The sequence below is a fragment of the Cibotium barometz genome, chromosome 55, assembly GCF_041138505.1.
Source record: "Cibotium barometz isolate CiBa-2024 chromosome 55, ASM4113850v1, whole genome shotgun sequence".
NCBI lineage: Eukaryota > Viridiplantae > Streptophyta > Polypodiopsida > Cyatheales > Cibotiaceae > Cibotium > Cibotium barometz.
The window spans coordinates 19,412,895-19,484,031 of record NC_141100.1 but is presented as its reverse complement, the minus strand read 5'-3'; the positions used below and the strand labels follow the sequence as shown (position 1 = coordinate 19,484,031).

The 71,137-nt window shown below is 41.5% G+C and overlaps 5 protein-coding genes, 1 long non-coding RNA gene and 2 pseudogenes across 7 annotated transcripts; 7 read left to right on the top strand and 1 right to left on the bottom strand.

Moving 5' to 3' along the window:
* Positions 1–20,295: 20,295 nt before the first annotated feature.
* On the top strand, positions 20,296–20,830 carry LOC147607482 (flavonoid 3',5'-hydroxylase 1-like). The gene is made up of 2 exons (XM_086790757.1): positions 20,296–20,483; positions 20,584–20,830. Exons 1-2 carry the CDS (start codon positions 20,296–20,298, stop codon positions 20,828–20,830), a joined length of 435 nt encoding a protein of 144 aa, XP_086646883.1.
* Positions 20,831–23,886: 3,056 nt separating this feature from the next.
* Positions 23,887–27,087, bottom strand: LOC147607481 (uncharacterized). Its single transcript, XM_086790756.1, has 6 exons — positions 27,072–27,087; positions 26,803–26,937; positions 25,497–26,700; positions 24,906–25,395; positions 24,713–24,790; positions 23,887–24,150 (listed from the first exon to the last, which is right to left on the bottom strand). The coding sequence occupies exons 1-6, from the start codon at positions 27,085–27,087 to the stop codon at positions 23,887–23,889; spliced, it is 2,187 nt and encodes a 728-aa protein (XP_086646882.1).
* Positions 27,088–35,750: 8,663 nt separating this feature from the next.
* Positions 35,751–36,918, top strand: LOC147607480 (uncharacterized). The gene has a single exon (XM_086790408.1). The coding sequence runs from the start codon at positions 36,277–36,279 to the stop codon at positions 36,895–36,897; it is 621 nt and encodes a 206-aa protein (XP_086646534.1). The 5' UTR covers positions 35,751–36,276; the 3' UTR covers positions 36,898–36,918.
* Positions 36,919–37,480: 562 nt separating this feature from the next.
* LOC147607479 (uncharacterized) lies at positions 37,481–38,185 on the top strand (annotated as a pseudogene).
* An 11,104-nt stretch (positions 38,186–49,289) lies between these two features.
* LOC147607478 (uncharacterized) lies at positions 49,290–52,517 on the top strand. The gene is made up of 3 exons (XR_015264691.1): positions 49,290–49,530; positions 50,693–50,908; positions 51,625–52,517. It is a non-coding gene; the product is annotated as an uncharacterized LOC147607478 (long non-coding RNA).
* Positions 52,518–63,611: 11,094 nt separating this feature from the next.
* Positions 63,612–70,605, top strand: LOC147607477 (uncharacterized). Of its 2 annotated transcripts, none has more exons than XM_086790406.1 (2): positions 63,612–65,676; positions 65,807–70,605. In XM_086790406.1, the coding sequence occupies exons 1-2, from the start codon at positions 65,062–65,064 to the stop codon at positions 65,825–65,827; spliced, it is 636 nt and encodes a 211-aa protein (XP_086646532.1). In that variant the 5' UTR covers positions 63,612–65,061; the 3' UTR covers positions 65,828–70,605. The 2 variants fall into 2 exon arrangements, with proteins under 2 accessions (XP_086646532.1, XP_086646531.1); XM_086790405.1 differs by having other exon boundaries at positions 65,804–70,605.
* LOC147607475 (uncharacterized) lies at positions 65,785–70,605 on the top strand. The gene has a single exon (XM_086790404.1). It carries the CDS (start codon positions 65,785–65,787, stop codon positions 66,874–66,876), a length of 1,092 nt encoding a protein of 363 aa, XP_086646530.1. The 3' UTR covers positions 66,877–70,605.
* Positions 68,404–70,605, top strand: LOC147607476 (uncharacterized; annotated as a pseudogene).
* Positions 70,606–71,137: the final 532 nt, after the last annotated feature.

The window sequence follows — 71,137 nt, the reverse complement described above, 5'->3', positions numbered from 1 at the left end:
TCTTTTTCTCTTCTTTGCGGAGGCTATGAGCATGTATTTGATGGCAGAGGAGGTTAGTTTGAGAGGACTGCAGCTCCTAGTCCGAGGGGAGGACCTGCTCGATGTTGAGTTTGTTGACGACACGGGGTTATTTTTGCATGGCCAAGAGGCCAATCTTCTTCGGGCAGAGCAGTCGCTCCAGGTTTTTAGTGCAGCTTCGGGAGCATTAATCAATTGGCACAAGACAGTGGCCTTTTGGATCAGTTGCGCTCCCACTCCGACATGGAGCCCGGACCCCGGTTTTAGATGGATTCCTCCTGGCATAGCAGTGCGGTATTTGGGATGCCAGATTGGACTAGATTTATCACATGAGCAGCAGATTGCCCCGCTTCTTCTGAGCATTCGGAAGAAGCTTTTGTATTGGAGTACAGCTCGACTATCCTTGGCTGGGAGGGTGGTGTGGCAAATCAGGTGCTGTTAGCGACCATGTGGTACATTACGTCTTGCTGGATCTTCTCGAGCTCTTGCATCAGCCAGGTACAGAGTTGATCATCAGGAACTTTCTTTGGTCTGGGCGAGACGGTCAGCCAGCACGGGTAAGCCCTTCTCAAGATTGTCTGGCACATGCACGCGTTTCACTTCCCTCCTGTCAAGCGTGTCTAGATCTGTGGCCATCTCGCTCGCCGGGTGTAGCGCGATTTCTCTCACCATCGCTGTGGCTTGTGCCGGTAGGGTTAGGATAGAAGTTTTATTGTAAAATTGCTACGCCTTGGCTATAAGATAGATACCATTGGGCTCTATTCTCTCTCCTCTCTCACCGAGCATACATCCTGCATGTGAGAAAATGGATAGAAGGCCTGGCATGTGCACTTCAAAAAAGAAGAAGTAAAAAGCTACTCTCGTTGTGACCGGGTATCTTCCTCCCCCCCTCCCCCCCCTCCTCCCTCTCTCTATCTCCCTCTCTCTCTCTCTTTGCTTCATCTCCAATCACGCCACCTTCCTCCATAACTCTCTCTCCGGCCCTCCCCCCCCCTCTCTCTCTCTCTCTCCCTTCTCACACTAAGGATCTCTCTCTCTCTCTCTCTCTCTCTCTCTCTCTCTCTCTCTCTCTCTCTCTCTCTCTCTCTCTCTCTCTCTCGCACACACACACACACAATCATACATCACACCTTCGTCCTCCTTTGGCTATCCACTTGGACGGAGAGGTCTTTTGGAGCATGGTGCAACGATTTGCATCTCCTACATCTCGTGGATTGTCTCCATCAAGCAATACTCCCACATTGTGAACGGTGGGTATTTCCTTGGCAACATGTTTTTTGGCAAGCTATCCAACGGAATGTTTGGGTTAGATAGCTTGATAATCGAGATGACCTTTATTGCAAACGATTTCGGATTCCATTTGTCGCATTCCAACACTTGCTCCAAGAGGTACTTCCCTTTCTGCCATCCACCACTGATTCGAAGCATTTGTAAGAGAGTCCATTGATCCGGCAAAGGCTTTGACCTTCACTCTACCTATGCTTGCACAATAGAATCTACCACACACATACCTAACACATTCGGTGTGGGCAAGTTCATCGTGCACAAATATTGTAATGTAATTGTCACTATCTTAGCCACACAATTAAAAGCATGATACATCTCTATACTTGAAGGTGATATGCTTGGTAACATAATTAATGAATTCAATGCCATGACTGTGTTTCCTAATGTTTGTGGAACAGTAGATGGCACCCACATTACTAGAGGATCTCTGCATACCCACAGCTAATAACCAACTCTTGCCACAGCGTCAGTATAAGCATTGATATGTGTGTCTATATATGCATCCGTATATGTGTCTCTATATGTGTCGGTATGTGCATCCTTATATGCGTCAATAACATTACTTTTTTGCAAGTTCTTTTGTTGCCTTTTTTTAATGCCTTTTTTTTCTATTTTGTCACTTCCTAGGCCAGGGATAGAAGAAATGAAATGTCTTGGAATAGTTTATGGTGTCTTGGAGGTAGCATATGCATATGCATATGCATACAGGAATGACAATGACGAGTGTGCAAGAAAAAGAGAGGGGGAGTGTCATCAAAATTAAAGTTTGATGAATGTTGTGCTTTATCAAGGCTTTTCTCTCTCTAAAAGTGGCCATTTGAGATAGAACAGGCACACAAAAGCACATATGGATGGACAAAGAGGCATGTATGAAAGTGAATTCAAGGCAAGAGAAGTGCCAAAAGGTGAATTTCATTTCAAAGTGCATGGAAGATTCTCCTAGGATCTCACCAGAATTTCACGGACTAAAAATGGGCCTCCAAAGGACCTAAAACGGCTAAAATACGACTTACGGGAGGTATCCAAGGTGGGTGCATGGACAATGAATTATGAAAATGGGAAGGAGGGATTTATTTGGTCCAATTAGGACACATTCTCTAAGCCACATGGATGCTATAAATGGCATCAAACTGCCACCTCATCAACTCGAGTTCTTAAAAGGGGATTATCTTACTCATTAGGAGGGCAATTAGAGTGTGAAAAGCACAAGTGAAAGCTCTCATCAAGCTCTTCAAGCTCAAGCACTCTTATGCTAGTTACATGCTTATACTAGTGTAATACCCTTGGTAGATAAGTACATAGACTATGGAGCACTTCCAGCTCAAGCTCCTAACCAAATCCTCTTCAAGACTCTCCTTTTCTCCGCAAGTACTCTTGGCTTGAGTAGCCATTGAGGCTTTGAGAAGAGGACAATGTAGCTCAAGGTCCTAAGCAAGCCCAAAAGCTCAAGGGTTATGGAGATCCTAGCCTCCATGGTCCAAGAGATGTATTAATTTGAGCTTCTCTCTTTTTGTAAGAGTTCAAGAGCAAAGAATTAATACAAAGCCTTTCGAGGGGGGGTCGGCCTCAAGAATTTCGGCCCTCAATCTTGCTTATTTGTGTTAAGTTCTTGATTTGCATGCTTATTTTGCATATGCTAGTTGTTTGTGTGTATGTGAGTAGCTAAATGAATGCATGAGCTAGTGGTTGGTGTGTGTGTGAGTAGCCAAATGAATGCATATGTGAGTTGTTTGTGTGAATGCATTAGCTACTATGTTATTCCTATCACATGCTATCACTACTACTAAGGGTGGAAATTAAAAGGAACTCAATACTAAAAGAGCTTGAGTAAATACTTTTTATTTGCTATATAGAAGCTTATAGGAAACTTGGTTACATTGGTATCAGAGCATTGTAGGTGTTGCTTAATTGAAACTAGCATTTCTAATTAAGCTACGATCCAAGCACTAGTTGGGTTCACACTATAGAGAACCCTTGTATGTATTTGGTTGAGTACCTTTTCATATATGTGTACTCTTATCTTGTATATGTTGTTGAGTGTTGAGTAAAGAAGAAGAAGATTTTCAGCCTCTCACCTTGTGTGTTCTCTATTAGGGTTTTGTGAGTGTGTGTGTGCTTGCAAGAGAATCTCTCTTCCCCCCTACATCTTTTCAAGGAGATCCTACAACCTGAAGCCATCCTTAAGCATGAGGATAACATTCTTCGAAGTGGTAAAGTAATACGCAGGTATTTAATTAAGTTTAAGAATTATCCTCTTGAAGATGCTAAATGGATACATGAATCCCAAAATTGAAGTATTCTCTTGCTCTGTTGCAAGATTATAAGTTCCTTCATGATTTAAATGATAAACAAGATATCGATGTATACAAATGTTTAAAGATTTAATGCAATGTTCTTTTTTTTTTCTTTCCTAATGTGCATTAAAATGTTTTATGTGTGTACACCAATGTTTCCAAGGGATAGTTTAGCGATGACTTTGTCTCCTAAACACCTACTAGACTTTCCATCTAGTTCAGGAATGTAATCTTGCTCAAATGTGGATCTGGAGCATAGATGGGATTCCTTTCCTCTTAGCAAAGCTGAGGTGTTTCAGAGTAAGCAACATTATTTTATATTATGGTATCATTTCTGTATGAACTTTAAAGTTCGTATTGGGACTTTATAGTTGCTATATGCATTGGATGCAAGAGCAAAGAAGGGAAAGAAGTCGGCCACCACCACCGAGTAGCAATCCAAGGATAAGGATAAGAAGTTGGCTGTAAATGCGTCTCCATCATCATCTGCAACCATGATAGAAACACCCAAAAAGAGGACACGGCCAAAGTGGAAAGGGGAAGACGATGATGAGGAGAGCACCCCTGATGATGCTGAGGATGACAAGAGCATTGATTGGTGGAAGTCCCATGCAAGGGGTGATGAACAGATGATCTCAGAAGGTGAGAGTGAAGATCAAGGGGCGGAGAGTCCAAAGGAAGACAACATAGACCTTTTGGGATTCGGTAAGTGTACTCAACATCTTTTTGTTTTAGCACAAATTTATTATTTGAACATTGGGAATAACATTGCTTCTTCTTGTCAAAATGTAGACACGACTACAATTTCAAGGGAGGGGTAATGTCATCAAAATTTAATTTTGATGAGTTTTGTGCTTTATCAAGGCTTTTCTCTCTCTAAACGTGGCCACTGGGGAAAGAAGAAGCACAAGAAAGCACATATTGTTGGACAATAAGGCATATATGGAAGTAAATTCAAGGCTATGGAAGTGCCAAAAGGTGAATTCCACTTCACAAGTGCATGGCAAATTTTCCTAGGATCTCACCAGTATTTTATGGAGTACAAATGGGCCTACGAAGGACTTAAAAATTGCTAAAATACAGCTTACGAGAGGTGGCAAAAGTGGAAGTGAGGGCAAAGAATAATGAAAATGGGAATGAGGGATTTGTTTGGCCAATTTGGGACACTTATAACCCAATTAGAGGGCAAGAACTAGGCACCCTCCTCCTCCCATGACCTGCCCATGCTCCACCTCTCTCTAGCCACATGAATGCTAAAATTGAAAGGTTTACTTGATGACATAGTCGTGAACTTTCCACCTCATCAAGTCGTGAACTTCAAGGAGGTTTATCTCTCTCATTAAGAAGCTAATTAGAGTGATCAAAGGCACAAGTGAAAGCTCTCACAAAGCTCTTCCAGCTCAAGCACTCATATGTAAGCTATATGCATAAGATTGTGTACCACCCCTTGGTAGCTAAGTATGATAGGCTATGGAGCACTTTCATCTCAAGCTCCTTCCCTAATCCTCTTCAAAGCTCTCCTTTTCTCCACAAGTACTCTTGGCTTGAATAGCCATTGAGGCTTTGAGAAGAGGACAACGTAGTGCAAGGGAGAAGCAAGCCAACAAGCTCATGGGTTATGGAGATCCTAGCCTCCATGGTCCTAATGATGTATTAATTCAAGCTACTCTCTTTTTGTAAAGAGTTCAAGAGCAAAGATTAATACAAAGCCTCTCAAGGGGGGGTCGGCCTCAAGAAATCCAACCCTCAATGATTGTGTCAAGATCTTGCTTTAATGAATGTGTTGATTGTGTTGATTGTGTCAAGATCTTGCTTTAATGTGCTTGTTATGCATATGCAAATTGTATAGTTGCTAAATGAATGCATTAGCCACTATGTTGTTCTTGTCACATGCTATCACGATTGAGGGCATTAACTATAAGGAAATCATAAGTGTCATTAAGGCGTTGCTAAAAGAGCTAAGAGTAAATACTTTTTATTTGCCTTAAAAGAGCTTAATGAAACTTGATTTCAATATGAGTGCTTGAGCTTGAAGAGCTTTGTGAGAGCTTTCACTTGAACGCTTGAACACTCCAAATTTCTTTGTGATGAGAGAGATATATCTCCTTCAAGCTCACGACTTAGAGAGGTGGAAAGTGGTGCCAAAATTAGCATCCTTGTGAATAGAGACAAGTGGAGCATGGGTAGGGCATGGGAGGGGGAGGGCCCTTAGTTCTTGTACCAAATTGTTGAAACAAAGCCCTCATTCCCATTTTCATGATCCTTCGCCCTCATTTCCACTTTTCCCACCTCCCATAAGCCGTATATTGGCAATTTTAAGTCCCTCAAGGGCCCCTTTGTACTCTGTAAAATACTGATGAGATCCTAGGAAAATTTTCCATGCACTTGTTAAGTGGCATTCACATTTTGGCACTTCCCTAGCCTTGAATTCACTTTCATACATGCCTTATTGTCCAACAACATGTGCTTTCTTGTGCTTCCTCTCTCCAAAATGGCCAATTTAAGAGAGAAAATCCTTGATAATGCACAAAACTCATCAAAATTAAATTTTGATGACATTACCCCTCCCTTGAAATCATAGTCAACTCGATTAAGCTTGTATCAAAGTGAAAGGAAGCCCATCTATGGTCCAGATCCACATTTGAGCAAAAACACATTCCTAAACTAGCTGGTATTTAAGAGACAAAGTCATCTCACTAAACTATTCCTTGGAAATATTGGTGTATACACACAAAAGATTTTCATGCACATTAATAAAGAAAAGAAACATTGCATTAAATCTTTAAACATTTTTATACATTGATGTCTTGGTTATCATTCAAATCATGAAGGAACTTATAATCTTGCAACAACAAGAAAAGAGGTTCCTTCAACTAGGGTTCTCGCATCCATTTAGCATCTTCAAGTGGATAATTCTTAAACTTAATCAAATACCTGCATATTATCTTACCACTTTGAAGAATGTTATCCTCATGCTTAAGGATGGCCTTAGGTCGTAGGATCTCCTCTTCATCCTCAATCTCAAAAGGATCCCTCTTCTATAGGGTCCATTGGAGGTGTGCCTTTAAATGGCTTAAGCAAACTCACATGAACAACATTATGTATATGCCAATGCTCTAACAACTTGAGTCTAAAAGATGTTTCATTTGATACTTTTAAGAAACCAAAATGGACCATAATACCTCTTATCAATCTTAGGATAAATCTTTTGATGTCTCATGCACAGTCCTCGCGCCAACCCTTGCCCTCGTCTTTTGACGTAAACAAGCCTTGCAAAACTTCAGCAAGACCCATTCATCCTCTTTTAGCTCTAAAGGCCTTCGATGCTTATCAGCAGCAACCTGTTTTTGCTTTTGTTGTGACACTTGAATTGCTTCTTTTATTTTTTGAAAAGCTATCTTAATGTCATTCACATACTCATCAGTTGTTGCAAATATGTTTGAATGTATCCTTAAGATAGGTGGAGGCTTTGGGCGGCCGTCAACTATCTCAAATGGAGACTTCCTCGTAGAGGTATGCACCGTGTTATTATATACAAACTCTATTAAAGGTAAGTATTTCTCCCATTGTTTACTTTGATCTTTCTCTCCAACATAGCCTTTGAGAAGATCAACGCAATCTTTGTTTGCCCATCCGTTTGAGGAGGGTGATGGGTTGATGAGAAATTGAGTCTAGTGTCCAAATTTTCAAATAGCCCCCTCTAAAAGAGACTTGTCATTCTTGGGTCTCTATCAAAGACTATTGAACTTTGCATCCCGTGGTACTTGAAATTTTGAATATGAATATGGTAGCCATGTGGTGTGACTTAATAGTCTTCTTATTAACAGGTATAAAATGAGCCTATTTACTCAATCGGTCTACCATTGTCCATATACTCGTATTTCCATGTATGGAGTTGGACAATCCAAAGATGAAGTCCATTGAAATACTCTCCCATGGAGCTCTAGAATTGGCAATGATTGCAACAATCTAGGGGCTTTTCCTCTATCATACATGACCTTCTGAGATACCGTGCATTGTTCTACATAATCATGAATGTCCTTTCTATAGAGGGCCAATAGAAGTAAGTTTCTATTGCTTGAGTAGTGGCTTGGATACCACGATGCCCTGCATATGGTGGAGCATGAGCCTTGTCATCAAAATTAAAGTTTGATGAATATTGTGCTTTATCAAGGCTTTTCTCTCTCTAAAAGTGGCCATTTGAGATAGAAAAGGCACACGAAAGCACATATGGAAGGACAAAGAGGCATGTATTAAAGTGGATTCAAGGCAAGAGAAGTGTCAAAAGGTGAATTCCACTTCAAAAGTGCATGGAAGATTTTCCTAGGATCTCGCTAGAATTTTACGGAGCAAAAAGGGGGATTCGAAGGACCTAAAACGGCTAAAATACGGCGCATGGGCAAGGAAATGATAAAAGGGGAAAGAGGGCTTCATTTAGTCCAATTAGGATTCATTTCCACCAATCAGAAGGCTGGAAATGGGTGCCCAACCTTCCTCACATGCTACCCAGTCTCCACCTCTCTCTAGGCCATGTGGATGCTATATTTGGCATCCCAGCTTAACCTCCTCAACTCAAGTTCTTTAAAGGGGGTTATCTTTCTCATTTTAAAGGCTAATTGAGTGTGGAAAAGCACAAGTGAAAGCTCTCAACAAGCTCTTCAAGCTCAAGCACTCCTATGCTAGCTAAAGCTTATGCTTATGTAATACCCTTGGTAGTTAAGTACATAGGCTATGGAGCACTTCTAGCTCATGCTCCCAACCAAATCCTCATCAAGACTCTCCTTTTCTCCGCAAGTACTCTTGGCTTGAGTAGCCATTGAGGCTTTGAGAAGAGGACAATGTAGCTTAAGGTCCCAAGCAAGTCCAAGAGCTCAAGGGTTATGGAGATCCTAGCCTCCATGGTCCAAGAGTTGTATTAATCTAAGCTTTCTCTTTGTAAGAGTTCAAGAGCAAAGAATTAATACAAAAGCCTTTCGAGAGGGGGTCGGCCTCAAGAAATCCGGCCCTCAATTTGTTGTTTGTTTCAAGTTCTTTATTTGCATGCTTGTTTTGCATAATTTACTTGTTGCATGTGTGTGTGAGTAGCCAAATGAATGCATATGTGAATTAGTTTTGTGAATGCATAAGCTACTATGTTGTTTCTTTCACAGGCCATCACTACTAAGGGTGGGAATTAAAAGGCAACTAGTACTAAAAGAGCTTAAGTGAATAATTGATATTTGCTATTTAAGAAGCTTAAAGTAAGGCTAGTTACATTGGTATCAGAGCATTGTAGGTATAGCTTAATTGAAACTAACATTTCTTATTAAGCTATGATCCAAGCACTCTTATAAAAAGGTAGGAATCATGTCTTTCATCCCACACAATGAGCCTAATTGGCATCAAGTAAATTTCAAAGAAGATGAAGCTTCGGCTCAAGGAACTCATGCATTAAAGAATTCAGTTCAAAGTTTGCATGATGCACAGCATAATCCTTTCTTTAGGCCCACAGTTCAAGCCTTAATGTTTGCGCATGGCATGGTTCTTACTACAAACAAGATACATAAAGCTCCTCTTGATCAACATAGCCTTGGACATGTAGCTTGATCAAAGGAGATATATGTATCAAGCAAGATACATAATATTGCATAGTCTCTCCCTTTTGTTGGGGTGTAGGCCAAGTGGCCATGTGTGTACACTCCTTATTAATATATATGGAGAGAAAGTGTGGATAAGTTGAGAGCTCCTCACTTTCTACTCCACTAACCCATATCTCCTATGTGCTCCTTCTCCATCTCCCACACACACACACACTCTTGTGCTTTCATACACACACACACACACACACACACACACACACACACGCATCCGCACCGTGCCCCCTTCAACTGGTATCAGAGCATAGATCTGCCCTGCAGAAGCAGAAGCTTCGCGGGAGCTCTCGGCGGCTATGGTGAAAAGGTCACAGATCGGAGCACAGATTGGAGAGCTTGCGGCCCAGCTTGTAGAGGCTTGCAAGAGGAGTTTATTGTGAGCCCCTTGTGTCCATAGATCAGCCCAGACACACCACACAGCAGGAGGTTTTGCAGAAACAGGTTTTCGCAAGTGCATTTTTTGGCCTGAAAATCACTTTTTTGGCCATAATTTCCTCATACGAACTCAGATCTGCACAACCAAGGACTCTTTTCTAGGGTTTTGGCACGTTCCCAATGCAATGGCAATGTCCGTGTTCGTTTGACCTAATATTGATCACAAAATTTTCTACAATAGTAGCTGTGTGTATTTCAAATTTTCACAGGTACGTGTTCGGTGCTTAAATCAGGGCTTCAGATCAAGGTGATGGAGAGTTTTGGAGAGCTGAATTTCCAACCAATTTAGAGTGGACGTATGCATGTGTGGACAGCCCGGTTGATTGCCGATATACATAGGTGGTAGCAGCTATAGGACAGTAAGAGAAGAAGCTGAGAGCTTCTTGTGCTCTCTACACACACTAGCCATGAGCGCCGTGAGATAGCCGTGAGGAATGCCGTGAGCGCCGTGGACAGCGTAGGAAGCCATGGGGCATGCGTAGCATGGCTGTAGAGCAAGTCACTCTACATATGTTTTGTGGTTGATCTTGAGCTTTTTGTGAGCCATTAGCAACATCTTTGAGAGGAGGTGCTATTCCACAAGTAGTAGGTTACACGTGAGAGTTTATTTGCCCATATTTTATGCGCATCCCATGCGACATTATGCACATGGATTCTGCCATGCCTTATGCGCTTTGATTCTGACACATTGATATTGTTGATGTATTCTAGTTTTCGACACATTCACTTGACATTTATGCTGGCTACTTTTGTGCCTTGTTTGGCATTGTTTTGTTGACCTTTATCTCGAGCTTTGCCATTCGTATATGTGAGCTGATCACTAGCTCTATTGGCATTGTGGATAGCCCTATGTACGTCTTATGTGGAGATGTATTTGGTCGACAGTCGCACAACTCTTTTGTGAGGGTCAAGTGAGGTTTTATTGAGCTGGCAGATTCTCAGATGTCGAGATCCATTCAATGATACAGGTGTTTGGAGCATGCCATCGACATCCCCCTCTAGCTTAGGGTCACATGTGGTTATGTGGTCAGATTCTAAATTCTTGTTGACATGCATTTGGTCTTGCTAGTCAGCTAGCCTTTTGGCATTGGCATTTCTATGTGTTTGGTATACTTCGTGATCAGTTTATTGGTTCACACATACCGTTTGTATGCCGTTATGCTGTCACTTGCTTTGTCATTTCTTACATCTTGTTGGCCTTTTGGCATTGGTTTTCCCTCTCAGTATCATTGGTTCAGATTGCCATCGTACAAAGGAGACTCTGCCAGATTTTTCCCACGAGTCGAGAAATTATATTGTTGGCACTTTCGAGCTCTATTTCGGTTGAGATTTCACTCCCGATACAAAGGAGACTCTGCCCAAATTTTTGCAGCTTATCGCTATAGTTTGGCACCTCTAAAACCCTCTTGTCAGTGATGCTTGAGAGCTTGATGGGCTATGAGCATGGAAAGCCTTGTTGACATCTGTATCCCCAATCTTCTCAACGGCCATAGCAACCCCAACATTTGAAGCTTCCATGGATTTTGCAGTATCCAATATATCATCACCATTCCCACCTTCATCATCATTTTCATGCCTTCCAATATCTTCAAAATTGTCTTCGGCATCCTCATTGAATAGAGCATCATTTCCTTGGTCCTTTTCATTCCTTTGCCTTGCATCTTCAAAGTCTATAGCATCCCCAACTTCTTTATCATCATCTGTGTCATTTTTGCTGTCAATATCATCACCTTCATCTTCCTCCTCTATACTTGGCGGGTTGTCAATGTGAAGATTTTGAAGGTTCTCTTTTTTTGCATCATCTAGTGTTTGCTTTTTTGTGCCGCCACTTGCACCACACCACTCTTGCAAAACAAGGACAGGTGACTGTCGTCCAAAAGAGCACAGCACTTTGATTCTAATGCCATCGCTTCCAAATCATCTTTGCATAAAGCAATACATCGTCTCTTCTCTAGCAAGCTCTCCTCTAGCACAACTCCACCACAATATATCTCTACAACATAGCTGTGTTCAGGACAAAACCCTGTGTGATGAGACCGTCAATGAAGCCTTTGTCGGATGAATTCTCTATTTTGACCCCCAGAGATGAATACATTTTTTGTGAGAACCTTATCAATGGCCTCAAACTTCTCAACCTTGCTGATGAAAAGAATAACAGTTGCAATCTCAACTGTTCTAGATGTCTAGGCATCATCTTTTTGTGTGTGGATCACGCCAAATTCACAGTGCACCTTTGTTGACTTGCTAGAAATCCCTTCGATAAGCATTCCAATGGTGATGAAATCAACAAAACACACAAGAATATATTCATATTGTGAGTCTAGTGTGTTCAAAGCAAGTGCTAACTTGGAGAAAAATTCTGACGAGAGCTGCTCCTTTGTACCATGTAGGTCCATGATTGCCAATTGAAATGGTACATGCTCTTCACTACAGAAGGCTATAATCTTTGTCATATCAAAACCCACCCCCTAATTGTCCAAGGAATAGACTCTTGTTGAGATACAATACCCATAGATGCTCTATATAGGTGATTGAGTAAAGTTATTACACTTTTTGGAAGTGAAGGATTTTTTTTTGAATGATTGAGAGAGTCCCTAACAAAGGACTGGCTGCCAGGTGCCAGGGGAATGTGAGCGGAAAGCAAAATGCATGTCTAGTTTGGTTTTTATGGCCCGCTGGAGGCTTTAGGAGCTTTGCAGATTGAAAGGCCAATTGATGCCCGAGGTGATGTTTTGCAGGCTTAAAACCTGGTATTTGATGTATTTTGATAGCCGGTCTTTACGGCTCGACAATCGGATTCTCGAGCAGAAAGATATGCCCGATGGAAGATTATGGTGTATATTGCCAGGTTGATTTTTGGGTTTTTGGCCACTTTTGGCGGCTTTGGTAAGCGGGCCATGTGATTGAAAACTGGTGCGAGATGTCTCGATTATCTAGCCCGGTATATGAGTTTTCACCTGGTTTTTACAGTCTGGTCATAGCCCTTCTGTGCAGGAAGTTATGGGCCTGGGAAGTTGCCCCTGAAGGTAAGTGCTTGGTGATTTTCTTTTTATATAGCCTTGGAGGCTTGAGGCCCATGGGAGCGCCACGTGTCACTGGGAAAAACCCACATGCAGTGGGGAGGGCTACAATACAAGTATATAAAATAAAAAGTGATTCTGACTACAGGGTATTGCAAACAGCATTGGGCTTTTGGGCTCTTTCGTGGCCATGACACGTAAGGGTGCTCTCGGCCCAAAACCTTTTATTGAGGGGAGATGAGTATGCACCAAGTGGGATGACCTGCTGGCATATGCGTGTGGAGTTGACTTTGAGTGCCTCGAGGAGTGGGAATCGGGATGCAACTTGCAAGTACATTGGCCAATCAGAAGTGGGCAGAAAATCAAAATTGGAAATTAAATAAAACCCTCCCCTCTTTTTTAATTTTTGTATAAAGAGAGCTCCCCCCTTTTTAGTAGCTGATTTTCTCTGCAGCAGGGGAATTTCTTACAGAGAGCTAGTTTTTTGTGAGCTTGTTAGACCAAGGCGACTTCGGGGGGCCGTAGGAGGGTCGCCGGGAGTCGGATTGCGACACAGAGAAGTCCATTCTTGGCCTACGCAACGCGAGGATCGTCGTGGTGGCTCAAAAACTCTCTGGCGGTGCTCTCGCGAGCGTACATCGAGGGGAAGCTGAGTTTCCAGGTTTGGGTTCTTTTCGAATGAAATGAGGGCTCGAGGGAGTCCGTTGGGGCTAGTGTAGCTCGTCCGTGTGTGCAGTTTCGGAGCCGGGTGTGGCTTCGCGTGGTTTTCCAGGTGTTGTCATTTTTTTCGTAATCGGCGTGTTTTGGTTGTGTTTCCAAGTGGGCTGGGGTGCTGTGTACCGCCTGGGCTATAGAGAGGCGCGCTTGGCTATGCCGGTGGGGTGTTTCCCCCTTCCCCCTCCCCAACGTATCAAAATTGCTATAGGGATCTTGATCAAAATTGCTACCGACCCAGGCTGGCAGGGCTCAACAATGCAATTAGGACTCTCCAACCTGTAAGTAATAAGGTTTAAGGATTTTAATGTTTTAAATCCTTAAATTTAATATGAATTTTTTAATATTTTGGGTGTCTTGCAGAGTCAAGACGTGCCTCGTTGGGCTCCGAACCAGTGTTCGAAGAAAACCCGGGTTTAGTGTAATTTGCACCTGCAACTTCTGAAAATTACCTTCAAATTTTTAACTTGAAGGTACAAAAACCTGCAAAATTTGGGAAATTTTAGAAGGAAAACCTCCAAAATTTGAGAAATTCTTCAATTAATAATTTCCCAAATTTCTAATGAAGTTTTTTAACTTTTTGGCAAAATTATTTTTTTCGAACACTGCTCCGAACGAGGAGGAGGACGAGGACGAGGACATGGACACTCGGAGCGACTAGCGTGGAGCGTCCCCTTCATACCCTTTTTTCTTGTCCCACCTGTCCATATGGGACATTTTGTACTTTGTCGCACAGCCCGCCATTGGCCTTTTGTAAAATCCATGTAATCATTCACATTAATCAAAAATATTTCCAGCTTATTTTTGTGTCCAATGATTTGTGCATTAAAATGGTTCTTTTCAATTATTTTTTATTTTTTTTTTAAAATGGAGATGTCCATTTGAATGGGCCCATCCAAATGGTCATCTCTATTTTTTTCTAATTAAATGACGTGTGCAATAATAAACGCAGCAATACGTGCAGCAATTAATGCGGTAATAGGTACGATAACAATTATTTAAATTTTTGAGATTCTTACCGTGATTGTTTCTGACAGATCCATTGCCGCGCGTATTGTCGCAAATCCGCAAATATAAAGATCTAAAATGCGATAACGCCCCCCCCCCCCCCCCCTTCCCCTTTTATAGTGGTAGAGAGCTTAGATAAAGAGATAATATTGAGAGAGAGAGAGAGAGAGAGAGAGAGAGGAGAGAGAAAGAGAGAGAGAGTTTAGAGAAAGAGAGATTAGAAAGATAGAGAGTTTAGAGAAAGAGAGATTGTGAGAGAGAGGGAGAGAGATAGAGATAATGAGAGATTATTAAAGAGGTAGAGAGGTATACAGAACAGAGAAAGAGAGAGAGATAGAGAGATTAGAGAGGTAGAGAGGTGTAGAGAATACAAAGACAGAGAGAGAGAGGTAGAGAGATTAGAGGTAGAGAGGGATAGAGAGAAAGAGAGATTAGAGGTAGAGAGGGATTAGAGGTAGAGAGGGATAGAGAGAAAGAGAGATTAGAGAGGGAGGGAGAGATTAGAGAGGTAGAGAGATTGGAAATGAGAGTTTATAAGTGGGAGAGAGATAGAGAGAAAGAGAGAGTAGGGGCTAAAGAGATTAGAAATGAGAGTTTCTAAGTGAGAGGGAGGGAGGGAGAGAAATAGATAGATAGAGAGATTAGGTCGTAGAGAGAGAGGACACGCGACCAGTAGGGCGACAAAATTGCAAGTGGTGGCGATGATGATCATGCTGTTGATGCAAGCAAAGCTACAGGTGGTGGCACTGGTGATCATGCTAGAGTCAACTCCAACCTAATAAGAAGTGGGATGCCTACAACAAACCTTTTGAAACACACAGGCTATTGCTCGGGGGGGTCACTATGTAAAGATCCTGTATAGCACGTGTGTTCAAGAGGTATTTAAAAAACTCCCTATTCTACATTTTTCTATGTATATAGGTACCCTTTATGTACCACATTTCTTGATAAAAACACCCCTTATGTACCAAAATTTTCACTTTTCCAATTTAAAATACCCTTATGTATTTATATTTTCTATATCAAATTAACCCCTTCTGTTGAACTCACGTTGGTGCCACCAAATGATGTTTGCCCATGTAAGTGCTTGATACGGGCTGCCACCATGTGTAGAAGGCTTTACACTCTGCTTGAGTTGATGCCAGATGCCAAGGGAAATGTGCAGGTCTACTATCGGACCGCTCTTTCCGTAGTTTGGACCCATAGGAGAATTTTCAAAATCTATACTTTTGCTTCAAAATTCTCTTCAGGTTTGTGCTACTGAGGAAATTCATTTAACTTGCTTACAAGTAAGCTTTAAGCTTCCATGGGAGCAGAGGGAGGTCGAGCGTCCCAGAGGACGATTGCATGAGCTTTGAGAAGATGGGTATTCTTGTGTATGTGGCTCAAAGAAAGAATTGAAGAGAAGCTATAAAAAGTAGAGCTCTCTCTCTCTCTCTCTCTCTCTCTCTCTCTCTCTCAATTGAATTTCAGGGCCCTGCAAATAAACGAAAGAGAATAGAAGGAAACGTGTTGCATATGTGGAGATTAGAACCATATCTCCTCCTTACTCTATATTTGCAGAGATTGCTCCCAAGAATTGGCACCAAGATGTAAGAGAATGAAAGGAGGGGCAATTTGACAGTGATTTTTCTTACACGAGGTGCACCTTTACAATACCATTGCTAGAAAGGTTCCATCACTGAAAGTCTACATTTGATGAATGCCCTTTTGTCTTTGCCTTAGATACTCTCTTCGGGTTTTCTCTTCGGAAGGAGGTAACTAAATAAGTGTTCCCTTCAATTGCTGAGCAATAAAGCGATGGGACTTCTTAATCAAACTTTGTGTTATGGGGGTGGTTCCCAGCTTATGAAGTGTGCTGAAGCAAGGGAGATTCTAGTTGTATGCCTTGTGTGTGTGTGTGTGTGTGTGTGTGTGTGTGTGTGTGTGTGTGTGTGTGAGAGAGAGAGAGAGAGAGAGAGAGAGAGAGGATCCCTTAGGTGGGCATATCAGATGGGAGTACTCTCCGTCGAGATGGTTCATCCTCCACTCATCACATTTTGCACCATGATCGACACACAATCAGAGACCTAGAGTCCACATTCATCTCTGACAGAGTTTGTATACTGCATGAGCAGGCCGGATCCAACACTCATGGAGATCTCTATACTTAGGGTATATATAAGATATGATCTTTTCCGCGAGAGAGAGAGAGAGAGAGAGAGAGAGAGAGAGAGAGAGAGAGAGAGAGAGAGAGAGAGAGAGAGCGAGCTACTGCACATCCTGGGAGGTACTAGAACATGTGTGCATACATTCATAACCTCCTGCAAGATATACTATCTTCCCTACTACTGAACGTATATAGATACTTCTGGTGATCTCGCATCAACACGGCTCACACTGATTTGACATACTGTCTTACATGGTGCTCATATATGTCTGCCAGGTCTATGGTGAAGTGGATGGTGGGGGTAGGCTCAAAGGATACCATGTGAGCTGAAGAAGCTCATGATAGTGATAGGTATGTATGGTCTAGTCCTATCGAGTGGCTGTGGTTACTACTATGGTTAGATTCTGGAAGATCTGTGGTCTCCTTAGATCCAAGTACATAGTCCAGAGTGCTATGCCCTCCCCCACTGAAACACGTGTGTGCTTCATACCCGGGCCACTTATGCCATCCCGTTATAAATAACGAGATGGTGTCATGAGCCAAGTCAATCAGATATACTGACCATAAACTTCTTGAATATAATGCTGATCAAAAGAAGAAATCCTACTAATTAATATGTCGAGTTAATTTCTATCATGAATAGATGATGTATTTCTTGGCTGAGTAATATATGGGTATAAAGCCTAAAGAAGCATAATTAAATGCTTGCATGAAATATTGATAAGATCAAAAAACTAAGTTTTTTATCACAAAATGTGCAGCTGACCCTCTTATGGTTCTTTGAAAGATTCATGTTTTGCGTGAGAAGATATCTGCATAAGAAGATATGGCTGGAAGCAAAGGTAATCATGCTTTAACTTTGACCAGCCTGCTGCCTCTTGTGTCTTGTCTACCGTTTTTTTTGTGTTTGCATATTTATGTAGAATCTTGTCAACAGGAACTTTTAAACAATTGAATTTGAAGAGCTGGATTTTAGCACGCTCACCTCTAGTCCCTTCCGAGGTGCAAAAATCTGAGCAAGATGCACGCAATCAAATGTTTGCAGAGTTATTTGGAGAAATGTCATCTACTTCCGAAGGGAACGATGAGCTTTTGGCTGAGATAGAGGAAAGTAATGAAGCCACAGAAGCTAGTACCTCAAAGAAGCCAAAGGTTGGATCAAAAAGAAAGTTCAGAGACTCCTGGAGGTTTTTTCACGGTTGGGTGCTGCCAGATTCCAAAAATGGTGAATTAGTTGTGAAATGCTAGGTCTGTATAGCAGCAAAGAAAAGAAACAAATTTGCAACCACAGGATCAGATGTTATGCACCTTGCGGCATTCAAAAAACATGAAAGTACGAATCAGCACCAAAGTGCCGAGAGGATAAAAGAGAAGCTTCTAAAAAGTGGAGGACAAATAGTTGGAGCAATGGATACAGGCTTGAAAAGAAGTGGGGAAGTTTACAGGTCTCAAGTCATAAGTGTTATGCAGGCAGTTTACTATGAAGCCTTAGAAGGAAAGAGCTTGCATGGTATCCCAAGGCTTATAGAATTCTTAAGATTCATGCAGACACCTTTTATCCCTATTAGTGATAGTTATGGGACTTATGGAAATGCTATGGCTGCAAGGAAGATGCTATAGGCTATCTGTGATTATGTAAGAGGTGAATTACTAACAAAGATGAGAAGAAGTCAGTTTTTCTCTTTGTCCATCGATGAAAGCACAGATCGACGCCTGGAGAAGCACTTGATTGTTTATGTGACTTACTTAACATCACAACTTGAGGTTGAGGTGAATTTTTTGCAGCTATTGGAAATAGAAAAGGCTGATGCTAAAACAATTTACAATAGCATCGTTAAGCTCTTCAAGGATTTGAAGCTCGACACAAGAAGATTTGTCGCCATTGCCACTGATGGTTGTAGCACCATGACAGGGAAGAAAACAGGTGTAGTGGCTAGATTGAAAAGGATGTTTCCCTCTCTAATTGCTGTTCATTGCATTGCACATAGAGAGGCATTAGCTGCCAAAGATGCTGTTGATCAATTTCTAGAATTGGAGTATATGGACAAATTAGCAGGAAAAGTATACACTTGGCTGGGAAAATCTAGTAATCGACATGCTGAATTTTCAAAGCTTTTGAAAGAGTTTCAAGTCCATCACTTGAAAATTCTACAACTTCACAGTGTTCGATGGCTTTCAAGAGGTTTGGTTATGGCCAGAATTGTAGAGGTAATGCTAGCTATATTGGAACTTTGGAAAGCAAATAATCATCCAGATTATGGGAATATGCTGCTTTATCAAGTTCAGTTTTTATTTCACTACCTTGCTGATGTTTTGGAGCAATTGAACATACTGAGCAAAGTTTTTCAGGAAAACATCGTTGATGTTTCAACGCTTGGAGCAAAGTTTAAAAAAACCAAAAACATATTACAAACCAGGTACTTGGAGCCGCAAAGTGAGTTTGCCAAAGACTCAACGAGGCTTAATAAATTCATGAAGGGCACAAGCTCCATTGGATTCATGGGGTTTGAAACATCAGGTGGCGGCATTAAAAGTTTTCCCATGACCTGGAGATCAATACATGATCAGGTAACGGGAGAAAATGTTGAATCTGGATCACTTGAAGACTGTAAGAACATAGCAAAGCAACACGTGCAACGTCTTCTTCAAGCTTTAGACACTAGACTTGAGGACCTTGAAGTATTCAAGGCTATGAAATTTTTTGAGCCAGTTGGGTATCCAGATATTGCGGTGAATCAACTTCTACATGGTTGAAGACTCTTTTCGAGCATTTTAGTGCTGGAGGAGCAGATTCCTCAACATATTATGCTGAAAGAGAAGGCTTTGTGGAGACCTTGTACAATGCTTGTCCTCACAAAAGTATGCTTGGTGCCTGGAGATACTGCATTTCAGATGTGAGTTACTCAAAAGATGGGCTTCTAAAAGGAAAGTGGTTTGAAGACTTTCCTACAATAATGAGATTGTGGCAAAGGATTTTGGTTGTTCCGGTGAGTACGGCAACCTGTGAAAGAGGGTTTTGGAAACAAAATGAAGTGAAATCAAAGCTAAGAAGCGACTTGCATCTTGACACATTGGATGCTCATATGATGATTTCTATGACAAGGATTCCATACGAGAAGGTGGACTGGAAAAGAGTGGAACAAATATGGAAAGCGTTAAAGCAGCACGAGCGAAGGCCATGGTAGATAGCATGAAGAATCAGTTCAAGACATAAAACAATTCAAATTTTTGTATCTTTGCTTGAGTTATTTTGCTTCAACGTAACTCTAGCATCATTTTTTTCCCAGCAAGTTTGAAGCAAAATAACTCTAGCATCATTTTTTGTCTAGCAAGTTCTACATTGAACTACATATGAGGAGCTTAGAGGGAACAAACATCAAGTCTTCACACGAACATAATAATTTTTGTGCATTTATCTGATTATTATTTTTTGTATGTAATGAGTCAGCTCCTTACCCAATGTATTATGTCTCACCCAATGTATTATGTGCTTACCATTCCACAGAACTTGTATCTCTTTTGAGCTTCTTTTTGTTGTCTCAAGATAATTTGATGCTCTTGGTTGTTGTTTTGTGCCACAATAATCTCGTGATTCACATCTATATATGACCCGAGCAATCCATGGGCGTTGCATTGTAGGGTATAGCCATTGTCAGCCTCTTATCTCCCTATTCTACCTCTATGTTGAAAGAGGGAGACAATGGCTATACCCTATGATGCTGCTCGGGGTGCCCAACATGGCAGACTTCATCCCCACCTTGGCGTGGATGGATCTGCAGGGCTGGGAAAGGAGGATGAAAGCGGTGGGGAAGAAGATGCAGCAAGCGATGGGGGAGATTATCCAGCAGAGGAGGAGGGCTGAGAACTACGTGAGGAGTGGGCCAGATCGCCTTGAGGATCTGTTGGACGTGTTGCTGGAGGTGGTGTCAACTGAGGCATAGAAGGCCAATTCTAAAGTGCAAATAACCGACAACAGCAGTCATAATGGTAAGATTACTAGAAGCTGGAGTTGTATATGACTGTAGGTTAGTGAATTTCTATCACTTACACAATCGCGGCTTGTGTCTTTTACAAGATATGTACTTGGGGAGAGCTGGTACAATTGCCATTGCAGTGGAGTGGGCTCTTGTTGAGCTGCTGCTGCGACACCCCGAGGTTCTAAAGGGAGTGCAGGAGGACCTAGATAGGGTGGTAGAGCAGCGAGCTGCCATACCTGCGGGCAGTGGTTCTGAAGGGAGTGTAGGAGGAGCTAGACAGGGTGGTTCCTGGTAGGAAGAGAGCGGCTGGTGGACAAGCTACCATACCTGCAGGTAGGTTCCGAATGCACCCAATGGCACCTTTGCTAGTGTCGTTGGAGCCTCGTAGGCTTGCACATGGTTGGCTATGATCAGGCCGGTACATGCGCCTATGTAAACAAGTATGCCATTGGGCAGGGACCCCAACACGTGGGAGGAGCCCCTCTCCTTCTAACCTGAGAGGTAATTTCTAGGTAGCAAAGTGGAGGAGATGGGCCACCATTTCCAACTCGTGCACTTTGGCAGTGGTGGCAGGAGGTGTTGCTCAACTTGCGTCTCTTTCTGGCCATGCTTCTTGAAGCCTTCGAGTGGAGCCCAGCTCAGTAGATGGACATGTTTGAGCTATGGGCTCAATGTCATGCTGGCAACCCCTCTTGCCGCTATTGCCATGCCCAGATTCTTGCCCACTCTATCTTTGTATGGAGAGGTGAAACTCTGCTACATGCACTAATGTCCTAATGCTAAGAGCCTCCTTCAGAGCCAATCCCTGCATGACACAGAGAACTTTAGCTTTCTTGATGGACTGAAGCATACTGCATGCACCAGAGAATGCCTATTAGATGATGTAAACAGTTAAGCAAAAAATATTTGTGCAGAGGCTTACTTGAGGCGCTTCCAAATTCTAGGCTCGTTTGACACCGGCATGGAAAGTTGATGAAATTCCCTCAGCTTCACAGCAATCTTAGTTGATACATCAGAATCTCGTAAGTCTTGTGCAGTTAAGGTATGTGGGGTAGATAGTCACATAGAATAAATTAGAAAACAGCTTGTAGTAGCAGGATCATAAAGCTGAGGGGTGGGCTAACAAAACATATGGCTTGTTTCTTTGCCATGGTTGATGTCTGGCTCAGCAGGCTTGTTGAACTATCAAGGATCAGTAAACGATGGCTTATAAGCCTAACAAGGAACACATTTACACATGTGGTAATTGCACTTGTACAGAAGCACAAACACCCAGACATGCACATAGTAGAACCACTAGCCTAGTCGGGGATTAGAAGCACGAACATGCACCTCAACATGCTTGATCACGACACAGAAAAGGATAAGAAGAGCTGACTCACCCTGGCATGCAGAAATTCCTCAAAAATGTCCCGTGGCAAAAGCGGCCAAGAAGACGAGGCCCTTGCCGAGCTTTAGACATAACTTAAAAGGTGCAGATCTCATCCTCAACGATTGAAGAAGTTATCGACGTCCTTGCCATAAACACGCACCAAAACAATTCTTCTCTGATTCTTCCTCTGTTTGGGCTGCACATTCATGGCCTTCACCTCATCAGCGTTTCCATCAGCTTCATCATGCTCACGATTAATCCTCGAAACACTCCAGGATCACTCATAAACTGTGATATCTATATATCGTGAGCATGATGAAGCTGATGGAAACGCTGATGAGGTGAAGGCCATGAATGTGCAGCCCAAACAGAGGAAGAATCAGAGAAGAATTGTTTTGGTGCGTGTTTATGGCAAGGACGTCGATAACTTCTTCAATCATTGAGGATGAGATCTGCACCTTTTAAGTTATGTCTAAAGCTCGGCAAGGGCCTCGTCTTCTTGGCTGCTTTGCCCCATGGGACGTATTGAGGAATTTCTGCATGCCAGGGTGAGTCAGCTCTTCTTATCCTTTTCTGTGTCGTGATCAAGCATGTTGAGGTGCATGTTCGTGCTTCTAATCCCCGACTAGGCTAGTGGTTCTACTATGTGCATGTCTGGGTGTTTGTGCTTCTGTACAAGTGCAATTACCACATGTGTAAATGTGTTCCTTGTTAGGCTTATAAGCCATCGTTTACTGATCCTTGATAGTTCAACAAGCCTGCTGAGCCAGACATCAACCATGGCAAAGAAACAAGCCATATGTTTTGTTAGCCCACCCCTCAGCTTTATGATCCTGCTACTACAAGCTGTTTTCTAATTTATTCTATGTGACTATCTACCCCACATACCTTAACTGCACAAGACTTACGAGATTCTGATGTATCAACTAAGATTGCTGTGAAGCTGAGGGAATTTCATCAACTTTCCATGCCGGTGTCAAATGAGCCTAGAATTTGAAAGCGCCTCAAGTAAGCCTCTGCACAAATATTTTTTGCTTAATTGTTTACATCATCTAATAGGCATTCTCTGGTGCATGCAGTATGCTTCAGTCCATTAAGAAAGCTAAAGTTCTCTGTGTCATGCAGGGATTGGCTCTGAAGGAGGCTCTCAGCATTAGGACATTAGTGCATGTGTAGCAGAGTTTCACCTCTCCATACAAAGATAGAGTGGGCAAGAATCTGGGCATGGCAATAGCGGCAAGAGGGGTTGCCAGCATGACATTGAGCCCATAGCTCAAACATGTCCATCTACTGAGCTGGGCTCCACTCGAAGGCTTCAAGAAGCATGGCCAGAAAGAGACGACGCAAGTTGAGCAACACCTCCTGCCCCACTGCCAAAGTGCACGAGCTGGAAATGGTGGCCCGTCTCCTCCACTTTGCTACCTAGAAATTACCTCTCAGGTTAGAAGGAGAGGGGCTCCTCCCACGTGTTGGGGTCCCTGCCAATGGCATACTTGTTTACATAGGTGCATGTACCGGCCTGATCATAGCCAACCATGTGCAAGCCTACGAGGCTACCACGACACTAGCAAAGGTGCCATTGGGTGCATTCGGAACCTACCTGCAGGTATAGTAGCTTATCCACCAGCCGCTCTCTTCCTACCAGGAACCACCCTGTCTAGCTCCTCCTACACTCCCTTCAGAACCACTGCCCGCAAGTATGGCAGCTCGCTGCTCTCTTCCTACCACCCTATCTAGCTCCTCCTGCACTCCCTTTAGAACCTCGGGGTGTCGCAGCAGCTCAACAAGAGCCCACTCCACTGCAATGGCAATTGTACCAGCTCTCCCCAAGTACATATCTTGTAAAAGGCACAAGCCGCGATTGCATTAGGTGTAAGTGATAGAAATTCACTAATCTACAGTCATATACAACTCCAGCTTCTAGTAATCTTACCATTATGACTGCTGTTGTCGGTTATTTGCACTTTAGAATTGGCCTTCTACGCCTCAGTTGACACCACCTCCAGCAACACGTCCAACAGATCCTCAAGGTGATCTGGCCCACTCCTCACGTAGTTCTCAGCCCTCCTCCTCTGCTGGATAATCTCCCCCATCGCTTGCTGCATCTTCTTCCCCACGGCTTTCATCCTCCTTTCCCAGCCCTGCAAATCCATCCACGCCAAGGTGGGGATGAAGTCTGCCACATTGGGCACCCCGAGCAGCATCATAGGGTATAGCCATCCACGCCAAGGTGGGGATGAAGTCTGCCACGTTGGGCACCCCGAGCAGCATCATAGGGTATAGCCATTGTCTCCCTCTTTCAACATAGAGGTAGAAATAGGGAGATAAGAGGCTGACAATGGCTATACCCTACAATGCAACGCTCATGGATTGCTCGGGTCATATATAGATGTGAATCACGAGATTATTGTGGCACAAAACAACAACCAAGAGCATCAAATTATCTTGAGACAACAAAAAGAAGCTCAAAAGAGATACAAGTTCTGTGGAATGGTAAGCACATAATACATTGGGTAAGACATAATACATTGGGTAAGGAGCTGACTCATTACATACAAAAAATAATAATCAGATAAATGCACAAAAATTATTATGTTCGTGAAGACTTGATGTTTGTTCCCTCTAAGCTCCTCGTATGTAGTTCAATGTAGAACTTGCTAGACAAAAAATGATGCTGGAGTTATTTTGCTTCAAACTTGCTGGAAAAAAAATGATGCTAGAGTTACGTTGAAGCAAAATAACTCAAGCAAAGATACAAAAATTTGAATTGTTTTATGTCTTGAACTGATTCTTCATGCTATCTACCATGGCCTTCGCCCGTGCTGCTTTAACGCTTTCCATATTTGTTCCACTCTTTTCCAGTCCACCTTCTCGTATGGAATCCTTGTCATAGAAATCATCATATGAGCATCCAATGTGTCAAGATGCAAGTCGCTTCTTAGCTTTGATTTCACTTCATTTTGTTTCCAAAACCCTCTTTCACAGGTTGCGTACTCACCGGAACAACCAAAATCCTTTGCCACAATCTCATTATTGTAGGAAAGTCTTCAAACCACTTTCCTTTTAGAAGCCCATCTTTTGAGTAACTCACATCTGAAATGCAGTATCTCCAGGCACCAAGCATACTTTTGTGAGGACAAGCATTGTACAAGGTCTCCACAAAGCCTTCTCTTTCAGCATAACACGTTGAGGAATCTGCTCCTCCAGCACTAAAATGCTCGAAAAGAGTCTTCAACCATGTAGAAGTTGATTCACCTCGTCTTCCTGCAATATCTGGATACCCAACTGGCTCAAAAAATTTCATAGCCTTGAATACTTCAAGGTCCTCAAGTCTAGTGTCTAAAGCTTGAAGAAGACGTTGCACGTGTTGCTTTGCTATGTTCTTACAGTCTTCAAGTGATCCAGATTCAGCATTTTCAACATTTTCTCCCGTTACCTGATCATGTATTGATCTCCAGGTGATGGGAAAACTTTTAATGCTGCCACACCTGATGTTTCAAACCCCATGAATCCAATGGAGCTTATGCCCTTCATGAATTTATTAAGCCTCGTTGAGTCTTTGGCAAACTCACTTTGCGGGTCCAAGTACCTAGTTTGTAATATGTTTTTGGTTTTTTTAAACTTTGCTCCAAGCGTTGAAACATCAACGATGTTTTCCTGAAAAACTTTGCTCAATATGTTCAATTGCTCCAAAACATCAGCAAGGTAGTGAAATAAAAACTGAACTTGATAAAGCAGCATATTCCCATAATCTAGATGATTATTTGCTTTCCAAAGTTCCAATATAGCTGGCATTACCTCTACAATTCTGGCCATAACCAAACCTCTTGAAAGCCATCGAACACTATGAAGTTGTAGAATTTTCAAGTCATGGACTTGAAACTCTTTCAAAAGCTTTGAAAATTCAGCATGTCGATTACTAGATTTTCCCAGCCAAGTGTATACTTTTCTTGCTAATTTGTCCATATACTCCAATTCTAGAAATTGATCAACAGCATCTTTGGCAGCTAATGCCTCTCTATGTGCAATGCAATGAACAGCAATTAGAGAGGGAAACAGCCTTTTCAATCTAGCCACTACACCTGTTTTCTTCCCTGTCATGGTGCTACAACCATCAATGGCAATGGCGACAAATCTTCTTGTGTCGAGCTTCAAATCCGTGAAGAGCTTAACGAGGCTATTGTAAATTGTTTTAGCATCAGCCTTTTCTATTTCCAATAGCTGCAAAAAATTCACCTCAACCTCAAGTTGTGATGTTAAGTAAGTCACATAAACAATCAAGTGCTGCTCTAGGCGTCGATCTGTGCTTTCATCGATGGACAAAGAGAAAAACTGACTTCTTCTCAGCTTTGTTAGTAATTCACCTCTTACATAATCACAGATAGCCTGTAGCATCTCCCTTGCAGCCATAGCATTTCCATAAGTCCCATAACTATCACTAATAGGGATAAAAGGTGTCTGCATGAACCTTAAGAATTCTATAAGCCTTGGGATACCATGCAAGCTCTGTCCTTCTAAAGCTTTATAGTAAACTGCCTGCATAACACTTATGACTTGAGACCTGTAAACTTCCCCACTTCTTTGCAAGCCTGTATCCATTGCTCCAACTATTTGTCCTCCACTTTTTAGAAGCTTCTCTTTTATCCTCTCGGCACTTTGGTGCTGATTCGTACTTTCATGTTTTCTGAATGCCGCAAGGTGCATAACATCTGATCCTGTGGTTGCAAATTTGTTTCTTTTCTTTGCTGCTATACAGACCTGGCATTTCACAACTAATTCACCATTTTTGGAATCTGGCAGCACCCAACCGTGAAAAAACCTCCAGGAGTCTCTGAACTTTCTTTTTGATCCAACCTTTGGCTTCTTTGAGGTACTAGCTTATGTGGCTTCATTACTTTCTTCTATCTCAGCCAAAAGCTGATCGTTCCCTTCGGAAGTAGATGACATTTCTCCAAATAACTCTGCAAACATTTGATTGCGTGCATCTTGCTCAGATTTTTGCACCTCGGAAGGGACTAGAGGTGAGCGTGCTAAAATCCAGCTCTTCAAATTCAATTGTTTAAAAGTTCTTGTTGAGAAGATTCTACATAAATATGCAAACACAAAAAAAACGGTAGACAAGACACAAGAGGCAGCAGGCTGGTCAAAGTTAAAGCATGATTACCTTTGCTTCCAGCCATATCTTCTTATGCAGATATCTTCTCACGCAAAACATGAATCTTTCAAAGAACCATAAGAGGGTCAGCTGCACATTTTGTGATAAAAAACTTAGTTTTTTGATCTTATCAATATTTCATGCAAGCATTTAATTATGCTTCTTTAGGCTTTATACCCATATATTACTCAGCCAAGAAATACATCATCTATTCATGATAGAAATTAACTCGACATATTAATTAGTAGGATTTCTTCTTTTGATCAGCATTATATTCAAGAAGTTTATGGTCAGTATCTGATTGACTTGGCTCATGACACCATCTCGTTATTTATAACGGGATGGCATAAGTGGCCCGGGTATGAAGCACACACGTGTTTCAGTGTGGTGGGGGAGGGCATAGCACTCTGGACTATGTACTTGGATCTAAGGAGACCACAGATCTTCCAGAATCTAACCATAGTAGTAACCACAGCACTCGATAGGACTAGACCATACATACCTATCACTATCATGAGCTTCTTCAGCTCACATGGTATCCTTTGAGCCTACCCCCACCATCCACTTCACCATAGACCTGGCAGACATATATGAGCACCATGTAAGACAGTATGTCAAATCAGTGTGAGCCGTGTTGATGCCAGATCACCAGAAGTATCTATATACGTTCAGTAGGGAAGATAGTATATCTTGCAGGAGGTTATGAATGTATGCACACATGTTCTAGTACCTCCCAGGATGTGCAGTAGCTCTCTCTCTCTCTCTCTCTCTCTCTCTCTCTCTCTCTCTCTCTCTCGCAGAAAAGATCATATCTTATATATACCCTAAGTATAGAGATCTCCATGAGTGTTGGATCCGGCCTGCTCATGCAGTATACAAACTCTGTCAGACATGAATGTGGACTCTAGGTCTCTGATTGTGTGTCGATCATGGTGCAAAATGTGATGAGTGGAGGATGAACCATCTCGACGGAGAGTACTCCCATCTGATATGCCCACCTAAGGGATCCTCTCTCTCTCTCTCTCTCTCTCTCTCTCTCTCTCTCACACACACACACACACACACACACACACACACACACACACACACACACACACACACACACACACACACACAAGGCATACAACTAGAATCTCCCTTGCTTCAGCACACTTCATAAGCTGGGAACCACCCCCATAACACAAAGTTTGATTAAGAAGTCCCATCGCTTTATTGCTCAGCAATGGAAGGGAACACTTATTTAGTTACCTTCTTTCGAAGAGAAAACCCGAAGAGAGTATCTGAGGCAAAGACAAAAGGGCATTCATCAAATGTAGACTTTCAGTGATGGAATCTAGCAATGGTATTGTAAAGGTGCACCTCGTGTAAGAAAAATCACTGTCAAATTGCCCCTCCTTTCATTCTCTTACATCTTGGTGCCAATTCTTGGGAGCAATCTCTGCAAATATAGAGTAAGGAGGAGATATGGATTCTGATCTCCACATCTACAATACATTTCCTTCTATTCTCTTTTGTTTATTTGCAGGGCCCTGAAATTCAATTGAGAGAGAGAGAGAGAGAGCTCTCTACTTTTTATAGCTTCTCTTCAATTCTTTCTTTGAGCCACATACACAAGAATACCCATCTTCTCAGAGCTCATGCAATCGTCCTCTGGGACGCTCGACCTCCCTCTGCTCCCATGGAAGCTTAAAGCTTACTTGCAAGCAAGTTAAATGAATTTCCTCAGTAGCACAAACCTGAAGAGAATTTTGAAGCACAAGTATAGATTTTGAAAATTCTCCTATGGGTCCAAACTACGGAAAGAGCGGTCCGATAGTAGACCTGCACATATCCAACACACACGCACACCGACGACATGAGAGAGAGAGAGAGAGAGAGAGAGAGAGAGAGAGAGAGAGAGAGAGAGAGAGAGAGAGAGAGAGAGAGACTTCCTGATGTGCTGGTTGATCTCTATGGCATGGATATAATGATGGGTAAGGATTGGTACAGTTTGCAAGAGCTCAAATAGCAATGCATCCTCCATGTGGCCCTGTGAGTGGAGACTTCTCACTAAGGAATAGCAGTTGTTGGTATGCCACCACAGAGAGAGAGAGAGAGGGAGAGAGAGAGAGAGAGAGAGAGAGAGAGAGAGAGAGAGAGAGAGAGAGAGAGAGAGAGAGAGTCAGAGACTGCATAGCTGATCTGATGTGAGTGTGGAATCTGGGAATCGAATGTAGATAGGATATATTATAATGATGGCGATGTACTCATGATCTGCCTTTGTGAGCTTCCCTAGCCTCCTCTTAACTGCTCGAAGTTCCATATCATTCACCACACTGTTGTTGAATGCCCAAAATGGTGAAAGCAAAACATAAGGTTGATAGGGACTTACCATTACTATGTTTTAGAAATTAAAAAAGCAAACACACTGTAATGTTAATGGTATGTTTCAAAAATAAAGAAAGCAAAATATTGACAAGGATGGACATAGCTATGTTTCAAAAAGAAAAAAAGCAAACACGTTACACACTGTTGTTGACAGGCAAACATCACATAAGCTTTTGAATAAGAATTAGAATTTAGGAGAAATAAGAGCAATGTACCTAGCAAGGTCGAGACTCGAGGGCGCCTGGCAAAGGTGCACATGTTGAGAGTCGAGACGGAGGTGGACTCTGGGTAGATCGTAGAATACAGGAGGGTGAGGGCTGAGGTCATGCGCAGCTTGCAGAGAAATAGAGGGAAAGAGATCGCAAGCTTGATGGCGCTCTTTTACGAAAGTGAGGGTTTTCAAATTGCATAATGCATTCGTTTCACAAAGATGAAGTTAAATTAGTGAATTCAAACTTCAAAGCCAAAGTATATTGGCCTGCCCGGCTAGAAGTTCCATATATATATATATATATATATATATATATATATATATATATATATATATATATATATAATATTATATATAAACCCTAATGGTAATTATTCCAAAAATATAAGTTACCAAATGGTAACTTATTTGAAACCTTGAGTTACCATTATGTAACTCGATCCTCAAGCCAAGTTACCAAATGGTAACCCCAATTGGAGCTCGGGTTACAATTGGTAACTTTTTTGGCCTTTGGTTACAAGGTGGTTACAAGGTGGTTACCAAATTTATGCAGTGGTCTGATTGGCGCCCTTGCTTGGGTGTGTGGGGTGTTATGCATAGAAGGTGTTCACTTTGGAACACAGAGCCTCCTCGAGAAGCAATATGGGCCAATCATAAGTGAGCAGAAAAGAGAGATAAAGGAAAAAAATGCTGGTCTGATTGGCACCCTTGCTTGGGTGTGGGCGGGTGTTACCGCGCTTGTGTGTGTTCACTCGGGAGGTGGTCCCGCGGCCCTTACACGGCCAAAAACTTTTATTGAAGAGGAGAGTGTGCACGTGGGGTACACTGCTGGCAGGAGTATGCATAGAAGCAGTGTTCGAAAAAAACCAAAATCCTATATCTTTTTATACCTTTAATTTGAAAAATCAAAAGTAAGTTCTTATATTGCCAAGTGTAAAATTTTTTCTCTAAAATTCTTGAAAGTTTTATAAGTTTTATTCAGAATTTTACACTTTAAAAAACTCTTGCGACAAAATAACTCGAGTATCAAGAGAATGTACTTAAAAACGACTTTAAAACTCTCGCAACAAAACGATTGGTGACATCAATAGAATTTACTAAATTGTTGATTGCCAAATTCATGAGTAAAATGATATTTATCATTAAAGAAAATAGAATTTTGCTTTCACAAGAATATCATCCATGCTTGTGCATAAATGCACTACAAATATTGCATTGCATCCTAAAAGAAGCTAAGACTAGTTGAAATTATTTTACTCACCAGCTCCCAAATCCTTCATGCTCCTCCATCTCCTAATGAAAAGAAGATTGTATTATACGTTAGTACTTTGTTATGAAGGCATTAATAATGTATTTAACCTCTAAAGTTTTTAGAAATACCTTTTAGTCTCTTTATTTGTAAAAGCATGTCTTGTCGTAATGGCATCAAGCCTCCAAAGCTGTATTGCTGAGCTAAAGTCGAACTCTGACATTGGAGGACCTTCGGCGGATACTCGCATTAAGGAAGTTGTACTCTTTGTCGTCAATCTATTCCTCAACTTTGATTTGATAATATTCTGTATACTAAAGCCACGCTCACAAATTGCAGTACTAGAGCATTGGACTAATGCAACTTGCGCTAGCTTTAGCAACCCTTCATACTTTTCTTGTAGAGTGATATTGTTACTTATGTAAGACCAAGTGTCCCGCAAATTCCACCCTTTCCAATCATTAGTGGCTTGAATCTTGAATGTAAGGTATTCTCTTCGAAGAGATATTGGATCTACAAATTTCTCCATTAACTCACCATTTGCAAGTTTGCTTTCTCCATAAAATGATATCAACCTGTCTAATTCATTAGCTCCAAAATTCTTAAGTAGCTTTCCAGGAGGATAGCAAGATGGAGAGAGTATTTTAAAACAAGCCAAGGTAGAGTTATCCACAAATCTCTCTTTCAAATCTTTAATAACACTTAATGTGAATGCTTTTTGAAAGCTAATAACCAATTCAATATCAGAGCCATCAGAAGAGCAAGATATCTTTTTGCTACAAAAATGGTCACCTTTTACTGAAGATCGTAAACCATGGAGAAAACCCTTATCTGGTCCATAATCAGGAATAATAGGAAAACCCCTTGTATCTTCCTTTCTTACATTCATGTCAATATCCGGTTCTGACACAAACTCTATTTCCAATGCACAAATCTCAGCATTCACAATGCCAGGAATACTAGTAATATCAACATATGACTTTTGAAATATTTTACTTAACTTTGTCAAATGTTGATATAGATCTGCTAAGAAATGTAATGCATAAATGAGTTCTAGAGAAGACAATTTGCTAAAGACTATGAGATTCTCACTCTCAAAGAACTCAAGAAGAGGCTCTAGTGAGTCACAAAACTTTGCTAAAACCGTTGATCTACTCAACCATCTAATTGAATGAATTTTATCCAATTGAATTATTGAGCATTCAAATTCTTCTTGTAATTCTTTTAATTTCTCTTTGCGGATGACACTCTTTCTAAAAAGAGTTGCGACTTCATTAACTGTGGAATCTATAGCTTTTGCAAATGGAAACTTTTCTATGCTTTTAGATGCACAAAGATTTGTGCGATGAGCCACACAATGCATAGATGTCATGAAAGGACAAGACTCCTTTAATCTAGTAGACACCCCGGATCTCTTTCCTATCATTACGGATGCACCATCAGATCCAAATCCAACCAACTTTCTTAAGTCCAATCCATTTTCTAAGATCAATTTTATTAAAGAATTATACAAGCCCTCGGCAGTACGATCCCCAATAACATCTACAAGTCCAAAAAAAGATGTATGTGGACAATGATTCTCTAGATAAGATGCATATACTATCATGTGCTCATCGATAGATATATCTGTAGATTCATCTATCATGATCCCAAAACAAGGAGAATTTTTTAATCGTTCTACTATATTATGTGACAATGCTTTTCCAATATATTGAACAAAAGTTGCACAACTCTTATCATTGTTGTACATATGTTCGGGTACATTGGGAGTGTTGCATTCTCGTAGAAACTCGTTGACACAAACTTGTTTAATGGGATATCATTTTTAGCAAGAAAATAGGCAGTACGAAATAGATTAGTAATCTCTTCGTCATGTGTTTCATTTTGTTTGCTCAATCCTACTTCAAGACTTCCTCTTGACATAGAACGAATCAATGATAATCTATGTGTGCGAGAGCGTGCATGTGTACTTAGGGCACTATGCTGCATGTTTTGTGCATCTATTGTTGCAAACTCACTTTTGCAATTAGGATCCTCCATGCAAACCTTACAATACATGCGTGCTTTCTCTCTATCAAATTCCAGCCAATGAAATTCACTTCTCCAATTTTCACACCATGATAACCTAGCTCTTTTTCTACGCGTAGCCTCTTTTTCATCAATCTCTTCGCTGCTTACAGTAAAATCATTAGCAATAATTTCTTCGTCAATTTCTTTACTTGACCTTTTACCTTTTTTCTTCTTATCCACAATAACTTCTTTACTAAATCCTCCAAATCCGAGTAGTGTGGATTGCACAAAAGCCATCTGAAATATTTGAAATGTATTATTATGATAATATGTTCCTTGTAAGTTAATGTTTTACCAAGAAATAGCAAGTCATGTCAAGTTGTATGCCTCAACATATCTAAAAATTAAAAGAAAAAAGATGTTGAGTAGTTGTGAATGAGAGACATAGAGAAGAGATGCAAGCCAGAAAAGAGATGGAGAGAGGCAAGCTAAAACAAAATTTACCCTGACCTTAATCTTGCAAAGTTTGATGCCAATCAATGATTTGTAAAGTGTTCGAACTTCGTACCCGAGCCACAACCTATATCAACCCTGCACAACCTATAGCATGTTATTTGACTGATGTGAATCCTTCTCCCTCTCAATCGTCTCCTATCAATTCTCTCTCTCTCTCTCTCTCTCTCTCTCTATATATATATATATATATATATATATATATATATATATATATATTATATCTATATCTATATCTATCTATCTATCTATATATATATATATATATATATATATTAATATATATTTATAGAAATCAATTGATTCTTTCTCCCCCTAGATCAACAACGCTTTGCTCTATTCGCTCTATTCGAATATATATATTCGCTCTATTACACAACCTATAGCATGTTATTGACTGATTTCTCTCTCTCTCTCTCTCTCTCTCTCTCTCTCTCTCTCTATATATATATATATATATATATATATACACACACACACACACACACACACAAATCGGCTGATTCTTTCTCCCTCTCTCTCTCTCTGCAGAAATTGCTCTATTCGCTCTTCGAATATATATATACAGAAATCGGCTGATTCTTTCTCCCTCTCTCTCTCTCTGCAGAAATTGCTCTATTCGCTCTTCGAATATATATATTCTCTCTATTACATAACCATGTTATTGACTGATGTGAATCCTTCTCCCTCTCAATCGTCTCCTATCGATTCTCTCTCTCTCTCTCTCTCTCTCTCTCTCTCTCTCTCTCTCTCTCTCTCTATATATATATATATATATATATATATATATATATATACATACATACAAAAATCGGCTGATTCTTTCTCCCTCTCTCTGCAGAAATTGCTCTATTCGCTCTATTTGAATATATATATTCGCTCTATTACATAACCTATAGCATGTTATTGACTGATGTGAATCCTTCTCCCTCTCAATCGTCTCCTATCGATTCTCTCTCTCTCTCTCTGTCTCTCTCTCTCTCTCTCTCTCTCTCTCTCTCTCTCTCTCTCTCTCTCTATCTATCTATCTATCTATCTATATATATATATATATATATACACACACAGAAATAGGCTGATTCTTTCTCGCTCTCTCTGCAAAAATTTCTCTATTCGCTCTATTCGAATATATATATTCACTCTATTACAATATATATGTATACAATTTGAGGGAATTATTCGCTCCTACCCACACTCTTATCGAACACAGACATCGGCTGATTCTTTCTCTTAATCTCTCTGCAGTATACAGCCTGCTTTTTCTCTCTCTCGATGGGCAATCTTCCTTCTATTAATGGCTTTTTCCTTCCTCTCTATTATGCTGCTGGGCACAGCAGCATAATATAATCAGCTACACACAGTGCACACTACTGTGGCGTATACACACACAATCTGAGTATCTCCCTCTCTATTCGCTCCTACACAGACACACACTCTTATCGAACACACAATCTGAGTATCTCCTCTCTTTCACTACTCGGTTACCGATAAGAGAGACAGACACTACTTAGTATTGATTCAAAGTTTTTGCATACCTGGAAAGAGAAGTCGTAGCCTGTGTTCGGTCCGGTAGTGGTGATAGAACTCTTACGTCTTGGTCCTTCCCTTCTCTGCGGACTCGGGACTCGCACAGTCCGTGTTGCAAGAGTGTAACTTGGGCCTTGGCACTGTGGCAGCACAGCGAGGCTAGCACTGAGTGGACTGTAAGCAAGGACTCGTGGCAGCACAACGAGGCTAGCACTGAGTGGATTGTAAGCGAGGACTCGAGGGATAGGATAATGGATTATGGATAAAGCCTAAAGGTGACTCCATAATTTATAGTGTAATTTTATAAACGTTTAGATTCCATAATGATTAAAAATAAACGTTTTAAAACGTTTAGATTCCATATTACATAACGTTTATTTTTTTTATTTATATTAATTTTTATAATATATATATAGTGTAAAAATATGGTATATAAATTTTTTTTATTTCAACCAATAAAGCTGAAGTACTTTTGACTCTTATAGTTTGAAAGGTATTTTGATTATTCCTTTTTTTACTAAAAGTTATCAAACCTTTTGTAAATTTTTTTTTGAAGGTTTTGAATACCTTCATTCTTAGAATAAGAAATTAAAATTTGAAAATTGAAGGTTGAAACTACACTTTACCCCGGTTTTTTTCTTCGAACACTAGGTGTTGACTTTGGAACACAGTGCCGCCTCGAGAAGCGATATGGGCCAATCATAAGTGAGCAGAAAAGAGAGATAAAGGAAAAAAATAAAAAACCCCCCCTTTTTTTTAATCCATATAAGAGCAACTCCCAAAGAAGTAGCTACATTCTCTGCAGCACCCACTTTCTTTCCAGAGAGCTCATTTTCGGAGAGCTTTTGAGAGGCCATCACCTTGCGAAGGGCCTACAAAAGCCCCCGGGTGTCGGATTTCCGAGCGGGGAAGTCCGTTTCTGGCCTATGCGACGCGAGGATCGTGGCCGTGCTCTCGGTTTTCTGTGGAAGTGATTACGGGGTGATTTTTTGGGAGGAGAGCAGAGTACCGAAGTGCGGTCTTTTTTCACAGTTTTCGAATACATGGGGATGCTCTTTGGAGCCTATATAGCACGTCCATGTGCTCCGTTTCCGGAACGGGTTCGTTTTTCAAGGGTTTTTCGTGTGTAAGTCTTTTTTTCTGCAATCGATGTGTTAGGAGTCGAATTACAAGTGGGCTGGGGTGCTGTGAGTACACCGAGCTATAGAGAGGCAGCCAATTTCTGTGTCTGGTGTGTTTTCCCCCTTCCCTCTCCCCATCTTCTGGTGCCCCCACGGAGGAGCATCTGATTGCTCCCTAGTTATGCTTTTGGCTACTACAGATTAAAGCTTGGAAGTATGGCAGGAAGACAGTATGGGCCAATTTTTACAGGTAGCGAGGATCCTGAGGAGTGGATTGCAGATTTTGGGCTATGGATGCTGTCGATGCATATGACAACGGATGAAACAAAGCTGCAAACGGTGCCACTGTTGATGCGTGGTAGAGCGAAGGTATGGCTTGATGGCTTGAAAGCTAGCGATCGAAGAACATGGCCGGAGTTGCAGACTCAATTTTTGAGAAAGTTTCGAAAGGTGATGTCTCCTGAGGAAGCGGGTGCAAAGCTTAAGGCGTTAAAGCAGGATGTAAGTAAAGCTTTTTCCTTTTTTCTTGATGAATTTGAAGACTGTTGGAAGCAATTGGTGGCTGCAACTCAATTCCAAGGCAGTGAATACTTTAAATTATCGAAGTTCTTGGATTGCCTACATCCCAAAGTCAGCGAGAAGGTTGAATTTGATGGTGTGGATAGCTACAATGCTGCCGTTTGTTTGGCGGAAGTCAAGAGCCGCAAGATGAAGAAAAAGCTAGAGAAGGGATTGCTGAAGCCTGAAGACTTTGCTCCTGTTTCGACTATGGTGCGGCGTGTGTTTGATCCAGGTGGATGCAAACAAGTGATGCAAAGGGATGGGCAAGCGGTTTGATCTGCTTGTTATGCTGTCAATGAAGCATGTACATATGGTTTGGATGTTGGTTGTGTATGTATAGTTTGCCACTTTGTTTTTGTTGTTGGTCATGCTTTTGGTTGAGCATGAATGCTCAACGAGGGGGTTGGCCAAAAACTTTTATTGAAGAGGAGAGTGTGCACGTGGGGTACCCTGCTGTGGCAGGAGTATGCATAGAAGGTGTTGACTTTGGAACACAGAACCGCCTCGGGAAGCGATACGGGCCAATCATAAGTGAGCAAAAAAGAGAGATAAAGGAAAAAATAAACCCCCCCCCCCTTTTTTTTAATCCATATAAGATCAACTCCCAAAGAAATAGCTACATTCTCTGCAGCACCCACTTTCTTTCCAGAGAGCTCATTTTCGGAGAGCTTTTGAGAGGCTATCACCTTGCGAAGGGCCTAGAGAAGCCCCCGGGTGTTGGATTTCCGAGCGGGGAAGTCCGTTTCTGGCCTATGCGACGGGAGGATCGTCGCCGTGCTCTCGGAATTTTCTTTGGAAGCGATTTGCGGGAGGAGAGCAGAGTACCGAAGTGCGGTCTTTTTTCACAGTTTTCGAATACATGGGGATGCTCTTTGGAGCCTATATAGCACGTCGATGTGCTCCGTTTCCGGAACGGGTTCGTTTTTCAAGGGTTTTTCGTGTGCCACTGTTGATGCGTGGTAGAGCGAAGGTATGGCTTGATGGCTTGAAAGCTAGCGATCGAAGAACATGGCCGGAGTTGCAGACTCAATTTTTGAGAAAGTTTCGAAAGGTGATGTCTCCTGAGGAAGCTTAAGGCGTTAAAGCAGGATGTAAGTAAAGCTTTTTCCTTTTTTCTTGATGAATTTGAAGACTGTTGGAAGCAATTGGTGGCTGCAACTCAATTCCAAGGCAGTGAATACTTTAAATTATCGAAGTTCTTGGATTGCCTACATCCCAAAGTCAGCGAGAAGGTTGAATTTGGTGGTGTGGATAGCTACAATGCTGCCGTTTGTTTGGCGGAAGTCAAGAGCCGCAAGATGAAGAAAAAGCTAGAGAAGGGATTGCTGAAGCCTGAAGACTTTGCTCCTGTTTCGACTATGGTGCGGCGTGTACGGTGTTATGCAACCCAAAGCGGCTCCAGATTGCCAATTTGCAATGCCTAAAGAGGTAAGACCTGTTGTTTATTCTGCTACATGGGTGCCTCCTTTTTTGTGTGTGTCTATGCCAAAGACGTATGACTTCATCAACGAAGATGAAGGTGGTGTCAAAGAGGACATGTGTGTGAAGAATACAACAGATGTGGTAGAGGAAGTGCTTGTAGATTGTGAAGACCAACCTGCAAAAGAAGAGAATAAGTTGGACAAGCAAGTGTTAGAGGCTGACATGGAATCCAATGTGGAACTGGAAAGTCAATGTGAACAGGTAAAAGAGCTTGTTTTTGTGGATTTTGTACATGCAAAGGTAACAGATTGTGTACAGGCTATGGATTTCATAGGCTCAACGGTGGATAAGGATGATGTGCAAAACCAGGGGGATGGGCAATCCTCTCCTATGCTTGGTAATGCTGACTTGGAAGAAGAGGAAGTATGGTGTGAGTTTTTGCAGGACTTGGCTGATGATACGATTGAAGGGCAGGTACAGCAGGATGCTTTGCTTGGGCCGTTGTGCATGGATGAGAAAAGTAAGAATGTGGATGCATTGGGCCGTAAAGAACAGGTAGCTGCCATGGGCTTTGATGAACAGGTGTCTTTGGAAGCAAGTGAGGATGGCGGGGAGAATGATGTAGAGAAGGTTTGTGGACTTGTAGTGCAAGGCAGCCAGGGTATGCAGGAGGATGCTGTTGAGTGTGTTGGTGGGGAGTTTTTTTCAGTTTGTTTTATGGCAAGTGCTGCCTACACTGATGGACAGACTTGTGTCATTTATGGAGCTTGTTACTGGATGCGGGTGTTTGGATATAGTAAAGGCAATTTTTGTGGCCCAGGAGGGAATGTATGCAGGGGATATTGCTTATGGCAGGCAGTCGTGTTTGTGTTTGATCCAGGTGGATGCAAACAAGTGATGCAAAGGGATGGGCAAGCGGTTTGATCTGCTTGTTATGCTGTCAATGAAGCATGTACATATGGTTTGGATGTTGGTTGTGTATGTATAGTTTGCCACTTTGTTTTTGTTGTTGGTCATGCTTTTGGTTGAGCATGTGGGTGGGCAATGATGGTGCCACCAAATGATGTTTGCCCATGTAAGTGCTTGGTACGGGCTGCCACCATGTGTAGAAGGCTTTACACTCTGCTTGAGTTGATGCCAGATGCCAAGGGAACATGGTCGGAAAGAGAAGTGTAGTCCAATGTGGCTTTTTTTACCTGTAAGTGGTTTTGGAAGCCTTGCAGATTGGAAAGGCTAAATGATGCCCGAGCTGATGTTTTGCAGGCTTAAAACCTGGTTTTTAATGTGCTTTGAAGGCCGGTCTTTACGGCTTGGCAATCAGGTTTATGAGCGGGAAGTTATGTCCATTGTAAGTTCGGGGTGAAAGTTGCCAGTTCAAAATTTGGGATTTTTGTCTGTTTTGGCGGCCTCGGATGGAGTGCCATATAGCCAGGTTTCTGATGCAAGAAGTCTTGACTTCGTAGCCAGACATGTGGGTTTTCACCCGGTCTTTACGGCTTGTCCATAGCCTGTGTATGCAGAAAGTAGTGCCCCTGGGAAGTTGGGTCCAAAAACCTTATGTACTTGGTTTTTTTTTATGCCTTGAAGGCCTGGTGCTTGTTGGAGTGACACGTAGCCGGGAATAATCGCATAAACACTGTGGAGGCCTAAAAATTCAGTCCATATAGTATGGGGAGAAAGGGCTTTATGGGCATCATAAAGGGAAGAGAGCCCCTTGGGGAGCTTCCTTGAGCCTTGGCCATGGCGGCCTTGCCGCTGCCGATCGTGTGGTGATGGAGGGAGTGATGTTGCTGTGTCGGCGTGCTGTCGGCCTGTCGGGCAGTGCTGTATGGTGCCGTGCTGGTCTGATTGGCGCCCTTGCTTGGGTGTGTGCCGGCGGGTGTTCCCGCGCTTGTGTGTGTCCACTCGGGAGTTGGTCCCGCGGCCCTTACACGGCCAAAAACTTTTATTGAAGAGGAGAGTGTGCACGTGGCCCTTACACGGCCAAAAACTTTTATTGAAGAGGAGAGTGTACACTGCTGTGGCAGGAGTATGCATAGAAGGTGTTGACTTTGGAACACAGAGCCGCCTCGGGAAGTGATATGGGCCAGCACGGCCTGTCGGGCAGTGCTGTATGGTGCCGTGCTGGTCTGATTGGCGCCCTTGCTTGGGTGTGTGGGCGGGTGTTCCCGCGCTTGTGTGTGTCCACTCGGGAGTTGGTCCCGCGGCCCTTACACGGCCAAAAACTTTTATTGAAGAGGAGAGTGTGCACGTGGCCCTTACACGGCCAAAAACTTTTATTGAAGAGGAGAGTGTACACTGCTGTGGCAGGAGTATGCATAGAAGGTGTTGACTTTGGAACACAGAGCCGCCTCGGGAAGCGATATGCATAGAAGGTGTTGACTTTGGAACACAGAGCCGCCTCGGGAAGTGATATGGGCCAATCATAAGTGAGCAAAAAAGAGAGAGAAAGGAAAAAAATAAACCCCCCTCCCTTTTTTTTAATCCATATAAGATCAACTCCCAAAGAAATAGCTACATTCTCTGCAGCACCGGGCACCCACTTTCTTTCCAGAGAGCTCATTTTCGGCCCGCGTTGCTGTGTCGGCGTGCTGTCGGCCTGTCGGGCAGTGCTGTACGGTGCCGTGCTGGTCTGATTGGCGCCCTTGCTTGGGTGTGTGGGCGGGTGTTCCCGCGCTTGTGTGTGTCCACTCGGGAGTTGGTCCCGCGGCCCTTACACCGTACACGGCCAAAAACTTTTATTGAAGAGGAGAGTGTGCACGTGGGGTACACTGCTGTGGCAGGAGTATGCATAAAAGGTGTTGACTTTGGAACACAGAGCCGCCTCGGGAAGCGATATGGGCCAATCATAAGTGAGCAAAAAAAAGAGATAAAGGAAAAAGTAACCCCCCCCCCCTTTTTTTTAATCCATATAAGATCAACTCCCAAAGAAATAGCTACATTCTCTGCAGCACCCACTTTCTTTCCAGAGAGCTCATTTTCGGAGAGCTTTTGAGAGGCTATCACCTTGCGAAGGGCCTAGAGAAGCCCCCGGGTGTTGGATTTCCGAGCGGGGAAGCCCGTTTCTGGCCTATGCGACGGGAGGATGGTCGCCGTGCTCTCGGAATTTTCTTTGGAAGCGATTTGCGGGAGGGGAGCAGAGTACCGAAGTGCGGTCTTTTTTCACAGTTTTCGAATACATGGGGATGCTCTTTGGAGCCTATATAGCACGTCCATGTGCTCCGTTTTCGGAACGGGTTCATTTTTCAAGGGTTTTTCATGTGTAAGTCTTTTTTTCTGCAATGGATGTGGTAGGAGTCGAATTACAAGTGGGCTGGGGTGCTGTGAGTACACCGAGCTATAGAGAGGCAACCCTTTTTGTGTCTGGTGTGTTTTCCCCCTTCCCCTTCCCCAACGTGCTCATACATATTTTTGAGTGAACCCCCCGAGGGCTATTCTTTTGAGGAGAACAATGCTAATTCTTCTTACCATAGCTTGCAAGCAAAGCGAGGCTGTTCAAGTTTTCCATTCCCGTGGAGCTCTAGTCAAATATCACTGTTTTACTGATGATCACGCTCATTTTCCTCTTTTCTTGTCACATGGTTGCCAATGCTGGAGTTTTTTCAAGTTTAAAGTCTCTGGGGCCCTTGTTTGCCCCATTGGTGCACTTGAATACTATACTGCTATTACAAAACTCGTGTTCTTTGATCTTGTACTGTGTTATGTTCTTGATGAAGAAGCTTGCTATTGCATCAATCAGTAGACCACCATACAAAAGCTACCAATGTCTCTTCACCAAAATTGCTCAAAGGATCACTATGCAGCATGTTCAAATAAGATTATGGCATCTATGATCTTGAAGCATTATGTTTTACTCATTTGTCGCCTTTTATCCATTTCATTTTGTCACACCCACACCAAACCATGAAGGAGAATCAAGTTGTACATTGAATCTTGTCCAAGCCGTTGCGTTGCACTCTTGTCCTTCCCTATGTAGCCATTTGCATTGGTATAGCAATGTAGTGCATTGCCTTTGTGTAGATGAAACCTTGAAGAAGCTTGGACTCACCCATGTGTGTAGATCTTCAAATTGATCCGCTGGTCTCCTTCTTGTATTCTTCTTTATGCCACAAAGGTTGATTGAGGTGACAAAGATGGGAGTTTTTGTTGTGGATGAAAAAACCATATTTGCAGAGGTTAACATGCTGAATTTTTATGCATTTTGAAAATTGAGAAGATAAATTGGTAACTTGGGAGTGGTAGGGAGAGAAATGCAGATGGTGTGTGTGTGTGTGTAGAGTAGATATGAGAGCAATAGATATGAGAGGGGAGGGCAAGGGTGAAGAGGGTGAGAGAAGACATGCAGTTTGGAGGTTTGATGGAGTGAGAGAGGAATGAATAAGTGTGTGTCTAAAATGTGTAGGGAGGTGATAGGAGACTAGGTATACCTTGTAAAAAAGTGGGCAGACTGGGGTCCAAAAGAAAATACATATCTCTATGCCATGAGCTCCAAAAAATCCCAAAAAATTTAAGTATATTTCTAAGATCATGAGCTAACTTTTTTGTGTTGATGACTTGTCTAGCTTTAGAGTGTAAGTGGATGCAAAGAATTCAGCAAAAACTTGTATGTTTTGCATTTTCAAGATCTTTGTGTGGGTCCTCTTTGGTGGAATTCCTTGATAGCTCCAAGAGTGAGCCCCCCATACATCATAGCATGACCTAAGGGACTCAAGTTTATGTGGACACTTGCATGGAGGAGGTTTTTTCATATTTATAAAATATTTACATGATGAGAAAAAACAAGCTAGTACTATGGCTAGTCATGGCATATAAATAATAGCATATGATCATCATGATAGGAAAATAAAATTTACAAAAAAGATCTATAGTAAATGAAAATATGAAATTAGGGAATATCAAAGAGGACGGAGCCCTAATTTTTATTATTAGGGTAGAAGAGAGAAAAAAATATGAAATTATCTAGGAAAAATATGACTTAGTAGTAGAAATTGTTTTTTTGGCTTTCCACAGGAGGGTGTGGGTAGAAATGCGAGGGCATAGGATTTTTTTAATGTATGGTGAAGTTGAAGTATATATACAATGATGATCGAAAAATATAACGAACGACAAAATATAGGTTAGAGATATACTTAGGTCTAGTAATACACAATGAAATATGTATATCAATAGAAAAATAGAGATCCCTATATTTAAGACCTTATATAAAATAGAATATTTACACAAAATGGGTCATAATAATTTTATTTATTTTTTTTGGTGCACCTAGCCAGATAAGTAGCTAGCAAAGAGTTTTTTTTTAAATAAAGAAGATATGGATAAAGTCCCTAACACACACATGCCTATGTACAGTGAAAAGATGTTTATGCCAAAGAGTTTATGTGATTTTTCTTGGGTGAGGTAGCTCACTATGGCAATGTGGATAGCCGAAAAAACGGTTATCATTTAGTCCTCTCCTTAGATGATGGTATATTCATGTACCATCATAAGGCCGGCCCTCTAAGGCAAGCGGTGTAATGTGGTTCTCTTATTCATCACCAAATGCGATCACTTTCTTATGTTCCTCGTGTTTTTCACAACAGACATCAACAAAACATCAAGACTTACATGTGGTCGCTTTTGTAAGCCTAACGGTAGAATGTGACTCAAGTATGGCTTGAGTCTAAAGCCATTGGCCTTCTTGGAATGCTCTTTGCCGTTCAAATCCATGAGCTGATAATAGCTAGAGTTGAAGACCTTCTTGATGACGTATGGCCCCTGCCATCTAGTTTCAAACTTGGAATCAAACCATTTATCGAGTCGATTGTCATAGCTTAGGACAAGATCTCCCTCTTTGATGCCCTTGTCTTTCAAAGTTGCGTTGAAATTCTTGATTGCTTGCATGTCTCTTCTTCTATATAAGACTCGTATGCAACTTGTCTTTTCCACTCTAGCTTAAATAAAATGAGAAGTTGATCCACCCATGCATCTTGATATCTTTGTTCGTCTTTTCCATGTAGTAGCATTGTTGGAATGTTGAGCTCAATAGGCTGCAATGCTTCTTGACCATAAACAGAGTGAAAAGGCGTGAACCCCGTTGCTTCTCGGTAGGTAGTCCGATATGCCCATAGCGCTCCATCTAGGAACTTTTCTGAGAGCTTCGTCTTGCTTTTCACCATCTTACTTATGATTCCTACAATGACACCATTAGCGTTCTCTACTAACCCATTTGATTGGGGATAGTAGGGTGTGCTATGACGATGTGAAATATGAAGCTCTTCACAAACTTTGGTGAGTAAACCTTTTCTAAAACCAGAACCATTGTCGAAAACAATCTCCAAGGGTGTGCCAAATTTGTAAACAAATATGAGTATAAACAAATTTTCTTACATTTTTTTCATTCATCCTTGCCACAATTTGAGCCTCCACCCACCTAGTCATGTAGTCTATGGCCACTAAGATGTACAATTTTTCATTTTTAGTTCTAGGTAGTGGACCCATAGCATTAATGCCCCATTTTTCAAATGGACCACTTGCAATAACTAATTGACATGGACCATGCAACAACCTCCTGTTTCCATTGATTTGACAATTGTGACAACTTCTACACTAATGTTGAACATCAACATGCAAGCTTGGCCAAACATATCCCGCAAGAAGAATCTTCTTCACGGTCAGCTCTTGTGTAAAATGGCCACCACATACTTCTTCATGCGGAATCTCCTCACTTGTGGTTACTCTTCTGCACACTTGATCTTTGCCTCGTTGTTGATAGAGGATGCCTTCTAAGAACAAAAAGAAACTTGCCTTCTTCAGGAGCCTCCTCTTTTGGGACTTTGTGAAGCCTTTTGGAAACCCGCCTTCCAAGATGTAACTCACAATGTGCACTAATGACTCCATTCCCTGGTATTTGGGTTGCTTCACAAGTGATGTCACCATGATGACCTGCACTTTATTTTCAACACTAGCAACTGCTTGTTGTGCAAGTAAATCATCATCCTCATTTTGCTTCCTAGGAATATGTACAATTGCACCTCTTCAAATTGATTAAACAACCTACAAACGGTATGAAACTATTGCCTTAGCCTTTCATTCTTGCATGCCCAAATGCCTAAAATCTACTTTACAATGAGAAGTGCATCTCTTTTACCATGAGACGTTGTATCCCTTGATTCATGCACACCTTCAAGCCATGGAGTAGTATGTCATACTCTGCTTCATTATTGCTAGTAGAACCTAGCAAGTTGACCTTCTCCTTAATAACCACCTCTCCATTTGGGTTGAGCAGCACCAACCCTCCCCTTGCTTTACCTGTGGCTTTTTTGAAAGCTCCATCAAAGAACAAAGTGAATGCATTAGGTATAATTTTAGGTGGTGGCAATGGTAGGGTCTTTACTCCAGGCACCTTAATCTCCTTTTCATGCACTCTATAAGTGAGAATCCCTGCCAATTGTGCATGCACACTATCTTCTACCTTGAAAGAGTATTGGAACTCTTGCAATACCATCACTCACTTTGTGATTTTAGCACTAAGAGTTATTTGAGATGACACCCAAGGGAAAAAATTTTCTGCAGTGAGCATTACAAAAGGCTTTGGTAGCAAGTAGGACCTAAATTTTCTCACCGCAAAGATGAGAGCAAGCATCATGAGTTCTGCTTCCGTGTAGCCCTTCTCCAAAGTATTTATGACCCTACTAGCAAAGTAGACGGGTCGCATCCTGGTACTGTGCAGATCTTGTTGTAACGGAACAGCACCAAACAACTGTTTCTTTTCCAACGATAGAGCTAACAAAGAACGTGTACTCCCAACAAGGAGGCATGAGTGTTGGTAGCTCTAACAAAATGACTTTAATGTTACAAAACATTCCTCAAGCTCATTGGACCATGTAAACTCCACTTGCTCTATCAATTTTTTGCAAAGAGTAAAGTAACTCCGAGGCTAAGTGAATGAAGCGTGACATGTACTTTACCTTTTGAATGAATGAAACAACCTCCTTGAGATTCTTGGGAGATGGTAGCTCAATAAGAGCCTTTGCCTCAATGCCCCTCTTTGAAACCTTGTTACCGAGCAAGATCACTTCCTCCTCACCTATGTGGCACTTGTCAGTAGGATTGAGTTGGCCTCCCATGTTGTAGAGTTTCTTTAATCCTTCTTCTACCCTCTATAGATGCAATTGTTTAGAGCTATAATAGGCTTGGTCTGGGATTTTTCTTGATGGATTTGTTCCAGTCAATGAACACTCTAATAGACTTTCCAAAGAAAGCTTGAAACACCATGTTCATGAAGCGTTGAAATGTTGCCGAAGCATTTGTCAAACCAAACGGCATCACTCTAAAAGCATAACAACCCCAGGGAGGGATGAAGGTTGTCTTTAATTGACCCTCCACCAATGCAATGCCTATTTGAAAGTAATCGGAGTAGCCATCACATACTGTGAACATCTCTTTACCTGCTACCTCATTTAGAATCTCATCTTGAAATGGGAGAGGAAAGTGATCTTGCTTAGTTGCCACGTTGAGGGGTTGGTAGTCTACACACACCCTCCATTTGCCGTTCTTTTTGGGAGTGACAACAACCACTGGAGACACCCACTCTGAATTCTCCACTGGATAAATGAATCCTACAACCAAAAGCTTTCTAATTTCCTTGAGCAAGGCCTTCTTCTTGATTACCAAGCCCTCAAGCCCTCAAGCCACCAAGCATGAAATGACACAACAATATTCATGGGTAGAATTTACCTTAATCAACAAACCAACTTACCAAGTCAACTTTGGAGAGGTAGGAGTCCTAACCTTTGTATACAATTGCACCCAAACTATCAATCTTATTTATGCATAAGAGCAAGATACAATCGTGATGGGGGAGTATGGAATCACTCAAGTCCTCTCAATGATATAGCTAGCTTCAATGCTTCTCTATGCACCAAGGATATTGATGTATAGAGAGAGCTCACAATGCTCACTATCTCCTTACACAATTAGAGTTGGGAGTGGTGTATAATGTGTGCAATGCTATTTTACAAGGAAGGGAGGGGCTCCATTTATAGGTTTGAGAAGCTCTAATTAGGATTATGCCTAATCAATTTTATTATAAAAAATCATAGATTATGTCTAATCAATTTTATTATATCAATTAATTATACCTAATCAATTTTATTATGAAAAATCATAGATTATGATTTTTTTTAAAAATACCTCTTCTTATCCCTTGAGTCACATGGAGCTAATTATTGAAGGTGAAAGAAGAGTGTTATGTAGAGGGTTGGTAAACAACTTTGTGGTAATGCCTACTCCAAAAGTAGTAGAGTGGGTGCTTATTTACACAATGTTAGTGGTTAGTGCTTAGTAATCACTATAAAAGGTTAGTATTACAATGTACATATGGGTGCTTATTTACACAATGTTAGTAGTTAGTGCTTAGTAATCACTATAAAAGGTTAGTATTACAATGTACATATGGGTGCCAAGGGTTGAGAGGGTGAAGTGAGAGGGGTAAAAGAGTTGGGAATATCCTTTGTGTGATTGAAACCTTGAAGAAGCTTGGACTCACCCATGTGTGCAGATCTTCAAATTCACGCTGGTCTCCTTCTTGCATTCTTCTTTACGCCACAAAGGTTGATTGAAGTGATGAACGTGGGGGTTTTTATGGATGAAAAACCCATATTTACAGAGGTTAACATGATGCATACATGCCGAATTTTTATGCATTTTGAAAATTGAGAAGATGAATTGGTAACTTGGGAGTGGTAGGGAGAGAAATGGAGATGGTGTGTGAGTGTAGAGTAGATATGAGAGCAATAGATATAAGAGGAGAGGACAAGGGTGAAGAGGGTGAGAGAGGACATGGAGTTTGAAGGTTTGATGGAGTGAGAGAGGAATGAGTAAGTGTGTGTGTGGAATGTGTGAAGGGTGAGAGGAAACTAGGTATACCTTGTAAAAAAGTGGACAGACTGGGGTACAAAAGAAAATTCATATCTCCACGCCATGAGCTCCAAAAAATTTCAAACAATTTGAGCATATTTTTAACATCATGATTTACCTTTTTTATGTTGATGACCTATCCAGATTTGGAGTGGAAGTGGATGCAAAAAATTCAGCAAAAACTTGTATTTTTTGTATTTTCAAGGTCTTTGTGTGGATCCTCTTTGGTTGAATTCCTTGATAGCTCCAAGAGTGAGCCCCCCATACATCATAGCATGACTTAAGGGACTCAAGTTTATGTGGACACTTGCATGGAGAAGGTTTTTTCATATTTGTAAAATATTTACATGATGAGAAAAAACAAGCTAGTACTATGGCTAGTCATGGCATCTAAATAATAGCATATGATCATCATGATAGGAAAATAAAATATACAAAAAAATCTACAGTAAATGAAAATATGAAATTAGGAAATATCAAAGGAGAGAGAGCCCTCATTTTTATTATTAGGATAGAAAAGAGAAAAAAAGACGAAATTATCTAGGAAAAAAGTGACTTATTAGTACTACACCATATATAGAAATATGGAAATTTTTCACAAGTTTGAGACACATGGTCAAATCTTTGGATTAATCATAAGCTAAACACCGTTACTCTAATTTGAGCGCTCTATAGCTCACTAGATCACATTTTCCAAGTGCTTTCCAACGATAGGTCACATGATATGGTTTTCAAAAACTTATAGGCGTGTTTTCCAAGTCCCATATGTTAAGTATTCAAAAATGGGAATTGAAAAATTCCCAAACTTACGAATAGTATCGTAGTAGAAATTGTTTTTTTGGCTTTCCACCACAAGGTGTGGGTAGAAATGTGAGGGCATAGGGTTTTATCTATGCATGGTGAAGTTGAAGTATATATACGGTGACGATCCAAAAATATTACAAACGGCAAAATATAGATTAGAGACACACTTAGGTCTAGTAATACACACACCTAATGAAGTATTTACATAAATAGAAAAATAAAGACCTTATATTTAAGCCCTTATATAAAATAAAATATTTACACAAAATGAACCATATTAATTTTATTTATTTATTTTGGTTCACCTAGCCGGGTAAGTAGCTAACAAAGAGTTTTTTTTTAAAATATAGAAGATATGAGTAAAGTCCCTAATGCACACGCCTATGTACAGTGAAAAGGTGTTTATGGTAGAGGTGTGGGTACATTAGGGTGTACATACTATTGGCCATTGTTAGTACTAAACCCTACTTTGTATGTCTATTCATTTCATAATGAAAAAGATTTGAGCTATCAACCACTCATTTTTAATTTGGATAACCATGCAACTAATGTACTTGACCTGCGCGCTCTCTCTCTCTCTCTCTCTCTCTGTCCCTTGCGCGCTCTCTCTGTCTCTCTCTCTCTTTTCCACCAAGCCATTTCAAACTTTCCCTCTTACTTGTTGAGCTATCCATGCATAGGGCAATCTCCTCGAAAACCTCAACCTCAATCTCCACAGACAGCTGGACATTGCTAACTCTGCTTGGACACACTACGTGGACAGCTTCAGCCCTGCGTTTTTGAAAGGTAAGCTTTGAAGCCTATATGCACCATTGGATGCATTCTATGTATTTAAGTGTGTACAAGCTATGTTGCATGCACCATTGTTAATGTGTGTTTGTGTGTGTGTACTTAATTCTCTTATGCAGCATAATGTCTCCAAAGGGCACAAAAAGCAGGATGAGTCCTAAGGGCAGTAAAAGTTTAAGTTCACCACATCAGGGAACTAAAAGTCTTTCTTCACTAGATTTAGCTGTCAAAAAGAAGTTCTCTTATTTTTTGAAGATGAAGCCTGAATCCTGTTCAAAAGCTTTGTCAATGGTTGGCAAAAACATGGGGGTGTGTTGACAAGGTGAGTCGCCGAGGGTACCACATTAAGGGGCTAAGAGAGGAGTGAAAAGAGGAGTTCATAAAACTCTACAGGGAGATTTATCAGGTCAAATCAATGATCAACAATGAGGTGGGAGCAACCTTGGCTTGTGCATTTGCTGCTTTCAAGCATGGGGAGATGGTGGATTGGAGTGACTTTTCTGAGAACAGGAATAAGAGAGCTGCTCATCATATTGTGTCACCATCCATTGACTCCAAAATGGAGGTTAAACCAAAACCTTTGATGGCGTATGCATCTCAACAGCTGCTTAAAGAGGAGGTGGCCATCATTCAGAAATGGAGGACCCAACATGAGGAGAGTCTCTCCATAGCCGCTGATTTGCTATCCTAGAAAATGGCTGAGGAGAGGAGGCAGAGCTCTCTTTACATGAGTACATGGACTCCAAGACACACATTGAAAAGAAACTCTTGAAGATTGAAGAAACTTTAAGTGAAATTCAGCCAGGTGAGGAGGGGTGCAGGGTTTTCAATCGTTTGCAAGAACAAAAAAAAGAGAACATCGAGGACCTCGAAGCAGTTTGAGTAGCAGAACAAGTATATAGGAAACGCCAGTAAATGCACCTTTCATTGGAGTCTGAAAAGGAATTGTACATGTCATGTCATAGCAAACTGTCTATCTTCGTAGAGGAGATAGTTCAAACAAGAGTCCATTCTCTTTGACTTGCACCTGTTGAGCACCCAGTCACAGTACAAGCTATCATAGTGGAAGTTAGGAGATAAGGCTACATTTTTTTGCCTTTTTCCTTATCTCAGATGCTTTGCAAGGTCTTCTTTTCAATTTCTATACTTGCTTTTGTAGATGTTCATACGGTGGTTTGGGCTTTGACATTTCAACACTCAATCTTGTCGTTGGACCCTGTCTTCACTCGTGCCATATGTTTTGCGTTGCATTTGCATTTCGAGAGAGCAGTTGTTGTCATGAGCCCATGTGTGAGGAAAAAGAAATCCCAAGCAGTTGGATTTTTGCAATGGGTTTCCAAGGCCATCTACAAATACCACATGTAGCAACATCCAGGTAAATTCACTAATGACACCTTGCATTCCATTTTTCATCAATTCCATAATAATTGAAAATTAGTTACTCAAGCTACTTATTAGGTATGATCTACTCTTGTGTATTAATGTCTACACTATCTGTCTTATGAGTACTACACTTAGAACATGAATACACGGTCACAATTTTGGAAGGCCATATACCAGTGATAATAGTACAGTGCACCTAATTGTTGAAGTGTAACTAGTAGCAGTTCAATATATAACACATTTAGTACAATAGGACCTTGGATTCTTGAAGTATAATTGCTGGCAGTACCATATATACTACATTTAGTACAATAGGACCTTGGATTCTTGAAGTATAATTACTGGCAGTACCATATATACCACATTTAGTACAATAGGACCTTGTTTACCATAGTGCTCTTAGAGGCCTAAATTAGTGTGCAACCTAGTACTCTATAGTATTACTGTTGTATTGAATACTATTGCTATAGTGCATGGTGGACCTGTTTTAGCATAGTACTTATGGTATCCTAGTTTAGCATGTTATATAGTTCTCTAATAGTACTCATAATATCCGTATAGTAGTGTTTAGTACTGAACTATAAAGTAGTAATGCAAAAATGCATTGTAGATCTCATTTAGACATCTCATTTTGGTTCAAAGGTGCAATTTGGAAAAGAGGTAAAGTGACAATGTCTTATGTTGTACTCTACATGGTGTGACATGCAGGTTCTAAGTGTCAAGCAGTTGTACATAGGACTTATCATAGTGTGTGTAGTCTATGTATTTGACTTGAGAATTTGACAATACATGTGATCAATTCGACAGCCAAGAGGACACTTGGCGTAGCTATTGTGAAAGGATGATTGGGAATACTACAACTCATATAGTACAAATAGGTAAAATAAAATTGCTAGTTCCACATTCCAGATAATTTGCTTCAGCGGTACAAATTTTAGTAGCTACATTCTCAACTTTTCAATTATTCTTGCATCTTCTTATGGTGGAACACAAAAAACAGCTTTGTGTCCCTTCACTTTATATGCAGCATGAGGCATTGGAAACTTGATTTGTATCACACTTGAAGACGGGACAATGGCTTTGGGTACATCTTGCAGGAGAGCATAACTCACTTTCCTTGATGGGATCTTTTGATAGTATACACCACTGATAACTTCCTCCCCAATAGCAAAACGATTACCCCAGCCATCTTGTAATGGAGCGGTCAATTTATGCTTCGACTTGTTGCACATTATCACATAGTATGGTACATTCTCTGCATTCCCTTCTTCTGCGCGGACTGTGAAATTGTCGCCAACCTCCACAAGATCACCCAACACTGCATTGCATGGAATGCATCTTTGTTTTGGTGCAGACTCTTTGTTGGGTTGCTTTGCAGTCATTGGTATGAGCTTCTTCAGCTGCCATGGTCCAGTATGCTTAAGATTTGCGGATTGATCCCAATCCTCATCAGTGCAAAATGCACAAAAGCAGGTGAGAGACCTAAAGAGAACGTGTGTTAGGTCTTTTTTTCTAAAACCATAAATTGAATGGAAGTTTCATGCACCCTTTACGGGGTTTCAGTCCCACTTTGTTTTTCAATTCACATCTTTGGCCTTTATCAGCACAAACCTCCAACATTTGCAGTTCAGCTTTCTCTATGACTAGACTTTCGGATTCTGGGCTTCCAAAGCTGAAATTTGCTTTAGGTAATCCTCCTCCCTTTGAGCTTTTCTCTCAAGAGACTGCTAATAATTTTTAATTTCCACTTCTTTGACCTTGAGCACATGCTGATGGATGCGGAATTTATGTTTTAGTCAATCCATTTCAGCCTCAACATCAAAATCTTCAATATCCTTAAGTTCTTTTTCCAAGATCATTCTGTGGACTTCCTCCACATCTTCTCATGTTTGTTGGTGTTGGACAATTTCTTTGGTGCCTGTAGCTTGTGTAGTTTCATGAACTTTTGATGGGTCCTACCTCTTGTTTTGATGGCTCTTTGTGTTGTTCTGGTTCCACAACCCTTTCAGGCTCCTTTTGCAAATCTTCCTTTTCTTTTTCTTCTTGGTTGTCCTCTTGAGTAATGGTTTGAGGATGCTCATCTTCTCTGTCCTTCTCCACCTCTTTCACTTGTTCTTGAACTGTCTCCTGAGTTGTAGGTGTTGTGGTGGGTTGCCTTAGAGCATCAACATTAACTTTATGCACTTTTGGAACAACTTTTGGTTGTTTTTTTGCAATGTCTGACTCCTTTTTCTTGCTAACCTCCTCCCTTCTCTCCTCAGTTTCAGTTTGCTTGGGTAGCTCGGTGGCTGGAGGATTGTCTATCAACACTTATTCTTGCTTGTCCACTGGCTTTGGAGAATGGATTGGATTGTCAAAAAATTCCTCTTCCTCTTCCATCCTTTGTTTCTTTGCGGCTTCTTCTCTTTGATTGACTTTACGCTTCAACTCCGCTCTCTTTAGTTCCTCTCGGAGTTTCTCTTGTTGTTCTCTTGCTAAATCCCGTTCTTCTTGAAGCTTCCTTAGCTTCTCTTCCCGGAGCTTTTGAATTCTGGTCACCAAACCTTCACCCTCTTCTTCTTCTTCTTCATCAGATTCCACTTCAATCTCCCTTGCAGCACCCTCTTGTCGTCTTTTTGTTCGCAATTCCGCTCTCTGTGCCGCTGCTTCGTATCCCTATTGAGTTGGAGTTTTAGGGATATTGCTCTCCGCTTTCTTTTTGCCTTTGGGATCCGCTTCCTCTTCATCTGACTCAACATATTCAGAGGGTACTTCCTCTGATTCTTTCTCCTCACTGGTCTCTGAAGATTGCTCTTTTGGGTCAGGCCCTCTTGTAGATCTTTTTGTAATTGGGGGTGGAGCAAGCCCTTTGACCATTTTCACCTGATGAAATGCTGAGAGATTAGTCGGAGCGGCAACTCCGTTTCTGAGTAAAGCATATCTTTAAATGTAAAGTCCTAGCCTTTTTCTTTGACAAATGCTTTATCATTGTCAAGTGGGTTCGTTCTCTGTAACAAGCTATGGTTGCCTCTTGGAATATGTAAAGCCTTTGAGATGAGGTCACTTGATACTTTTACCTCCACTTGGGATCGATCTTTGTCTGTCAGCCTTTGAGATGAGGTCACTTGATACTTTTACCTCCACTTGGGATCGATCTTTGTCTGTCAGCCTAGCTGTTCCATCATACTGAATTGTGGACATGAGTTCGTGTGCTCTTTGAATGTCGGTTCCCCATGGTTGTAGTTTGAAGAATCTTTCCAACTGCACTATCTTGGCTGCCTCTTGCACTTCTGGTCTTTGATGGAGATTCCAAACTTCCTGCAAAAATAATGTGGTTCGGACCACATTGCTGCCTTTGTCTTGGAATTTGGCCACAAAAATATTTGCTGGTAGTTTCTGGAACTCTTCTTCACTGATGTGTGCAGTTTCATGTGTTGTGAGGTCCGTAGCTTCATAAGGAGCGGCTTGCCACTCCTGAATGTCCTTGACTGTCTTTTTTCAAGGCACCCTGCTTTGGCAAAAATAAGGACATGATCAATGACCAGAAAACATGTTTATGTTGACGACTGAAATCCATTTTGGCCATAGATAACCATATTTTGTCATAAACAAAAATTGAACATAACTTGAGCATATTAAGTCCAAATTCAACCAAACTTCACCACTAAGTCTAAACTAGTCCTAGGGTCAAGTGTGGAAACTGGCAGTGAATTTTGGGCTTGAGGTACATGGATCACGATCCATGTTCCTGGACATTTTGAACATTTGATGATACAATTTGATTCCTTATGCTATGGAGATACCACATATGTGATCATTTTGAATTTGGATCACTGGATTGGTCACAAAGCCAGATTTTGAAAATTTCTAAAACAGATTTCCAAATACATATTGTGATTTGTTGGGGTTTTTGATGTTCAAATGGTACCAAAATTTGGGTATAGCATATACATGCGGCCGTCTAGCTGGCTGTGGGGTCAGATTGTATCAGTATGTGGAGGTACATGGATTGTGATCCATCATTTTCTACATTTTTGAGTCAAAATTGTATGCTTGATTCTAGACACTAATCTAAACCTAATAGTGAAGTTTGAATTGAATTTGGACTAATACAACACAAGTTAGTCCTAATTTATTGTTTTGGTACAACACTTGCGTTTTTCTGTCCATATCCTGTTTTTGATGACAACTTTTGGAGTTTCTAGCTTGTAATCTGTCCCATATTTCTTGAAGATTTTTGAGCTCTTTTGATCCTTGCATAATCTTCTAGCAATGTAGGAACTCTACTGACTTCTTTGGCACTGCTTTCCTTCCATGTGAGGTTTATGGCAAATGTGAAACAAGTTAGTGTTAAAGTTAGTGCTTTTGAAGCTAGGGATTTTCATCAGACTTCCCGACACTTGCTCTTTGACTGAAATTGACACCTGTGACTCTAGCCATGATTTTGGAGCCTGGCTGAAGCATAGGATTGCTTAACTGATGAGTATCAACCATCTTACAAGCTGGGTACACCTGACTGAGCCAGGGTACATGGATCGCGATCCATGTACCTGGTCATTTTCACACCAGATTTGGACACTGTGTTCCCTTGTATTCTGAGAAGTCACTAGGCTTTGCAGATTTACATTTGGCCTAAGTTTCCCCTTGTTGATAGCATTTCCAGCATTCTAGATGACTGATTTTATATCTGGTGAAAACTTTGAATATTTTCTTGGGTAAGAAGGTCATTCCTGAGTACAAGTCTTTGGAGGTACATGGATCACGATCCATGTACCTGGGCCTTTTGACACCAAATTTGGTCAGTAGGTAGCCCTAGGTGTATAGATGCTAGTGGAGTTTACCATTTTGAAATTTGTCACCTTGTCAAGTCATTGGCATCATTTCTGGCTTGACCATGAACCAAATTGGTCTTGGTAGCTTGAGCTTAGGATTTTTTGGCATGAAAATCACATCATTTTATTCCTAAAGCTTGACATTGTTTGCATGTGCCCTTCTGTGTGCAGCTTATGTGGAGGTACATGGATCGCGATCCATGTACCTCTTCATAGTGCATGGTTTTCTTTTCACCAGTATGTTGGCGATACTGAGAGGTATCTTTGGTGAAATTTTGGTGTGATTTGGACCATTATTAGTCCCTCATGCAATGAAGTGTCCGTTTCCAGAGCTGCAAACTGTCTTTTTGATTTGTGTGCACACTACTGCTGGTGCATGCGATCTTTGGCATTATACAAAGCTTCTAGACAGTGTAGGGAACATGCTTGTCAAATCCTGTGCAAAATGGTGGTCTTGGGCGTGCGTACGAGCTTGAACTGTGCGCAGTGTAACAAAAGGTCTCTCACTCTCTCTAAAGTGTGCTAGTGCAAGTGAGCTAAAAGTTTAACCCTTTGGCCTATATGTGCCTGGCCTTCCCGACTACCCATGGCATATTTTCTTACCTTTCTTCCCATTGGCTCTGATACATCACCTGTGCTTCAAACGGTAGTTGATTCTGACTTACGGCCACTTTGTTTGAAAAACTTTGCCAACTTTGTCCATTCTGACTTGGCCAAAAATTTGAAGTGTTCCAAAAATTCTCATATCGACCATGCTCGAAGCTCTTGCTTTGTTGATATGGCGTTTGTTTTTAGAACCTGATTTTTAACTTTCGGGTAGATTTTATTGATTTTTAGCATTATTAAGAAAAAATCCAAAATTAAATCCAAAAAATATTATTATTGGCTCAAAAATTAGCCAAAATTATTCTTAACCACAATAATCTACTGCAACACCTTTTGGAATACCAAATGACCAGATGGAGCCATTTCTAGTTATTATTAAGCAAAATAAAAGAGAAAAATTACAAAAAACACGCGTAAATCCCATTATTAACACTATTTACACTCTTTGCTCTCTTCTTAGGGGTGTTTGCACTTTCTTGCATGATATTCTCTCCCCCTCCTATTGGCAGTCCTCCTGGACAAGATTTGAGAATTGGACTTGTGTCGTGCATGGGATAAAACATTGTGTCTATGCAAAGCAGTGTAATGAGGCCCTATTATGCTTTGAAAATAAATGCAATTTAAAGCAATATGCTGTGTAGAATGAGGGTCTCGAGCACTGAGCTCTGGGTTGTCCGACGTCGAGGTTTCTTGCTTCTTATGAAAGAGCAAATTTTGCAATATCACTGCTCTTTGCTTGATTATCATTTTGGTTCTCAAGCAAGTTATCTCTGTGGGCTCTGATTACCCACTTGTAACTTGATTCAGAAGGGCTCTTCTTGACATTCTTTTGTGGTTTTTGACATGTTTTGGGTCTCCATTACCAACTCTTGGTAACCGTCTTCTGCTGTGATTGTTGATTTGTTTGTTGTGGTTGCCCATTTGGCTGGCTATTGACAATTGGCCTTGGGACCCAAATAGATGGGCTACCTTTCCGCAATAGATTCTTTGGTACCCAAACCTGCTTTATTCTTTGAACCGCACAGTTGAGAGCTTTGTCGTACTCAAATAGGTTGTTTGATTGTTGCTTGGGCAGGTTTGGTGACTATTGGCTTGGGTATCCAAACTTACTTGCTATTAGTTTGTAATAAGGCTTTTTGTACCCAGACTTGTTGCATCCTTTTGCCTTTTCTTTTGTCAGCATGTTGTTGTATGGATTGCCTACTTGCTGGTGGTGTTGGTCCGATTGGTTTACTTTGATTCAATTTAGGCTTCTGTACCCAAATAGTTGTTTGTCCTTTCTTCAACAAGGCTTTGGGCATCCACTTTTGCTTTCCTTCATGATATGTCAAAACTTGAAAGTTATATGTCGTTTGGACTTTAGAAGTTGAAGGCCTATTGCTTTCATTTAGTACTAGCCATTCATGATCTGTTATAGCCAAGGGTACTTCCTGTTGCTGATTATCATGCACAAACTGAAGAGTCTCTTTTGTCCAGTTGGTTGTTGCATTGTATGTTCGCATCCAAGGTACACTTAGAATGATATCTTCATTGAGCCGTTTGTCTGGCATAACCTGGAATTGATGTGGAAAATTGCATCCATTGATGTTGATATTTACATTTGCACATCCTATGCTTCTAAAATGACACCTTGATTTGTTGCTTTTAACTCCATTTTTGTTGATTACAGCGGTTCATTTGAAATCTGTTTGTAGTGGATAGTCGCATTACATTTGTACGAGCTCTTGTATGCACAAATGCTCTTGTAATTGATCCATTAAGTGTCTGAACAAGCACTCAAACATCCATTCCACCAAGCCATTCATCAGCTTGTAAAGCATTTATTCGTACAGGTGGTGGAATTCCTATTTGTGGTTGTTGATGCAGCTGTTGAAGCCTTTCTTTTCGTTTGAGAATCCGTAGCTTGGCTTCTTCTTGCGCTTCTTGAATCTTTTATTGCTCTTCCATTTTTCTTTCTTTAACCACTTTAGCTAACAATTCCGGAGTTAATGGTAGGTGATATTTCTTTAACTTGCATCCACTAATCCAATTGGGCATCTCTTCTCCCTCAAGTGTAACGAGTTTAATGGCACCACTAGGTGATATATAGCATGAATCACAAATGGTACATTGCCCCGTTTCTTTAATTTCCTAGCATGTTGTTTCAAGGTGGAGTACTATCATTTGACGAGCGGCAACAATCGAGCGAGGGATAAAAAGCGAGCAGAAATAAAATGAGTGAGGAAAAAAATGCATAAATTAAGAAAAGCCTCAAAGTAAAGCTACATAGAAAAAAATACACAAGACTTCATTCTAGCAAAAACATTGAGGTTTGTAGAATCATTACTGAATTTCCTTAAATGGAATACAATATTATCAACGGATCACTTCTTCTATCCATCATGTTGTGGATGTCAAAGGCAATGATAGCTTCAATAGGAGGCCTTTCAAAAAAGAAACCACATTAAAGTAGACATTTAATATCTTCTAAATGGCAGTATAGTACATGTCATCTATCGTTAAGTCAAGGCACTAGCAATTATCTTTTGAATTGTGGAAGAATTATGTGTTAGACACAGATGCTCCATGTAAAATGTGGATATTTTAATTTTATCAACATTTTTTTCTCCTTAATGGCACATCAAACCACCATTAGATGACTCATGATTTGCTAATGTTTGATCTTGTAACTCTACACTACAAGAAACTAGGGGTGTGCTCTTCAAGCGAGTCTTCAAGGTACACCAAAAAGCTCTAGCCATTATAGTCCATGCTTAGTCATGAAAAGAGATTACTTTCTAATAAAGGTTAGATCTAGCATCTGTACAATGCATATACGCTTGAATCCATAGAAATCACTGTCTCCATCTTAGTTTAACTCTACAAATGAACTAGCCTTGCACTAGCTATGTTATAGCATCATGAAGAGCGCAAATGGTCCCCACGATAGATCATCGCTAACTTGCAATTTAAATCTTATAATGAATATCTCCTTTATATAGAAAGGTAGAAGGAATATCTCTAAGCAATATAGGTGACATGTGTTTAGATCATGTGACAACCGTGAATGATAGGATGGCGTAAATGGTAAATGCTACTCATAAACTGCAAATGTCACAGAAAAAAACTTCCACATGATACATCAAAATCCCATGGTCTAGGCACCATGACCATTTAAGCTATGTAAAAGGCATACAAGTCATTTTCAAACTCAGTGCTACCTAAGTCCCAAACCTCATAAGCGCGATGTGAATTTCAACCTTGAGTTTTAGAAATGAGCTCGAAAGCTATATACTCAATATAAGGCACAAACTTATCGAGGTTTTCTCCTTGTTGATGTGACCACCAAACATCAAGAAGTTGCACACAAATTTTTAGGTTAGGCAAACCCTGTCAAAATGTTTTCATTTTCACTTACCTCAACATCATGAGCTTCTTTCAAAGAGGTAGTGGATACATAGTTAAGTGTGGTTAGGATATGGGGGATAGCTATCAATGGGGGTGTGTACGGTCCGTTGGCACCGAAGCACAATTAGACAAATATGTACTAGTGTCTCAGTAATGTAAGACCACGGTGTTATATGCACTTTATACACCTAAAAACAAACTACTATGTTTTGTCACTTGAGAAGATGCCTATAATATTTTGTGAGAAATTTGGATACTCGCAATAGTTGATGGTGCCACTATGACAAAACATAGCTGTAAGTATCAAAAAATATGTTACGATATTGATGTCCAAGGTGGTTCCACTAGCGAGAAGTGCAAGCATCATCATTGTAGTGGTGCTAAGCTCTTCCTTTTGTGAAATCCATGCTTCTCTTAGATGAGTTGTGGGCAGTGTTCAACTAAATCATGGATCCACAAATACTAAAATATCGATCCAAAAAAAAAAGTAGTACACGTGGGGTGGTTTAAGTTCCACTTGGTGGCAACCTTAATTTTTTGCAACCAATCAAGGAAAAAGCTCCGACTCAGGCTTAACACAATTGTAAAATCCGTGTCTATAGCGAGGAACAATATGGGTCCTTGACATCGTTCAAGTGCCAGATACTACAACTCAGTATGGTATACCATCAACTCATTATCATCATCCTCTTCTCTACTATCATTTGTTTTCACCATTCCATTAGTACAAAATGGCTGCAAAATTTCAAACACAAGATCAGAAGAGAAGTATAGTACCACGTGGGCCTTACCATAAGGATGTGCAGGATACCCAAATTTATGTAAAGGGAAGAGATGCATTACACAAGAGGTGGCCGCAAAGGAGAGTAGCTTGTAAATGGAGGATGGTAATAGACTACAAGTGGATGAGAGTATCCTAAAGATTCAAGAATGCTTATGTGCTTGTCAATTCATGCTTGCTGAGGGTGTTGTCATGCATATCCCCTGAGTGTGCCATCATGCATGGCCCTTAAGCCACATGATGTTTGGTGCTTCTCATTGACTCCATCCTGGCAACTCATCTTTCTCTCACCACCCCATTTTAGATAGCGTTTGGAAACGCTAGCTTAAATTGGGTGGTGAGAGATACACAACACCACACCACTTCAAGTAGCATTTGGAAATGCTACTTGAAAGGGTGTGGCTTTTAAGTAGCATTTTCAAATGCTACTTGAAGTGGGGTCGTACCTTGTCTTCTTCATCAGAAAGACAACATCCAAATCTCTCTCTCTCACCATCCCATTTGCAGCAGCATTTGTAAATGCTTCCTAAAAGTGTGTAGTGAGAGAGCTCCTCCCCTTCAACCTGGCCCTCTCATCTTGCATTTCAAATGCTAGCCGCTATGAAGATGAGGTCCGCTCAAAGTCCACAACTCACAACCCAACCTCTCTCTCTCTCTCTCTCTCTCTCTCTCTCTCTCTCACCGCCCTATTTGAAGTAGCATTTGGAAACGCTTCATAAAGGGGTGTGGTGAAAGATCGATCCACCTGCCACCAACAACTAACGATGAAGCGACCCCCGCATGGCACACACGCAACTCAATTTGGAGTGCAATCCTCGCCGGCATCCATGCAATATAGACGGTGTATGACCACCATCGCAACATTGATATCAATTCAATCGTCCAAGAACGGCTTGCCTTGATAGAGCAACAGCTCAAGAATAGCACAGTGCACGCCCAGGCGATCCTTCAGCCTAAAAGACAGGAGAGGCATGCCGAAATTAGCTGCCAGGCCAAGGAGCGTCAGTTCCTACAGCATGAGCTGGACCAATTGCAATAAGCCAATGTAGCTGCGCAAGACTACCGTAGCTGGAGTGATGTTGTTTAACGAGCAAGAGAAAGCAAGCAAGGGAGAAAAAGCAAGCGAGGGAGAAAAATCAAGCGTGGAAAAACGAGCATGACATTTGAATCATTAAACAACATTGACTTGGTTTGTCAAACCTTCCAAGTACATTACATGAGTCATCTTGTTTGTATGGTTTAGTGCATTATATGACCTTGAGCTACATATACACATTAGAGGGGTTTCATAGGCTAACCGTGGTTAAAGTTGCTACACCTCAAAGCTTTAGTTTTTATGCTTTTATTGACACATATGGAAAGCACAATCGTCATGTATGATACAAACGCATCAACATATGATAGATTTGTGATGTGAACATGTGCAAACTTATGCTACTTTAATTTTCTTTTGAATAGAACATATATTGATTAGAATACTTTTATAGTTGCATCAAAGGGAGTTGGCCCAGCGCGGTAAAGAGCGTGGGATGTTGTCGCGCCCGCTGGAGTTCAACCTCGGCGACATGAGGTGTGGGTGTGTAGGCGCGATCCTGTATAAACTAGTTGATGCGAAGCATCAGACGTAAAAAAAAAAGAATACTTTTATAATCGCACTGTATACCACTCATGGAGACACTCACATGGATTCAACAAGAAAATCTTTCCTTCCATTTTTCACATCCTTATAATATGAAGGTATCAAAATAGACATATGACATTTGACTATATCCAAATAAGAATGATTTGAAATTATGATATCGACCAAATTTCCCCCTTGTTACCACTTCACAAATGTTAGTAATAAATTTGGCCTTTACTTATTATGAGTTTTGCCTCTATGAAATTCTATATTATGAGTACGGGCGTGGCTATTATAGCAAATAAGTAAAAGTTAGTAGAGACTAATAGAGTCACTCTCTCATTCAAAGCAATAAAATTGTTTGTTTGAAGACTATTCGATAAAATCTAGTATTGAAGATTAACAACGTTTGTGCTTAACAACATAAAGACTCCACATCAAAATGACTGTGTACAAAGAACAGGCTTGTACACATTCCCACTACAATTACTAAATTGTGGATTATAACCACATCAACAACTTATACAAGGGAAGGACTGCATACCTAGACAAGTGTAGTTTGAGGAAAAGAACTGTCGACCCACACCATTCCCATAAGCGCACCTTGCTTTTTATGTTGTCCATTGTAAAGAAATAGCTAATTTTGAACACTTGAGGGAGAAATCTCTCTCTCTCTCTCTCTCTCTCTCTCTCCCCCGCCCCCCAGGAGTTCAAAGCTCTATCATTGGGCTCTAGCCCCAAACCAGGAGTTTTAATTGACAGAGCAGCGCCCCGCTCACCCTTTCCATCGGGTCTCTGCCCATCTGTCTGCCCAACCTGCTAGAGATAGTACCCCATGCTATATCGATGACTGTTCACTAGTGCTGCACTGCGCTGCCCATGCGCCTAGCTAATACATTGCAGTCTGCATACTAGTCCTCTACAACCACCCTCTGTATTCAGCCTGTCCATGTTCCCACCTGACTGCCCACTCAATTTTCACTGCCCGCACTCCATCAAAAAACCAGCCGATGTAGCCGCCTCCTCCTCCGCCCCACTGGTGATACCTACAGAGCAGATGCTTGCTGCCCCATCGACACCCTGTGGTTGTGCTAGCACTCCCACGGCCGTCAGGTTCTGACACCAACAATACCTGCTCACTAACGCTGCCCACGTGCACCATGGCTTCACAGCTACCACTGCTATTTTCTTGAAAAAATTCTCTCTCCTCTCCAAGCCTTCTATCGTAGCGTTTGGAAACGCTTCCCAAAAGACCATGGCAGGGATTTCAAATTAACGTAATCACGCTCTATTTTTATGTGATCCCAAAGTGTTAATTAACATTAATTATCATAGAAACTTGAATTTTTTACAATCTATTTCTACCAACCTTTTATGTAAGTTTAATTGCATCAATTTAACAAAACATTTCATATTCTCAATGACATATTCACATGGATGGTAATTTGTGTGATTACGTTAATTTGAAATCCCTGGACCATGGTGAAGGGATTTGAAGTCATTACATACGCTTGGGCTTGACTTCCCAAAAGGACATTGGTAGACAGGGGTGTCTACTCACGAGACGAGCAAGGCATGCCGGCTTGAACCCTTAAGCCATATTGACGAGACTGTAGAGGAGTTGGATCGGACATTCTTGAAAGATGAAACGCACAAGAAAACTACAGGCATCTGCTAGCACGCTATTTGCTGTTCAAAAGGGTACTTCATTCACATGTGCGGGGGCTTTGAGCTCTTCAACTCGGATTCACTATAGAAAATTAGGAGGTAGTTATAATTCTGTGCCAAGTCGCCAAAAACTTCATCATCTAATAGAACTAGAAAGAACAAGGACACATGTAGCCACTTGTCCTCTCACCTAATCCTTTAGACTAGCGTTTGGAAACGCTGGTGCACCCAAAAGGTGTCAACACCAGGTAAAGGCCAAAGTACAGGTATGCATGCAAGCAAGATGATGGAGCCATGTTTGTACAAGTGCTGGGTACGTGATGGGACATGCGCTAGCTGGAGCTATATACCAAAAGTGGTTTTTACGGGTCATTTGATATCGAATGATCGGGATACTTGGATGTGGTTAAATTGCTGGTATAAGAATGTCTTTTGTAGCCCCAAATGTGATCTCCAAGTTGGGTTTTACGGCTCATCAAACGGAGTTTTTAATTCCAACTTATGCTAGGTTGAAGCTGGGGGAACAGTCTCTTGAAGCATACGGAGCAGGTTGCTAGTTTGAGGCCATGTGGCCATTTATGAAGTGGAAAGTGAGTTAAAACTAAAGAAAGCTGAGGATTCATGCATGAGAGAGAGAGCTCTCCACGTTTTGGGGGTGAGGAGGAGCGAGGAGAAGCAGGAGGAGCTGTCGCACAGGGTTTTCGGGGCCAAAAATCACTGTTTTGGCCATAACTTGCTCTCTCGAAGTCAGAACAGGGCAACCCGGGACTCAATTTTGGGGTTTTGGCACGTTTTGGACGCAACCGTGCCTTTAGATTCATCAAATTATGACTGTAGAATGGTTTTGCAGCAACTTTATACTTTGCCTTTGAGCGAAATACAGTAAAAACAGCCTTCTTTTTTTGGGTATCTTGTCAATTTTTGTTCTTTCGTGCATGGTGCTCGTGGAAGCAGTGGCTCCGAGTTGTGATAGCAGAGAAAGAGACAAAGAGTGTGTGTGAGAGAGATAACAGGAAGGAGATCTGTGTGTGTGTGTGTGTGTGCGTGTCTGCCTGTACAAAGATTGTTTTGCAGATTGTGTAGTTTTCTGTATTCTTGCTAGTGGATTGGGGTGTTGTGAGAATCCTGGGCTATAGAGAGGCGTTGTTGTTGTGTTCTGGGTGTGTTTCCCATTCCCCCTCTCCATCTTCTGGTGCCCCCACGGAGGAGCATTTACTGATTGCTCGGTGGTCGATTTCAATCGATTTGAAGAATATGGTGCAGAGTTGAAGATGATGGTGCCAAGCGTTGGTCCGATTTTCACAGGAGTTGAAGATCCTGAGCATTGGGTAGCAGATTTTGAGCTATGGATGCTATCGATGCGCATGACAACAGACGAGACAAAGTTGCAGACAGTGCCGCTGCTGATGCGCGATAGAGCAAAGGTCTGGCTTGATAGTCTGAAGGGTGGCGATCGAAGAACATGGCCGGAATTGCAGACTCAATTTTTGAGGAAGTTTCGAAAGGTGATATCTCCTGAGGAAGCGAGTGCAAAGCTGAAGGCGTTAAAGCAAGATGTAAGTAAAGATTTTTCAATTTTTCTTGAGCAATTTGAAGATTGTTGGAGGCAGTTGGAAGTTGCAACTCGATTTCAAGGCAGTGAATACTTCAAGCTGTCAAAATTCTTGGATTGCCTACATCCAAGAATCAAAGAAAAGGTGGAATTTGGTGGTGCGGATAACTATAAAGCTGCCGTTTTTTTGGCAAAAGTGAAGAGCGAAAAGATGAAGAGACAGTTGGAGAAGGGCTTGCTAAAGCCTGAAGATTTTGTTCCTGTTTCGACAATGGTGCAACGTGTTATGCGACCCAAAGCGGCTCCGGATTTCCGATTTGCAGAGCCTAAAGAGGTAAAACCTGTTGTTTATTCTTCTACATGGGTGCCTCTTGTTTCCTATGCATCTATGCCAAAGACGTATATCCTCATCAACGAAGATGAAGGTTGTGTCTAAGAGGACATGTGTGTAAAGAATGCAGCAGAAGTGGTGGAGGAAGTGCTAGTAGATTGTGAACGCCAACCTGCAAAAGAAGAGGCCAAGTTGGACATGCAAGTGCTAGAGGCTAACATGGAATCCAATGCGGAGCTGGAAAGCCAACATGAAGAGGTAAAAGAGCCTGTTCTTATGGATTTTGTACATGTAAAGGTAGCAGATTGTGCACAGGTTGGGGATGTCATAGACTCACAGATGGACGAGGATGATGTACAAAGCCAAGGGGTTGAGCAAACCTTCCTAGAGCAGCAAGAGGATGAAGATGCTGATACGGAGTCAACTTATGAAGATGATGAGGATGATTCAAGCTCAGACTTCTGGGAGTCAGGTAGAGATGATAGCTTGGGTGAGAAGTTCACTTCCTTTGGTGAGCAGAGTGACTCTGACAACTTGATAATGGTAAGGTTGGAACCCTCTCCTTGTATGTCTGAAGATGTGATGGTAGGCAATCTACATGAAGAGCAGGTGGATGCATCAAAGGGTGCAAACCTGGACATGCATGTAAAGGTGGTATGCGGTACCATGTTGATGGCTATGCTTGTGAAAGTAGCAGTGGAGTGGGCTATGTTTGTGCAGCAGGTACAAGGCTTTTCCAAGAGAGATGAAGCCACATCTGTTATGGAAGAAAAACAGATAGATGAAGCTATGGTTACAGGTCTATCTTATGGCTGCGAGGAAATGGAGCTAGGTTTGAGCTCAGTGGAGACGGATAGTGATGAAGCCTGTCCAAGTGAGTTTGCATACTCTTACGAGGAGGGATATGCTACTGATACTATGCTTCTTGATGATGTGGTATGGAATGAATTTCTCTCTTGTTTATCTGAGGATGTGGCAGTAGGACATGTACTTGAAGAACAGGTAGACAAAGTTGGCTTGCAAGAAGTGATGTTTGAGCAATATGGATCAGTTTGTGTAGAAGGTCTTGAAGATATGATGATTGAAGATGCTACAGAGTTCGAGTCAAGTGAGGCGCCTATGTCAGCTGAAGAGCCTATGGTTAAAGGGTTGCAAGGGAAACAAGTGGATTTGATTATGCAGAAAGAGGTGTTGAATTGCTAGCGTAAGCAGCTATGCAGAGGATTGTTGATGAGTATGTTGTTGAAGACTTCTTTCCAGTTGGTTTTATGGCAGGTACAGAGCTCTCTTGAGGAGCACTATGGCAGGGAGATTGCTCCAATTGATGGGCCATGTGATTGCATGGGGTGTAGGTACTGCTTACACTAATGTGCATGCTTATGTTATGCATGAAGATTGTTGCTGGATACAGGTTGAAGCTGGAGAATGTTGTGAAGAGATGCCATGTGGCTCTATGTTCTGGTTTGCAAACGCATTAAAGGCACATGTTATGTGTAGTTTACAGGTGTTTGGCTATGGTCAAGGCTATCTATTTGATCCAGGAGGGAATGTTTGCAGGCGATGCTGCTTATGGCAAGCGATTGTGTTTGTGTTTGATCCAGGTGGATGTCAACAAGTGATGCAGGGGGGTGGGCAACCCACCTAATTGTGATCTTTTGGTAGTCATGAATAATACTTTGTATATACGGTTTGGCACTATGTTTTTCAATAAGCTTGGCTATGGTTGAGCATAAATGCTCAACTTGGGGATGGGCAATGATGGTGCACCCAAAAGGTGTCGACACTTAGAGTTGACCAAGGTATGTGTCTACTATCAATTTTGAAGTTGATACAGTGTTTTGGCACAAGCCAAGGGTACGTGGATACATGCTAATATGCCAAAAGGTGGAGAAAGAAAGCCTTTGGGATGAACCACCTCATAACCATGTAAAGAAAGTGGGTAGAGGGTTGCCAAGTGTTAAGTTAGGAGAAACTGACTCTGGACAGGAATATCTCATGCACCGAAAAGTCCCAATTAGGGAAATTTTTACAAAAGTGCGTTTTTGTAAAATCTGGTTTAGAGGAACAAGGAAAACTGCGTTTCGGACATTTTTGTCTCTCACGCGCAGAGGCTAATTCTGCACCGTTTAGGAGATATTCAAGTTTTCGTAAACTGGTCTCTGTAAGACAGAGAAGAGAGAAGAAGCAGAGGAAGCAGAGGGAGAGAAAGAGAGAAGGAAGAAGAGAAGGAGAAAGAAAAAGAGCAGAGGTAGCTCCAAGAGGAGAACACCGTCGTTGTACAACCCAATTTTGTGTATGCAAGCTACATAGTCAAGTTCATCTTCTCTGTGTTCGCCATCTCTACGTCTTTTTCTTCTTGTGTACAAGTGTGCCCGGTTGTGTGCGTGTGTGAGCCTCCCGAGAAGATTGTGTGCATGAGAGAGAGAGAGAGAGAGAGAGAGAGAGAGAGAGAGAGAGAGAGAAGGAGTGTGAGAGTATGTGTGCAGGAGAGAGCAAGAGAGAGATTGAGTGAGTGGGGCTATGGTGGCATGTGTGATTGTATAATTGGGTGAAAACAATTGTGTAGTTTTCTGTATTCTTGCTAGTGGATCGGGGTGTTGTGAAAATCCTGAGCTATAGAGAGGCGTTGATTTGTGTTCTGGGTGTGTTTCCCATTCCCTCTTTCCATCTTCTGGTGCCCCCACGGAGGAGCACACTGATTGCTCCTTGATGAAGAGTTCGTGAACAAAGATGATGCAGAATTTTGGTCCGTTGTTCAACGGTGATGAAGATGCAGACGAGTGGATTGCGGATTTTGAATTGTTTATGCTATCGTTGCGGATGTGGAGCGATGAAGCAAAGTTGCGAACGATGTCGTTGGTGTTGCGAGGTAAAGCAAAAGCCTGGTTCGATGGCTTAGAAGCTACAAAGAAGCAGGACTGGATTGGAGTTCGAGAGCAATTTCTACACAGATTTCAAAAGGTGGTATCGACTGTTGAAGCAGATGCAAAGATTAAAGGTCTCACCAAGATGTAAGTGAAGAATTTTTCATCTTTTTGCAAAAATTTGAATCATGCTGGAAGGATTTAGTTAGTGTTACCCAAGTTGCCAATGCGGAATTCTTCAAGTTGGAGAGGTTTCTAGCTTGCCTGCATCCGCGAGTCCAAGAGAAGGTAGAGGATGAAGACCCAAAGAGTTACGATGAAGCTGTCAAGATTGCCAAAGTGAAGAGCCGAAAAATGAAGAAGAAACTGGAGATGGGCTTGCTCAAGCCTGAAAATTATGCCATTGTTTCGACGTCAGTGCCGCAGGCGGTGCAACCCGAGATGATTCCAAATTGCCAACATGCAAAGGTTGCAAAGTTGACATGGGTAAGCCATGTTCCTTATCATATTCCATTGGTTTCTCCTATGAGTTATGCGTCTACAAACCTCATCAACAAAGATGAGGGCCTTGTCAAAGAGGATATGTGTGTAAAGAAGGTAGAAGATGCGACAGATTTGCAAGTGCTAGCAGATTATGAAGGCCAACTTGTAGAAGAAGAAACCATGCCGGACATGCAATTGTTAGAGGTTGTTGAGGAAGCGGATGCGAAGCCAAATAGCTGTTATAAAGTGGAAGAAGGTGATGTTCATGATCAGAGAAGTGGGCAAAACTTCCTAGGACAACAAGAAGGTGAACTGCAGATACGGAATTGACTTATGGAAAGGAGGACAAAGATTCAAGCTTTTGGGAGTTAGGAAGTGATGGTAGCTGGACGGATGAATCCACATCCATAGAAGAGCAAACGGATGTTGATGGTTCTTTACTATGTGGCAAACCAATATGTGATGGATTTCTTTCTTATTTGCCTGATGATTTAGTGGTAGGCCATGTGCATGAAGAGCAGGTGGACGGAGCTAACATGTGGGAGAGAATGGCTGAGCAGTGTAGCTCAACATCTATGGAAGTAGAAGATGAGACTGTTCCTCAAGGAGTCGGGCAACCTTCTTGTGCTCATGGTGTGCTAGCAGCTGAGCAAACACAGACATACATGGTTTGTTCTCATGATGCTATGGAAACAGGTAACGCTATTGTTAAGGACGACGAGCTTACTTTGCAGGCTCTCCACAGCACTAGCTATGTCCTTGGAGATGTGATGCTACCTGCAGGTTCTTTTGATCAGGTATGCCTTGATGACGAGGTTGATTGGGGGTTTGATGACCCAATGATTGATATGGATGAAGAATCACAGGTGCTTGTTAGCAAAGCTTTAGCCAGGATACAGGTTAAGCGAGACATTGCCTCTCAACAAATGCAGGTTTCTTTGGGTAAGGAATTGCTTAATACGTTAGTTATGTATGCTGAAGCAGTCATTGAAGGGTATTTATATCAGCCACAAGGTTCTTTTGAGGAGATTTCTTACATGGAGGTTGTTCCAATATCTTGTTGGGAGGAAGGGTCAGATATATGTGTTGCACATGCTAATATGCAAGCAGGTACCACGTTTGGAGCGCTCAAGATGAATGCAATGCAGCCAAGGTTTTGTTTTGATCCAGGTGGACATCTGCACTTAATGCAAGTGATTGGGTAACCCATTTGAGGAGATATATGCAGGATATAGCAATAAGACATTGTACATATGCTAGAGTCAGGTTTTTTGCTTCAGTTATGATATGTAGTGTTTGTAGTTTTTAGTGCCAATAAATGTACTTATGGTTGAACATAAATGCTCAACAAGAGGGTTGGGCAATGATGGTGCACCCAAAAGGTGTCAACACCAGGTAAAGGCCAAAGTACAGGTATGCATGCAAGCAAGATGATGGAGCCATGTTTGTACAAGTGCTGGGTACGTGATGGGACATGCGCTAGCTGGAGCTATATACCAAAAGTGGTTTTTACGGGTCATTTGATATCGAATGATCGGGATACTTGGATGTGGTTAAATTGCTGGTATAAGAATGTCTTTTGTAGCCCCAAATGTGATCTCCAAGTTGGGTTTTACGGCTCATCAAACGGAGTTTTTAATTCCAACTTATGCTAGGTTGAAGCTGCAGGAACAGTCTCTTGAAGCATACGGAGCAGGTTGCTAGTTTGAGGCCATGTGCCACTTATGAAGTGGAAAGTGAGTTAAAACTAAAGAAAGCTGAGGATTCATGCATGAGAGAGAGATCTCTCCACTTTCTTAGGCTGAGGAGGAGAGAGGAGAAGCAGAAGGAGCTGTCGCAACAGGGTTTTCGGGGCCAAAAATCACTGTTTTGGCCATAACTTGCTCTCTCGGAGTCAGAACAGGGCAACCCAGGACTCAATTTTGGGGTTTTGGCACGTTTCGGACGCAACCGTGCCTTAAGATTCATCAAATTATGACTGTAGAATGGTTTTGCAGCAACTTTATACTCTGCCTTTGAGCGAAATATAGTAAAAACAGCCTTCTTTTTTTGGGTATCTTGTCAATTTTTGTTCTTTCGTGCATGGTGCTCGTGGAAGCAGTGGCTCCGAGTTGTGA

Coding starts and splice junctions, on each gene's coding strand:
- LOC147607480 (XM_086790408.1), top strand. CDS start 36,277: ATGGCAGGAAGACAGTATGGGCCAATTTTTACAGGTAGCGAGGATCCT.
- LOC147607477 (XM_086790405.1), top strand. CDS start 65,062: ATGATGGTGCCAAGCGTTGGTCCGATTTTCACAGGAGTTGAAGATCCT. Junction 65,677..65,803: donor GATTTGCAGAGCCTAAAGAG/GTAAAACCTGTT, acceptor TAAAGAATGCAG/CAGAAGTGGTGGAGGAAGTG.
- LOC147607482 (XM_086790757.1), top strand. CDS start 20,296: ATGGCAGACTTCATCCCCACCTTGGCGTGGATGGATCTGCAGGGCTGG. Junction 20,484..20,583: donor GACGTGTTGCTGGAGGTGGT/GTCAACTGAGGC, acceptor ATATGACTGTAG/GTTAGTGAATTTCTATCACT.
- LOC147607475 (XM_086790404.1), top strand. CDS start 65,785: ATGTGTGTAAAGAATGCAGCAGAAGTGGTGGAGGAAGTGCTAGTAGAT.
- LOC147607481 (XM_086790756.1), bottom strand. Junction 26,701..26,802: donor TTTGGCTGAGATAGAAGAAA/GTAATGAAGCCA, acceptor GGGTGCTGCCAG/ATTCCAAAAATGGTGAATTA. Junction 24,791..24,905: donor AAAGGATTTTGGTTGTTCCG/GTGAGTACGCAA, acceptor TTCTATGACAAG/GATTCCATACGAGAAGGTGG.